This window comes from Cenococcum geophilum (assembly GCF_001692895.1).
Source record: "Cenococcum geophilum 1.58 unplaced genomic scaffold K441scaffold_32, whole genome shotgun sequence".
NCBI classification, from domain to species: domain Eukaryota; kingdom Fungi; phylum Ascomycota; class Dothideomycetes; order Gloniales; family Gloniaceae; genus Cenococcum; species Cenococcum geophilum.
Window position 1 is genome coordinate 177,745 of NW_027137590.1, and position 60,948 is coordinate 238,692.

Below are 60,948 nucleotides of genomic sequence, written 5' to 3' on the forward strand. Positions count from 1 at the left end.
ATTCCCGACACTAGCAACTCTTCTTTTTATGGTTGCTATATATATATATATAAATAGACAGTATATAACAATACTAGACAATATATAATAAAACCAGACAATATATAATAAAACCAGACGATATATAATAATACGGCAGTTAGTAGAATTTGGTAGATAACGTAAAGATGGGTAGGCCGCTAAGACGCTAGTAGTAAGCAAGCTAATGGCGATTTTCTATACCGGGTATAGAAAATCCTAATTGGTTAGCAGAAGTCCATACCACCACCTAAATTAATTAGGCGCAGCGCTCTTAGCAAGGATTTAACTAATTAGATAACTTTAACCGGCGGTTAAAGTTTTATAAGATCTTAACTTCTCTAAATTTCCCTCTTAACCTAACCTTTAACTTATATATGTAGAGTATTTATATTAACAAACGTCTCTAGTGCCTTATTTAGGTTTGCCTTCATTATTATATCTACTAGGTTATCTTAGCCATTAATCTATTAGATTTTAAAGAGTTTTTAACGCTTATAGGACTGCTAAAGTGCCATAATATCGATTATAAGACGCTTCTCCTTTATAGTACTAAGCTTAACTAAACACTTATAGAGGGAATATAAGTTGGTATATATAATTATAGAAATAGCGGGAAGTTCGAGCCGGTCTATAATTATCTTAAGGGTAGTTCTAATTATAATTGCTATATTAACTCCGCCGACTATTCTATATATCTCTAACGCTAGAACGCTTTAAGTAACATACTTACTCTTAGTTAAGCTCTAATAGATAAGGTTGCCGTAGATTATAAAATTATTCTCTCCAGTAGATTTATTTGCGATAATAATCTTATATCCTAGCTAGGAGCTAAAATCTTTATTATTTATAAACGATCCATTAACGAATATAAAGAGCTTAGCGGTAGGAAAGTTAATAGGCACGTAGAGTAGTCCCCTATTAAGATAGTTTATTTACTAAAAAAGACGCTTATTTAGGGTAAGAATATTATCCTTAATTAGTTCCTAGTGTTAAGCGGCAATAGAGAGATTAAAGGAAGCCTTAGGTTAATAGATAGAAGCCATATAAGCTCCGCGAGCGCGTTACTCCACATATCCTTACTTTAGAGAATTAACGTTAATAACGTCAATCTTCTTACCTTAACCCTTCTAGCGTAGAGCAATGGAGCCCTTATTTAGGGAGAGGATACATCTATTAAAGAGTAATAGTATTACTAAGTTAAGTCTTTCCTTTAGCTTTGCTATAAGGTTTGCCTTTACTAGCTTATCTTCTTTAAGAGCTAAGAATTAGTCGTCTCCTAAGATAATTATATCGTCCGTTTATATGCCGATAATTCTAAATAAAGTTCCCGTAGTTATAATAAGAAAGCAGGAATTAAATATAAAAGTAGTTATTAAAAGCTTCTCCTTATAGTGCTTGCTATAGGTAGCCTACCAATAAGTTCCTACCTCTGCGATTCTATATAATGGCTTAAGTATAACCATAATCATATCCTCGGGATATTAGTGGCAAATTTACTCTAGAAGGTATGCTAATATTAAGCGCTAAAGGCGCGTCTCTGATTAGGTATAGGCCTAAGTAATATCTTATAGGTAAACCGCTATCCTATTCTTTATTAAGGAGGGAGCTAGCGTAATAATAACTCGTTAACTAGCTCGTTAAATTATAGGGGATTACATAAGGATTACTTCCTTACCGTTATCGTTATAACCTTAAATAACTAGCCTTAACTTCTTAAATGGGGTATTAGTAGCTTTACCTTTAATCTTATTAACTATTCTTAACTTAAATATACGGACTCTATCGAACTTAGTAGGGTCGTATTTCTTAAATTTAAAGACTCCTTTTGCAATAAGACCGTCGATCTCTTGCTTATTAGATGCTTAAAAAGGAGCTCCTAAAGTTATAATGCGGCCTTTCTTTTAGAGCTATTTTACAAGTTTAAAGTTAGCCTTCTCTTTAGCTGTTATAAAGGCCATTAATAGTTTATCTTTATTCTTAATAGTAGTAATAAATTGCTCTTTAAAATTGATAAGATATTAGCAATTTTATAATCCCTTTAGGCGACCTCTACCGCGTTATAGTTGCGGTACGTCTACTACAATTATATTAGAATTGCCTTTACCTTCTAAAATACGTTAATTATAGTTCTCCTCTAGGGTATCCTCTAGGGTATCCTATAAAGGCTCAGAGCTATTATCCCTATAGTAGGGCTTAACAATAGTTAAGTGGAATTAAGTGGGTTTATAGAGCATCTAAAGAGTATAAGTTTAACTATTAATTGCAATAAGTTTATATGGGCCTAACTATCCTCCCTTTTTACGCCATACGCATACCTCCAATTGGAGTGGCAGATTAAGCGTAGTTAAGGTATTTAGGCTATTTCTTATTCCTAGTGCGTCGTTAACCTAGCGCGTGGCGTAAAGACGTCGTACCTCCTTTATTACCTTGCGAATAGCCTTAGCTTATTATATAATAGAGGGAGATAATAGAGAATCGTTAGTTATTTAAGGGTAGGCGCTAAAGACTAGTAACGTAGGTACGAGCCTATCTAGGCTAGTGGTATTATTAATAGCCTTAACAGCCATCTATAGGATAAGCTCTTTGCTAGCACCCTTTAGTTCTAAAGAAATAATCTTATATACGCGGCGTAATGGCGTATAATATCGTTCTACTTTTTTAATACTATTATATGCCTTAACGGGGACTTCCTTAACCTTAATTATTATTGCCTTTACCTATTATTAAAACTCTATAGATAAGAAGTTCTTTCCTATATTATAAATAATTTAATTAGGGGGTCCTAGGTAGATATTAATCCAGTATAATTAAAGAGTATCCTATGCGTTCCTAGCTAACATATCTTTTAAAAAGCGTGCAGCTTAAAAGGAGGTTAAGAAGTTAATAACTTGGAGTACTGGCTTGCCGCTAAGATATATAACATCTATAATAATGCAGAAGTTAAAGTCGTAGTTATTTTTAAGAGTAAACTTAAATCGGCTAGGGGACTTCTAGTTCATTTAGCAGTGGTGGCAGTACTTTATAAGATGTTTAATTACCTTAACCTTAACTTTATAACCTACTTACTAAAGGACCCTAAGTAATTAGTAAACAGATAGGTGGCCAAAACGATAGTGTAGTTAACGTAACTCTAACTTAGTTAGGTGGCTTTAAGTAACGCTCCTTTCTAGCTGTTAAAGGAGCAACTAAGGGTGACCCTACTTGCGTATAACGGGCACCTGATTATCTCCCTAGATAAGTATATTCTTAAGGTTATCAAGCTTAATACCTAATTTATCTATATCTTAGATGCAGAATAGGAATAGGGTATTTGCGGGGATAATATGGAAAGTAATATATCCTAACGGGGTTTAGACCTTAATTGTGCTAAGAGAGATTATAGTACCCTTACTAAAGCAAATTATATATTGGCCTGCTATTAATTAGTTAATCTAAATAAAGCTATTAAGCTACTAAAGAGCTCGAACTTAAGGCTCTCCTACTATAGATACTCCTGCGGCTCTAGTATCTAGCATAATACTATAGAAGACGTTCGCCAAGTATCTATCGTTAAAGGAGAACGCGGAACTTTCCTTTAGCTTATTAAAGATATTTAACTTTATAATAGAATAGAGCGTAGATTGGTTATTAAGGATAGCGACGGTTTATATGCCATTTACCTCACTATACTTAGTAAAGTATTAGTTAGGAGAGTAGTCCTCAATTTCTATATCTATAAGGAGCTATTCGGCCTCATTAACCTTACCCTTAAGATCTTCTTCGCCTTTATATTAAACCAGGAAGTTTTAAAAGTAGGCTATAGTAACCTCTTAGTTTCTAACGTTTTATGCGCTTTAGCGAAACCTATTATATACCTCCTTTTATCTATTAAGAGGGTGTCTAGTTAACTAGCAATTTGGCTTCTTATAAACGTAGCACTTCTTCTAATAATTGCTCCAAAGTAAACCTCCATAAGGACCTCCATAATTACCTCATAGTCGACGTTAATTATACCCTTTACTATATCCCCTACCACGTCCACTATATATTTAATCAGTCCAGTTATAATCATGTTAGTTAGCCAGGTCGATTAAGGTAGGTTAGAGTTAGGCGTTAAATTGCTATACTTCTTAAGAGCGTAGAGCGGTGCTAATAGAGGATCTTAATTAAGTATATACTCCTTCGTAAGTACTTATAGGGTTAAAGAGAGCGAGATTGCATTCTTCAATACCTTAGCATGCGCTAATAACTTAATTATATAGGCTAAGGTCCTCTTAATATAATTTAGATAAACCACGCTAAATTATCTAAAGTTAATTAAAGAGCTTTTAAAGATAATTAAGCCGAGAGACACCTGGGTTCGTAGTAATGATTCTTAGGAAGGTAGTCTCTTTCTACTCCAATATATATTGCTGCTTATTCTCTTCTATTTTAAAGTAGCATCTTATCTTATATATTATTTAGTTAAAATTATATCCTTTTCCTACCAAACGATTATAATAGAAGGTACTAGCGCGGCCCTTAAGCATAACGGAATAGGCGTTATAATATTAGTTAGGTTCTAGTCTAACCTTCTAGCAATAGTTATAGAAGATATGTAGCTTCGAATTAAGGATATTATATAGTTCCCCGCCAAACTTCTTCTCCTAGTCCGTATAGAGCTTTATAAGCTCTATAAGCATTTTTAAGGTGCCTCTAAGTGGTATTAAACTATATTAAAATTGCATTAGAGATTAAGGTAGGGATTGCTTTATAGGCTGCAGTAGAGATATAGGGCTTAGTAGAACACGGCGTAGTACCTAATCTTCCTATAGTAGAGTTTAAAGGTTATTAAATCGCGAAGTAAGGGGATCTTGCGCTTGCTCTTAAGGGGTAGTAGTTAATATTACTAGTTAAATTAGTAGATCCTAGGGAGCTGGAGATAGAGGTAGAAGCGATAGATATAGAACGTAAGAACTTATGCCTAAAGTAATGGAATTAGAGCGCGTCTCTATTGGCGTATTATTTAGATTCTATTATAAGTTAAGCTTCCTCTTAGTGCGTAGTTGGTGCTTAACCTCTTATAGAGTCCATTCGTGCTCTTTTTTTGCGTTAATGACTTACTCCTAAATATTATCTCTAATAGCACCCCTATCTATAGGGATAAATACTCTATTCTCTTGAAGGAAGTTATAGAAGTCTTATACGACGTCCTTCTTCGCGAGAGCCTATATTTCCTTTATCTATCTAATAAAGTCCTCCTTTATATAATACTATAGCTCGGTATTATTATATTTGCTATCTATATAGTATACTATACAGTATACTAAGAATCCGTTTAGGTCCTATTCCTTAGCGTTTATAGGGTTAATGTCTATATCCTATATCTCCAGGTTAATACTTTTCTCGTACTTCTTTAGGTAAGTTAACGCTATAGTAGGTATAGAATTAACGGGGTGTCGTACGTCAAAGGTAGGTAGGGTTTTTGGCTTTGTAGAATCTCGTAGGTTTGCTGTTAAAAGGTAGGTAATTAAGATATTATTAACGCATTTTAGACGTTAACTTTAGGACCATAGGTTTAGTAATACTTCTAACCTAAAGTACTTAACCAAATCTTTATATGCGTAGTTGTTTAACGCGTTTTAGACGTTAATTTTAGAACCGTAGGTTTAGTAACACTTCTAACCTAAAGTACTTAACTAAATCTTTATAAACGTGGTTATTCTATATAATAGACGCAACTTGGTATCTCCTAGTACTTAGTAACACTTCTATTACTAGTTTTTTGCAAGTCTAAGGTAGCATAGTATCGCCGGGATCCATTCCATATAAGCGCATATGGCACCCCTATATAAGACTATCTCTTCTATTCAAAAACCTAGCTGCTCTATAGTTAACTGTATATTTAACCACTAATTAGTATTGGAAACATAGGGTGACTCACTAATAACGACTACTTGAGTAGGGTTACAGTAATATTAGTTGATTTTTTTTAATAGGAATGAGGAAAGGGGTGAGGAACTTAAGGTTCCTCACTACGCTAGGGCCACGTCGACACGTGACGGCAATATGCTTTATGCGACGGCAACTTGCCTCATTCCTAACAGTTATATAATAAGCTATAGCCCTTAAAAAAGCTATAGAAGAAGTTAAGAAAATTAGAGCCGAATGTTAAGTAGTAGATACTCTTAATATGCGCAACGGCCCTAAAATAACCGCAATTTACGACCTACTACTTAACTTACTTATACTAGTATGGAGAGAAGGACCTATAGGCCAGCCTAGTTTCTAGTTAGGTCCCTATAATCTACTTAGTATTAATAATAAGACCTATACTATATAACTCCCCTATAGCCCTATTAACTTTTATAGTATAGTTATAAAACTATACTTATAAGAACCTAGAGATATAGAGGATATATAACCTAATAACAAGAATAAACTACCTTAGTTAATTGTAGAACTACCTTAGGAACCTTAACTAGTTAAGTAAAAATAAGGTAAACTATATAAGTATTCTATCGTAGTTAATACTATAAATATATCTATATATTTATAAGATAAGAATAAGACTAATAGTTAGTTTATAGCCTTATAATAGAAAGAGGTTAAAGGACTACTTAAGAAAGGAGTCTTTAAATTAGTTAATATTAAGGACGTACTTTAAGGCAATAGAGTATTTAACTCTAGATTTATTAATAAAATTAAGAATCCCGGTACTAATAAGGCCTTTAAGAAATTAAGACTAGTTATATAGGCCTATAATAACCTAGAAAAAGACCTTATACTAACCTAATTACCTACAATTTAACGAGTTAGCTAACGCCTTATTTTCTATATTACGGCTATAACCTAGACTAATAATATATACCTTTACTTACGAAACATCTTATAAGCCTATATTTAGTTAATTATAAAACTAAATTAAGACTTCTATATCTAAGTACCTCTTAAACTTAGTATAGCACTTAGAGTCTTATAAGGCACAATCCTTAAGGTTATTAAACCTTTATACGGCATCCCAAAAGCAGGCAATTATTAGTTTAAAACCTATTATAACTACTATACTAAGGAGTTAAATATAAACCAATCTACTTACGACCCCTACTTACTCCACCTTAATAATTCTACAAGCTTTAAAATAGTTGGCCTTTAGACTAATAATACCCTCTTTTTAGCTAATTCGGTTTTTACAGCTTTAAAATAAAAAAAGATTAAGAAAGTAAAGTTTCTAACTAAGGAACGTAAGTAGCTTATACTAGAGCACCCAATTAAGTTTAACAGAGGTATTATTTAATAATAGGACTATATAATTATACTTATATAAGAGCGCCAATACTAGAACCTAACCCTTATTAATATTAAGGAAGCTATTATAATAACTAGCTCTAAAGGTACTATTTATACGGTACTTACACCTAAGGACTAATACGTTGCCTAATAAGTAAGAGGAGCTTATATTGCGTTTATATGCCAGCCTAAAGCTTCTTTTAATTTATCCTACGCTGCCTAGGTAATTAACCCTAATAAGAAAAACACAAAACTACTTAATAAGAGAATTTAGTGGCAAATTAAAAACTTAATAAGAGGTTTAAGCTTTGTTAAACTTAATATAGAGACACTTTAACTACTTATATTTACCGATTCCTTATTTATAAATAATAAGGACCTCTTATTACAAATTAAATATATCCTAGTACTAGCAGACTTATTAAATAAGGCAAATATTGTCTACTAGTTCTTAGTTAAGTGTAAAAGAGTTACTAGAAGCGTACTAGCCTCCGAATTATACGCTATAGCCTATAGTTTTAATATTGGCGCTGCAATTAAGGCCACAGTTAAACTATAACTTAATATTAGCCTACCGCTTATTTTTTATACCAATTCTAAGTTAATCTATAAATGCCTTATTAAGCTAGGAACAACATAGGAGAAAAGACTTATAATTAATGTTATATGCCTACGCCAGTTATATAAAAGATATAAAATAGCTAAAGTTAAGTAAATTAACGGAGATAGCAACCCTATAGACGCTATAACTAAAAGTAAACCGTTATTAGCCCTTAAGCGACTTATTAATATAAACTAAATTAAGTTAGAGACGGTAGAATGGGTAGAACGTTCTACTAATAATAGCGTTAATTTAGAGGCATAGGGTAAGGAAGGAAGGGAGGAGAAGTGCGTATATAGATTTCTCGGACTATATAGTTATAGCCTACTAGTTCTTTATATTTTCTAAAGTACTCCTAGTATAGCTAGAAGCGTTAGACATATCGCGAGGACGGCTAATACGCTAGTGGTAAGCAAACTAATAGTGTAATGGTAGAATATAGCAGAATATAGCAGGATATAGCCAACATACTAGTAGTAAGCGAGTTAATAGCGAGGTAGTAGAATATGGCAGAATATAGCAGGACGCGCCCAATATATATGTGTGACGCGCGTCGCAAGTAGAAAAACAACAATCCACTAACAATACCGCATAGTACATATCATTGTGATATATATATTCTGCACGTTGTTAAAGTATACCAACACTAAAAATAAGCTCTAAGCCACTGATTTTATACTGGCAGAATCGAACTTAGCAAAAGATTCGGGCAGTAAAGTTACTGCTAAGTGTTACTGCCCGGATCTTGACCGAGGAAAGTGTCTTGAAAAAGAAGAAAGCGGGTCCTGGATGGAATACCGAGGCTTACCGGAGTTTATTACGGCTTTGCACAACAAAATACACCATCTCTTTGTTGTCAAGCGATGAGCCCCGTATACTCTTCAACATCCATTTTTCTCGCCATGCCTACTTAGTGATCTGATACGTTCAATGCGCTGTTGATGAAGGCGTACAAGCGAACAACCCGTAAACTTCGCCAAATAAATCCAGCAGCTTGACACTCTATTTCCATATTTTCAGATACGTCGCCCAAGAAGACTCGGACTGTTTCGTTCCTTTAGTATCCCGCATAATCACGGGTGTAGTTAGCTCGTGATAGTAATGGAGGCGGCCGAAAAGAGTGGATGGTCTAAGCTCTTTAAGCTTTCTGAAAAGCTTCGGGCTAGAGAACAAGACAACTAAATCACTGCAAGAACTGTACTATACTGAGACCAGTAAAAGCCATCCTTACTCTAATGCATGGGGAGGTCATTACACTTTAAGGGAATCTCAAATTTCACAGAAACGAGCCTCGCCTGGTCTGATATCTGAATTGGACGGCCACTACCGGAGTTTTACTGCGTCTGGATAAGGCCGCAAATTTTGTTCTTAATGGGTATAGTCCGAGAGATCTGAAGGCGTAGCTGACCGAGTACTGACTCGGAGACCCTAGCCATCTTCCGGACACTCTAAATCTTCTGCCAAGTTTCACTCTGCCAGTGCAAAATTACGTATATATGTATGTATGTATATTCTATTATGGCTATGCACTATCTAGGGTATAGGCCGTTACAGAGCGCTAACTAAATACTTCCTGCTATTAATATGCTTGCTCTAGTTTAGAAGCTAACTATAAGAACTATATATCTATTACCTAACACCATACTTAACTAAGGAAAAAATAAAGGAAAGTAATATGTTACTATTAGAAGAAAGTTAGAGTTTAGAGGTAAGCCTAAGTAAGTAGTTTTTGATGCCTTATGTCCGCAGGGCTATTCTAGCGTTATACGCTTTTTAATTGGCGACGTACTAGTAGAGGCACGTGTAGAGGAGGCTTGCGGTGTATTCGGTTAGATAGTTAGAGGGGGAATTCTTAAGAGTCTTTGCTTATTAACGTCGGCTTCTATACTCTTTGTATCTTATACGCTTAAGTATAAACATCCGGTCTTTTTTATAAATTTAATCGTAGCTTTAACTACGCTAATGTCTGGCTTTTAGCGCTTAATTGGGCCGTTAATATTCCTACCTCCTTTTTGTCTGCGTAAGTAGCCTTCTAATATATATAATAGATCCCTAAATCAATCTCCATATTACTCTCTTAGTTTAATCCTCTACTATGCCCACTTCCTATAAGAGAAGAGGAAGTGCTATATTAATTCTATAAGCCTATAGTTGTATAACGCCGTCTTTAATATATTAATTTTATAGAGATATTTTTTTAGAAATAACTTGCCGGTCCGTAGCTATATAAGGATGGCAGCTTCTAAGCTAATTAGCTGCTGGTATAATCCTACAGCCTTTTTAAGGTAGAGTGCTGCGTTAATTTTCCTTATAAACTTGCCCGTATTAGATCTTCCTAATAAAAGCAGTCCTGTTATTATCTTAGCTCTTTTTAAGGCTTGCGTTATAAGGTACTATAGGAGGCCGTCTCTCTATAGTAGCTCCTCACTCTCTAGTTTTATTGCTGTTTTAATAAGCTTATTAGCCTTCTTATTTCCTATAAACTCTAAGTAGCCTAGAATCTAGTATAGCGTAATATTATTTAGCTAAAGCTTCTTTAAAATCTTTATAACTACTTCCTAGCAGGCTTTAGCTCTCTAGCTTTATACTAATAGCAACGCTAATTATAAGTTAGAAAATATTCTTATACTAGAAGCAGGTATTAGAAAACCTACTTAGTTAACAGCTATATACGTAGGGTCCTATAGCTAGTTAGTTGCTTTACTAATTGCTAGAAGCTCTATAAGGTAAGCGTTAGCCTAATTAAAGCTCGCTACTATTTTTAAAAGCGTTACTTTAAATGGCGTAGCATATATACTAACTCCTGCCCTACTATTACGCACTAATATATTAACGTATATATTAACCTGCCCTAGCTTATAGTCTTTAATAACAGCTTAAGCATGCTCTTTATCCTTATATATTACTATATTAGGCTTAGCCACCTACGGCGGGCATATATACGGTTTAACCTTTAGCACCCTATTTACCTAGATATCCTTATTATAAGGTAAGGATATAGATAGGGAGCTTAATGATGGAACAATAGGGTATATTGTATAGACAGAGACGAATCCTTAAGGGAGAAGGAGGAGTCTAAGGTGCGAGGTAAGGGGTTTCCATAGGCACGTATAGCGTACGTGCCTTACAGGCGAGTTGCCTGCGGGTCGCCTGTACCTCATAGCTATATAACTATATACTTAGGTTTTACCTAACAATGCCCCCCCCTTTAAAAAGGGTCGTCCCTAATCCTTTATGTACTTAGGCCTTAATAAAACCCCATAAAAAACCTTAATAAGGAAAAATTGAAAAGGGAAAGAGTGTCCTAATTTTGCGCATAAAAAGATAGGTATATACTTCGCCGGTAAGTTATAGGTTATTTATATATAGCCAGGCGTATAGTGGTAAGGCAGTATGCCCGTTAAATCCACCGCTAACCCCATACTTTAGCCTTATACTATACCTACGTAGTATATAGAGATTCCGCTAAGTTCTGCCAAATTCTGCTAAATTCTACCAAATTCTAGATGCGTACTTGTATAAGCAGGTCGCTAATACCTTACGGGTAGGTTATAGGTTATTCGCATGCAGCCAGATTTATAGACGGTAAGGCTATATACCTATTAAATCCGCCACTAACCCCGCTTTAGCCTTACGCTATACCGGCGTAGCGCCGTATATACTTCGTGGGTAGGTTATAGGTTATTCGCATATAGCCAGACGTATAGTAGTAGGGTAGTATACCCATTAAATCCACCGCCGACTTTATACTTTAGCCTTGCGTTATCTATATAGCACATGCGTAGCATATACGTAGTTACGTCAGGTCGCGATGCGCCTGCGTAAGGTATACGTTTAGGGGTATACAGTATCCAAGTCTTCTGCCTATCTAACGTTAGGTTGCAATACGCCTGCGTATAATATGCGTTTAGGGGTATGCGGTATCTAAGTCTGATATATAAATCGTTGGTATAGGTTACTACTAGTAGGTCACTAGCAAGTTATAGACCTCGGTTAAAGGACCCTAGTTACGGACGGATCTGTCCTCTAAGATATAAGTTATTAGTATAGGTTGCTACTAGTAGGTTACTAGCGGGTTAAAGGACCCCGGTTAAAGGACCCCGGTTATAGGCGGTATCTATTACCAGTAGGGACTTACCCCTAAGTCAGCTAATTACGCGTAGAGCGTAAGGTGTTCCTTTTGCTCCACGGATAAAATTAACTAGTAACTTATAGGGTCGTCGGGTCGCGATACGCCTACGCAAGGTATGCGCTTAGGGGTATGCGGTATCCAAGCTTTCTTTTCTCTAACGTTGGGTCGCGATATACCTGCGCATAATATGCGTTTAGGGTATATAGTATCCGAGTCTTCTTCCTATTTAACGTTAGGTCGCAATGCGCCTATATAAGGTATATATTTAGGGTATACATTATCTAAGTCTTTATAGAGTAATGTATATATTATTTAAGTCTTTATAGAGTAATGTATACATTATCTAAGTCTTTATAGAGTAATGTATATATTATCTAAGTCTTTATAGAGTAATGTATATATTATTTAAGTCTTTATAGAGTAATGTATACATTATCTAAGTCTTTATAGAGTAATGTATATATTATTAGCATAGGTTACTACTAGTAGGTCACTAGTAGGTTATAGACCCTAGTTAAAGGACCCTGGTTACGGACGGGCCTATTACATAATATATATATATAGTCGTCGGTATAGGTTACTACTAGCAGGTCACTAGTAGGTTAAAGGACCCTAGTTAAAGGACCCTAGTTATAGACGGACCTACCACCTATTACCTAACGGCTAGGACTTATCTATAACGGCTTACCGCTAGTGTTCTTTGCGGTTACTACCTACGTTCCTCTAGTAAGTTATAGGCGTAGCGCCGGCGTCTAGGGGGTCCTTAGGGCCATCCGGCTGTTAAGTAATCTCCCTAGGAGTTTGCTTAGGAAAGCCTTGCCTTTTTTAGGTTCTATCTTCTAAACCTAACCCTACAAAGCTTACGCTACGACCACGCTTTAAGCGCGAGGATCTGCTACTAACTACGCGATTTTCCGCAAGCTTTATAGTGTTAAGTAATTACTCTATACGGCGGACTTTAGCAAAGAGGTCCTTAGTAGTTCTTACCCATGCAGTAAAGTTCTGGCGAAAGAGCTCTGCTTATAGGTAGGTTAGGAGATATAAGAACTAAAAGTCTACCTGCTAATTAGGATTAATAAAGGGAGTATATAATAAGAGGTCCTCTAAGCTACGTATATAGGCTAAAAAGGTGTTAAACTTCTAATTCTCCTTTATTACAGTCGTATAGTACGCAGTAGTATTATTAAAGCGTCTTACTGTAGGGTCCTTAATCTGGTCTTAGACCATAGTCTTAAATTTATCCCATAGTAAAGGACCTTTATCTTTGGCGCCCAGCCGGCAATATACCAGTTAAGTAATTATCTTCGCTTTTATAAGACCTTTAATGGCCTAACGTATACGTTACTTACAGTTATAGTTAGCGTTATTAACCTTAAATCGGTTCTTAACTGCGGCGATCTACCAGTTAAACTTCTGTTAAGTAGTGCCACTAATATCGGGCGGTAACTTCTTAACCAGGGCGTTAAGATTTGTTCGGCGTATACGCTCGCTACGTAACTCGTATTCTTCGCTTAAGAGACAACAATAATAGGAGGGCTTCGTTAAGTCAACGATGCTCTGTAAGTTGGCTATTTTCTTAGCTAGCTTATCTAGCTCCTTTGGGTTAGCAGTATTCGGTAGGACGCTAGTAACCTTACTAAGCTCCTATTAAGCCCAGGTATATAAGTTAAACTAGTCTCTAGCGTTCGTAGATATTTAATCATCTTAAGATTCGGAAGGTGGCCCAGATATTACTAGTATAGAGACTTCGTCTGCACTAGATCCTAAGGCGTTCTACTATTGTATCGCGGGCGTATTGCCGTTAAGTGTAGGGGTCGATCTTGTCTTCGGAGGCATCGTGGATTATAGGAAAATTAAACCGGCTATCCTCCTAAAGGGATTAGTAAGGATTCGAATATAAGATAAGGATATAGATAGGGAGCTTAATAATGGAATAATAGGGTATATTATATAGACAGAGACGAATCCTTAAGGGAGAAGGAGGAGTCTGAGGTGCGAGGTAAGGGGTTTCCATAGGCACGTGTAGCGTACGTGCCTCACAGGCGAGTCGCCTGCAGGTCGCCTGTACCTCGCAGCTATATAACTATATGCTCAGGTTTCACCTAACACTTATATATCTCTACTGTCCTCTAAAGCGGCAATTGGTGCCGTTTATAGAGCCTTTGTCTTCGAATCATCTAATAAGGGTGTAATTTGCCTAGTTTATAGATTGATACCCAGAACACAATAGCCTGGTTACGCAGCCTTTGCTTAAGAGGGAGTAAGCCAGCTTCTACCTCCGCTATTAGTAGAGTAATAGTGCGGAACCCCCTAATAATAGCTTATACCGTAATCCTCTGCGCCTACTAGAGGAGCTATATTAATTCTTATATTATAAGCGGGTACTATATTAGCGATGCGTAGTCTATTACTAGTAGGACTAAGCTCTTAGCTAGCTGCTTAACGCTCTTAGACTATAGTCCCTTTAATCTACATAACGCTAGCGCTACCTTAGTGGCCTTACCTACCTTATTTACTAGGTGTGCCTTAAACCGTAGCTCCTTATTAAGAATTACCCTAAGGATTTTAACTTCCTATATTAGGGGGATTCCTTTTCCTTTAAATTGGAGTAATATGGTAGTATCCCTACCCACTTCTTTATATTTGGTAAGGTAGATAAATAACGTTTTCTTTACTTTAAATTGAGCTTTACTAGTCCTCTCCTATTTCTTAAGCATTGGTATAATCTCGCCCTAGATAATCTGCGTGTTTTCCTCCGCTATAGGGCCTATAACCTATACTAAGTAGTTATTAACGAAGGCCATAGAGCTGCCATTTCTGGGTGCGCTTTATATAAGATCTGCGTTAAAGAATAAAAAGAGTATTAGGGCTAGTGCTAATCCCTGCGGAAGACCTGCCTATAGAAGCGCCTGTACCTCTAATATATATTTATTAACTAGGATATAGGCTTAACGGTTTGTATAGAAGTCTTATACCTATTATATAATTGTCTAAGATATTTAACACTGCCGTAGTTTCCTAATTTCCGGCTCTATAGCCACATTATTATACGCACCCTTAATATTAAATAATACTAAAGATAGTATTTTCTTTCCTCTTTATACTCTAAATACGTCCTTATAAAGATATAATAGCGTATATATTATTAACCTTTGCTTCCTAGCTCTAAAGTATATCTTAGGTAGTAGGCTATGTTCCTCTACTAGGTATACTATCCTCTCCACTACTAGTAATTTAAGTGCTTTTTTTAGCGTTAGGAGGAGGGAGATCGGCCTGTAGTTGTTTGCTACTATATAGTCCCCCCGCTTCGGCTTTTATAGCGGCACAATCTTTACTACCTTCTATTCCTATAGTACTTTCCCTATCTTAAGTAATTTGGTAAAGAGAGTAGTGATTTTACCGCTTAGTATGGGCTATAACTCTTGCTATACCCTAGCTGGTAGGCCGTCCCTTCTAGGAGCCTTATTTAGGCTAGCCCTAAACATAGCTGCTTTAACCTTATATTTGGCGATAGGCTCCTATAGTAATTAGTTATAGCTAGCTATAGCGTCCTTTTCTTATTCGCACGGCGGCGGGACTAGAAAGAATACCTAGAGTAGTTCTCTTGTAATATTATAGTTCTCTATAATAACCTCTCCCTATCCTTTAGCCTTCTTAATTAGCGGTATTCTAGCGAACGCGGATATAGCCTATAGATTAAGGTATTTTAACGCTTTTTATATATTATCACTATTATTAAGGAATTTATCCTAGTAGAGCTTCCTATATCGCCGAATAGTTCTATAAAAAAGCTTCTTTACTCTTACTACGATATTATATAGTTTAGGGTTATCCCTTCCTTATCTCCATATCGCACTATTCCTATTTCTTTAGTATATATATAACTTCCTTAGCGTTATAAGGTCTTCGTTCCACCATCTTTTTATATATAGTAATAGCTTAGCCCGCTAGCAGTATATACTTTAAGGGCTTTATTAACCTACCTATTAAGGCAGTTAACTATTTTATCTATATCTTCTATAGGGAATCCTATCTCTTTTTATTGCTCTACGTCTTCTTAAATCTTATCCTAGTTCGCATTCTTAATAAGTAGCCTCTCTTAGCTCTCCTACGTATCTATATTAACCTAAAAGCTAGTATAAATAGCTCTATAGTCTGACCCGTATTTATATTTTTAGATAGCGTACTTTACTAGTTTACTTACTAGGCCTAGGGTTGTAAGTATAAGGTTAATTATTAATATCCGCCCCGCGTTACTCTTAAATATAAGTACTCCTACTAAAAGTAGGCTCTAAAGTAACCGGTTTACTATAAAGTTAATAATTAGCGCACTTTCTTCCTGCGTTAATATAGTACTAATATAACTTCCTCCCTATAGCGGATTATGCCGATTAAAGTTACCTATAATTACCACCTTAGTATATAGGTTGCGCAATAGTTTACCCTAGATTAGACTATTAATTATCTCTAGCCTACTAGAGAGCTCCTTTAGGTTCTCTTCCTTAGTTCTTCTTAAATATTTATCTAGAATATATACCGACATAATTATAAGTCTCCTTTAGCCGACGTACGCTACTACCGCTATAATATCTGCTAAATCTACCTACAGCTATATAGCTGCTAGCTCTTTAGACGCCTAGATATATAACCTAACTAAAGAATACTACTACTGCCTGCCTATTAGGACAAACCTTATTTACTAGGGGTTTAAGCTAGCTAGCACTACTTCCCTATCTAAGAGAAAGCAGTAAGGCTCTTAGCCTAGAATAAAGTAGAAGTCCGCTAGTGCTTTATTATTATATAGCATATACTACACTTCCCTATACTTCTTTATATTCGCCTAAAGAATCTAAAGTTCTCTATTTATAACACTATTATATAAAAATCCTATCCATTTCTTTCCTATATACTAGGTATTTACGGTATAAGGCTTAGTAAGGACCCTAATAGTTTACATAGTGTAGATTAACCATCTTATACTAAAGATGGCCTTCCTACCTACACATTTTGCATATATTAGGTTATATATAGTCTCTAGCCCTATATCTAAACCTTTTATATTTATAGCATGCTATAGGGGTACGTTATTCCTTAAATAGCGATATAATAATCGCACCTCCCCTAAATAATACGTTATCTGACGTAAGCAGCTTCTCTATATCCTCTTTTATTACCACTTTAACAATTATCGACGTATGCTAGCCGTGCGGCCTTAGTTATCTAAGCTATCTTATTATATATACCTCTACCCTATTCTCTACCCCAAAGCGCTCCATAGCTAACTTATTTACTTTTCCGCTGTTAATATTTATTACTAAAGGTACTTTAACCTAGTTTGCCTTAACTATATACTACTTAGGTCCGATAAGCCTCGCCTTAGGGATATACGATTTAAGCTATTAGGCAGTTATTTACCTAAATATAGCTTTTTTATCTTTTCCTACCAAGAATCTAATAATGCTTGCGCTGTCTCTTATTTGCTATATATAGAAGTCCTTAAGTATAGCTCCCATAAGCCTATCTACATCCTTTATACCTTATATAATAGTTTGCTTTACTACTTTAGTAGTAACTACCTTCTCTATTATCTCCTTACCCGCTTAGCTAACGTCTATCACTAGCTACTAATTAGGTTCTTTAGAGTTCCTAGTATTTATCGTTTATAGCTAAGTTACCTCTACCCCTGCTATACCTCTACTAGCCGCTACTAATACCTATAATTATGTTGGAGCTAAGGGAGTATTTAGTTGCGCTTATAAGGACTAGATGGCCTTTTAGAGTTTAGCATTTTACTTTTTAAGGCTTTACTATTCCAATTTAATATCTACTAAGTCGTTTCTAATACTCTTAATAATACTATTCTAGTTTATAATAATATTGCTCTGCTATATTATAGTTTCTTTAAGGCTTTTAATAAGTTAATAAAATTCGTCACGATTAATACCTCCTCTTTTACGTTTAGGTAAGGCAAAGGCTCTTACTATAGGGAATGGGGGCAGTATATACTGTATAGCTTATAGTCCGGTTTATAGTGCGGTTATCTACTATTTAAACTATACTAATCTTTAGAATTGTGTCTTTAGCGACTACTGGGCCTCTTGCACCTTTGCGCTCGGTTTCTTTATACGTCTTAGTAGAGCTACTAGCGGTTCCAGAGGTGGTGTTGCTAATACGCGTTTAGGGGTTAAAGCAGCCATCAGGGCTCCGGGGCTTCGTTCGGTGGGCTATAGGGGCCGCCTTACAGCGGGAACTAGCTAAACAAAAGACTAGGATTCGATTAAAAGAATGTCTGAGATAAATATCCTCCTCTTTTAAAAGTTACTTGTCTAACCGTGACCAGTGCAAAATTACAAGGGGGGGTAACATAAGCGGGCCAGCTGCCCTCCCTGCTAGCGTTGGCGCGGTATTAGCCATATAAAGTATAGCTCTTGTAGTAATCTAATAATTTATAAGCAGCCGAAGAAGCTGCGAGAGCACAACCTAGAGGTAATATAAAGTAATTGAAATGCGAGATATGATATACATTTTAATGTACATCTCGATATACATCTCAATATACATCTTAAAATGCCAAATCTTATACGCCATAAACGTGGCCACCATCTACCTCTAATGCTTAGCTATCTAGTTCTTCGAAATGCAGGAACCCGGCTATCCTTGCGCGAGCGTAATATCGCATATTCTCTTAGTCGCTATGCTGGTTGGACCCATAAGAAGATCGGCAGCTCTCTTGGCGTCTCCCGCAGTGCAATCTCTGCCTCCCTCCAAAAGGATACCTGGACCCCTTAAAAGTAGAAAGGAAGAAAGCCAGATATCAATACTCCAACAAGAAAGCGCCTTATTGCGCGTGCTAAGCTTAATCGTTTCCACCAACAAAAGCTATTTAAAGAGATTGCATTCCTAGAGGGCGTCTCTGCCTGCAAGCGATCTCTATACAAAGCCTTTAAAAAAGAGGGATATTTTTGCCGTATTGCGACGGAGAAGCCCCTTATTACACCTGAACAACGAGAGGCTAGGCTAAAATAGGCCTATTCTTACCTTAAATGGACTCCTGAGATATGGGTAGCAGTAATATAGACTAATAAGGCGTCTATTCGAACCGGTGGAGGCCAGATTTTTATCACTAGATGCGCTGAGGAGAAGTATAATATTGATTGCTATGTCCCTAAATTTAGGGGCTACTTAAGCTAGATAATTTATAGTAGCATCTCCCATGGAAATAAGGGGCCTTTGGTTGTTTTTAAGAAGGACTAGTCGATTAAGCTTAGCTATAAGAAGAAGACAATAAATGGCGATGTATATCGTACGTATATATGCCCTAATATTAAGGCTTTTATATGGGAGTTATGGCAAATACTACGACACCAGCCTATTCTTGTAGAGGATAATGCCTTAATTTACTTAGCAAAAGCAACCCGCCTAGCCTGGGAGTAGAATAGCATGGTTATAATAGAATGGCCGGCAAATTCTCCAGATTTGAACCCAATTAAGAATATTTGGAGGCTATTAAAGGGGAGAATACAACGTAGATTTCCTACAATAAAAGAGGAGGTTAGGAGGTATGCAGAGGAGGAATGGGAGAAGCTCGAACCCGAAGACTTTAAGAAGTATACTGGCAATATAAGGGAGCGCTGCCTTGCTGTAATTGCTGCAGATGGGGGTCCTACAAAATACTGAATAAGCACTGTTTTTAATGTGGCAATGTGGCAATATAAGCACTAGCAGGAAGCGCTTGCAGGGAGGGCAGCTGGCCCGCTCATGTTACCCCCTTGTAGTCGCTTAGAGCTTATTCTTTAGAGTCGTAGCTTAATTTAGCACGGTCTACCCCGGGGGCACCTCTGCGCCCCTACGCCTCTACGCCTCTCCCTCCGCCTCTCCCTCCGCCTCTCCCTCCGCCTCTCCCTCCGCCTCTCCCTCCGCCTCTCCCTCCGCCTCTCCCTCCGCCTCTACGCCTCTCCCTACGCCCCCACGCCTCTCCCTACGCCTCCCTATGCCTCCGCGTCTTTACGTCTTTATGTCTGCGTCTATGTCTCCATACCTCTCTACCTAACACCCTATAAGACGTGCAAAGAAACGCACAAGGAGACGCAAGGAGACATGGGCAGAGACACGGGCAGAGGCACGAGCAGAGGCGCGAGCGGAGGCACGAGCAGAGACATGATGATGAGTAGAGCCACGAGTAGAGCCACGAGCAGAGGGACGAGCAGAGGGAGTAAAGGGGGCAGTTAAGATAGGAAAGTGGGTCGGTAGGGGTTGGGGGGGTGGGTCTAGATGAACTGTGTGCAGTTGATCTACAGGGGTAAATTAAGGCTTAGCTTTAACATTGCTTTTCTAGACGCCCCTTTCTACAGCATCTCTTCAATTCTGGTGGTTAGCGCAGCCACTTCCGCACGGCATTTTTGTAGGGGAAATTTTGATACTTTTGCTGTTTAGGGGAAAGTTGACAAAACACGCTAACCACGGGATGCGCCAGGATGCTGTACCTCTACACTCTGCTCGTGGCTCTGCTCGCGCCTCTACTCGTCGTGTCTCCACTCGTGGTTCTGCTCGTGCCTCTACTGCTCGTGCCTCTACTCGTGCCTCTACTGCCCGTGTCTTGCCCTGCCTCTCCTATATAAAAAGGGAGACGCATGGAGAGAGACGCGTAGGGGGAAACGCGTAGGGAAACGCGTAAAGCACAAGAAAGAGTAAAAATAGATAACGGGAAAGCTAAAATAGGCCCCGAGTAGTGTCTTGGCTTCTTTTACCGCCTGCCGCCGCTGATCAAAAGATTCGCACCGTAAAGCTACTGCCAAGAGTTACTGTCTGGCCATCTTCCTTGGCTGGCTAGCACATGTCGCGAGTCCTCCAACCACAATTCTCAAAAATACGAAATATTCGTGATCAACCCTAGTTCTTTAATATATATGCAATCTCCACCCCACTAGCACCATCCGTTTCTCAAAAGCGGGGCCAAATTGCTATCTCGTGAGTATACTCTTCGACACGAACACTGCGGACTCAGGGAATGGTCGTCATGCGGTGCATCCACTTGAAATGCTTCTCTCCAATCAAGCGAGTACCATTAAACCCATTTCTTTTAGAGTCTCTAACCCTATCGAGAGGTTGATGTTATCTTCGATTTGGTTAGGTAGATACCGTCTCTTGAGGCCCAAGTATTTGCAGAGATTTTTCTCTATTTTAATAGTTATGGTGTTCTGAATCTACCTCCCTTGACAATGAATTAAAAGCTTTCAATATTTACAATCTAAATCGCACATTTTGATTTGGTCAAGCAACAGCATGTTACCCCTGCTCACTGAGTATACGACGGAAGTCTGCAAGAATCCTGTCTATCAATCACCCTCTAGACGAATGGGTTTGCTCTACGGTTTGAGAGCCTTGTCCACCAGCCGCGCTCTAGGGGATTCGGGTACAACGCTAGCATTTCAGTGTGGCCCTGGAATTTCCGGCCTGAGCTGTTCACGTGGTAAGATGATCTTATTATAGGATGGGGTTGTATCCCCACTTTGGCCCCCAAAATACATATATACAAACTATCTTTCCGTCAGTCACGAATTTAAATTCATTGTTTCTTTGTATAACCTACATCACCTTACCCAGAGTTCTACTATCACCTCGAAGAGAGTCAACAAATTAGATATGGCAGGAGCCGGAAGAGACCATATTGTATCTGTTCCACCATTCTACCTCTTCATCCTAATCGCACAGATCGTTCTCGCCATCATCGTCCTTGGACTCGCAGCCTACAGCGCGACTTTCCATATCTGGTTTGGCGGAAACGGATATGCCTTCTTCTGTGTACGCATCCTCAGAAAACCCCATCCACATGTCTAACACAACACAGAGCATTGCTTCCTTCATTATTAATGGCTATTATATTGCCTCGACCCTCGCCCTCCCCGCAATCTACAACTGCTGGGTTTTCCTGATTCTCGAATGCCTTCACGTCGTCTGGTGGCTGGCCTGCTGGGCTGATCTCGCCGCCTGGGCCTCAGCCTACAGCTCCGCTTACGACATCACCACTCTCAGCCTTCCCAAGGCATGCTACTTCGACGCCGATTTTGAGATGGTCTGCGAGGATGCGAAGAAGCACAAAAACGCCATTGCTGCAGCCGCTGGTATCGGTGCTCTTTTATGGTAAGTCATACGCTTTCTTCCCTCACCGACGGTTCTCTCGGAGCAGAAACTGACCTCGCCAGGCTTCTTGCAATAGTCTCGCTAGCCATCTTTGCTATCAATGTTCATCGTCATCGTACTTCGGGCTCGCCGTACACGGTGGGTGCTGCCTTGCGCTCCACGTCGCAGAACCCGCAAAGTGATGTCGGCAAAGAGGGGGCCGGTGCCCAGCAGACACCTCAGAGTTATCCAATGAATCAGCTGTCCGAGGTTTCCCGTGATCAGGTTTAACGGAGTTCAAGAAGGTAACAGTACTATGGCGTTAGATATGGAGGTAGTGAATAACCAGAGCTTGACCGAATGATGTTTCAGCAGTTGAAATTTACTTTCTAGTTGCTTGGGACTGGGGAGTGGGTCGTTCATTCGGTGCGTTTTCTGATTGTAAACCTTCGCTAGACGATATCTATAAATGCACTTGTTTCTCTCGCATCTTGTGCTACACCATTTTGGTGTTATGGGGGATCTTGGATAGCTTCGGGATCTCGCAGAATGGTAACGGAGAAACAGTATTTGTGAGAACCCTTGGCCGAAATCAAGATGTCGGTCTCAGCTCGTGTACACTTACTGCAGCATAGCTGAACTGGTACTAGTTCAGCATAAAAATAAAACGTTCCTGATGACTTTCAATTTTTGACTGCACGCGGCTTGAGGTAATCCACGCAATCTTATTATGTGGTAGGACTCAAGAGAAAATAAGGTCCACAGTGTAGAAGATTGCTTTGGTTACAATCTATTTGTATCTCCTACTGCTACCAGATGTCATTATCATAACATACGCTAATATATCAGCTAAATAATTGCAAAACACACTTTTGTAGAATCGCAGACACTCTTTCGTTAATCGTGTAGAAAGCACAAAGAAGCATGAATTTGCCAAATCCAATCTGCGCTATCACCGCATAGGCAGAGCCGGAATACAGATGTAACCAAATTAAGAAGATGAACATCATTAGATGGTATAAGATTGTGCGAGCGCAACGCACAAGCATAAAATAAGCAGTTCAAAAACTAACAAGATCCCCAAACTCACTGACGGAAAGAGAGCGGCAAAGTTTCTGAGAGAAAGAGAAAGAACTAATTAATTCGTCTTAGCGCACAGCCATACATAGCTAGTCATCCAGGATCTCAATATACTCTGCTTTCGCCTTGCCCTTAGAATTTCCGATCACGCTGCCTCTCCACAGCTTGGGTTTGTGGTCGACGTCTTGGGCGTCATCACCGTCTAGGTCCATAACATCTGCTTTTCTTTTCGCTGATTGATCCGAAGAACCGAACAGATGGTCGGGGGTGTGCAACTGACGAGGTGAGGGAGCTGCAGTGTCGGAACTGCTCGTACTTGATGTTGGGAAATCTGGACTGTTGAGTGAAGGAAATTGAGATACAATCTGTTGTTGGCTAATCGGGTCTAAGCTGTAGGAAGTGTTTAAGAAATTGGGCCAATTTTGCGTTGGGGATGGAGTGGATGGCTGGAGGGTTGAGGTTGAGGATGCGTGGGATGGGCTGAGTGTGGAGCTGCTGTTTGAATTTGAACTGGAACCGGAACTCGAAGCGGCCGCGTTGTAAAACGCACTGCACTGCTGGGGTGAAATTGTGTCGGTTCCTGGATGCGAGGCCAGTTGCGCAACTTGCATTCCTGTTTGGTACTGCGTGGGGCCGAACTGAGCTACCCGTTGCATTTGCTGCTGTATCTGACGCATCTGCTGCATCTGCTCAGCATGGCTGAGTTGAATTACTTGTTGACGCTGCGCCTGAAGCTTTGCCTGAAGCTGTGCCTGCAGCTGATGCTGCTGTTGTATCTGTTGCTGCAGTTGCGGTGACAGTACCATACTCTGCTGTAACTGCTGCAGAATATGTTGAGGCAGAGGTGCTGAACGCTGTTGCATCATCTGCATCACTACCCCTGGGAGCCTCATCTGTTGCTGAAGCAGTTGCGTGTTGTACCCATTCATCCCCAAGCCCTCTTCCGAGCACTTGAGAATCTCTAAATAATCTGGCGACCCTGGTGCTTCTGGCGATGAGGTTCTTTCCCTTGGCGATTCGTCTTCAGCTGAGGGGTAAGAGTCGACATCCAGCATGCCGCACGTCTTCTCGTTCATCTTTCTGCGTTTGTCTTCTTCCAATCTCAGGTACTGGTCCCAGTACATGATGAGCTCGTTGCGTACCTCGCGAAAAGCTTCGACGTTCTCGTCTTCTCGCGCAACGCGTGCACGGTGGAGGAAGGCATGTTTGCCAATTCTGTTAAGACTGCCATCCATGTATTCCGCAAGCTGAGTATAAAACTTCTTAAGCTCAGTAAACATTGCGCGTATCGGAGGTTTGGGAGGGGGAGGAGTAGTTTGTGAGATGGTCTTCTCCCAAGTCTTCTTGTATTCATCAAAATCAGGATCCCCAGGCGCAAGGCGTGGAAAGTCTGTCGGAAGCATTGGGACAGAATACAGGTTATTAGGCCCACCATTTCGGATGGGAATTGAGAGCATGAACGAGCCATTTGGTGCGCCCTCGTAGACTCCACATAATTTGGGCATTAGGACTTTCCGAAGCCTCATGAATGGTTCCACGATGCATTTTGTCTTTGTGAGAACTTCCTCATCTGACCAGGTGAAACCAGTAGTTACTATACGAACGTTAAGTCTGCAAAGGTTTTGTGATTTGCTCAAGATTCCAGAAACAGCTACGCCCACATAATCGCGGATGTCATAGATTTCAACCTCTTCGTCCCAAGAGTTCTGTATAGACGTTTGCGGACGTCGTACAGGCCCCATCATAGGTACTGGCGCCATATTTTCAACGAGAATTTCAACATTATAATTTTTAACGGCTGAAAAATCGAAATGTTGAAGAAAATTTCCGGTAAGACCATCAGCACCTGGTGAAGGGCTCGCAGAAACTCCGACGTCAGTTTTTGGTTCGAGCAAGCGCCGGCCGCACATGAAAGTACCGTCTTTCCGGATATCAATAGTAAACGGAGTAACTCCATATAATAGATCCTTCGCTTCCGTGTAGAACTGGTGATTGACAAGCATCAAAGAGACGACAGACCATCGTAAATTAGGAGAGGAATGCTGATGTTGCAGCGCAGCCCTGGCTGTTGGAATTATTGGTTGGGGGGGAGGTGGAGGCATTCCATTTACGTGAGGAACAATATGATAAGTAGGCCTGGCTTGATGAACATGNGAGGTGGAAGATCCAACCGGTCCATGCGGCATAAGATATCGGAATATCTCCAGCCGTAGTTCAAGAGGAAGCTTCAAGATATAGCAAGGTGTATCAGGATGGCCCGCATGCTCCCCGCAAAGTTCAAAGTAAGGTTTGGTCCATCTAAAAAGCCGTCCGCATCGATTTCCGTGGACGCGGTCAGTGTACTGGCATCGGCCTGCAAATGATTGCTGCTCCCTGTGGGAGTAACAGGTCGGTAAATACAGAGAATTGCCATTGATTCCATTACGAGAGTTGTATGTTCCCTTCCCAATAACTTTCTCACATCGTTTACCCGTTCGCTTATTGTATCCTGAACACCTTTTCAAATACCCATCTGGATCTTGATCAACAACGGAAGGTACCGTGGTAGAGGGAGGATGAACTAGGACTACGTCGGGTTGAGCAGGAGGTGCCGATTCGCACCGAGGCTGAGGTGAGGGAGAGTCTTCAATTTTGATTAGCGGCGCGACAGCAGAGAACGGGTAATCAAAGTCTATCATCGCAGAGCTTTGCATTTTGCTATATTGTTGTGCCTGAAATAGGTTGATGAGCTATGCGCGCGGCTACGGCCAGAATGGCTGTTGGAAGCTCCAGCCTGATAATGCAACACGGCAAATGCATGCGCAATGGGACTTGACGACCAAAAAACTTGGTGAAATTAAGTAATTAGTAAGAGTTGCAAGAGGGCGCAAAGCCGCGAGCAGCAGAAAGATTGAAGGATTCGCAGAGACGAGTGTCGAGGTGGTTAGCCGACGATTGAAGTTGCAGGCAAGCCCATTCAACGACGCGGCAGCCCGCTATGAATATCAAGGGCACAGCAGCTGGAAAGGTTGAGTAGAGTACTGAGGGAGGCTTTGTGATTATATATGGATGGAGGCCGCCTGCGATTACGGCCTTCTCCCGCCTCGTGGAGATTTTTGGGGGGAAAGAGCACGTGCATACCGCTCCCCCGAATTCTCTGCGAAGTGTCTGAGAGTAACCGAGCACTAAAATATACTAAAACTTAACTTTTTTACTGCCATAGCTTATCCTTCCAACGGTACAATTCGTCCTACCGTTATCGATAAGAGCCAGCCAATAGAATCGATAGGATCAAGCTCCGTGATAGAAGGGGTCGTAGAATCTGCCGATTTCCATATAACTATACACTCAATCTTTGGAATTAAGTCGTTTAAGATGAGGAAGCCAACACTCATCCTTTCTACAGAACGGGATTTTGCAGACAAAGCAGAAATGGACCTCGGAGCTCTACGAGGCCTTTTCTAATCCTTAGTACCACGAGATTTATAAGTTATATTTGGCTGCGAGGAGGGATGAGTTCTTTTGCCTTCCGAGTCAGTGGAATTAAATATTAAGTCGATGGAATAAAGTCTATATCATTAAAAGTACGTTTGGTAGGCATGGTTAATTAATATAATTGACAGAATTTATATGGATTATTATCCCTTATAACGATGGAATTCGTCCTACGGTTATCGATAAGGGCTAACCAATAGAATCAATAGGATCAAGGCTCCGTGACCATACGCGTACGATCTAACTCTCGTAGGGCGTACTTTTGGTTCTGGGTTTTTGGGTAGGACGCTACCGTTGGAGGGGATACCTTTTTAATATCAATTACTTCCAAAATACTATAAGGTAAAGGCTCTCTAACTTCTCTATCTTTTATATTTAATTATAAAAGGAGACAAATGTTAGTATTTAAAATATTTAGTTACTACCAAAGCTATAACTATAAGCTCTTAGACAATTTAAAGGGGTAATAGGGAGCATTATGCACGTGCCCTCCCTTATTCTGATTTATCCCTTCGTCCGCTGAGACATTGCCAGCGCTAGCAAGGGTCTCGCTTGGCATAACAATTATGTCCTTTGCATACAAATTTATTAGTAATCTACATCATTTGAATGAAATCGCGTCCAGGCGTTCCCCCTAATTATGCGCTCATGCAATGGACGATACTTCCAGCCCACCTACGCAGGCCAAGAGGCAAAAAGCTCAATCCCTTGAAGATATACTCCTTAAACTTGGACCAATTACTAGCGTCTCCTACGAGCCTTTTAAATGCGAGCCTCAGCAGACAGCAAAGGCACTCTTACCTACTTCCTTTCCTCCAAAACCACACCCATTTGACTACTTTAGCTTGTTCTTTACTCGCGATCTCTTTCAAACAATTACTACAAATACCAATCGATACGCGAGTATACAAAGACTACATATAATAAAGGAAAGGGCACGAGAATGGACAGATCTGCTTGTGGAGGAGTTATACGTCTTTCTCGGCGCTATTATATATATGGGAGTTCACGAGGAGCCTCAAATTGAGATGTATTGGAATTCAGACTTTAATAAAGGTCCTTTACACTTAATTACAAGCCATATGTCGCGTTGCCGCTTTGAGCAAATTAAGCGGTATTGCCATATTTCTTGTCCTGAGAGTGATGAACGAAATGGGTATCACTTACCTTCTAATAAGGTCTGGTGGTATAAGCTTGAACCTCTTGCTTCATCTATTCAAGCTTCCTCTCAACGATATTACTCTCCTTCTTCTGAAGTGAGTATTGACGAACTTATGGTACGGTGCTTTGGTAGGTACGTACGTCTCTTTCTTCCTTCTCTACTACCCCGCTAATTATTATAGATCCTTATATACGTATAAAATGCCAAAGAAACCAATTAAACAAGGGTATAAGATCTACGGAATCGCGGACCACGGATATATATTCAATTGGATTTGGAGCTCTAGAGAGAAGGGATTACAGGATATGGTTCTTCACCCAACCCTTACGAATACAGGGTGTCTCGTACGCAACCTTGCACTTTCCCTCCCACGCCGTTACATTACAATATATATGGACAATTACTTTACGTTAATACCCCTATTTTCAGAGCTACGAGCTTGCAAATTTGGTGCAGTGGGTACTACGCGGCCACATAAGGAGTTTCCTACAGAATTAACGGAGATAAAGAACCGATTTGCTACAAAGCTTGCATGGAATACCCTTCTTGCGGCAGTAGTTCAGGATATACTTTGCTTAGCTTGGCAGGATAATAATATTGTCCTAGGTTTAAGTAATATCCATACTGTGGATAAGGCAGAAGACTTTCGAGCGAAGGAGAGAAGACGTCCTGCAAGGACGTCTACAAATGGTCGAATCGTCCGGTGTATATTTGGTGACTCACCAATAAAAGAGCTTCAGATTCCCTGCTTTATTGATGATTATAATCAAAATATGGGAGGCGTAGATCTTGCAAATCAGTTTAGGGAAGTATACGAAACTCATAAGCCTACCTTTAGGAATTGGTGGCCCTTATTTTACTGGTTAATTGATATAGCTTGTGTAAATGCTTATAGACTATATCGATTACATATAGTACAGGAGCGTCCTCTTACGCACTTGCAATTCAGAATTGAGCTTTACTGTAAGCTTCTTGGGTATTCTGAGAGGGCAAAGCTACAGAGCTTACGAGTAGGGCTAGGGGGTAAGAGGGTATTTAACCCTGATCTTCAGCATCTACACTACTGGGAAAAGCGTCCTAAAAGAGGCACTTGCGCGTGGTGTTCTTATCAATTAAAGTGCAAAAGGGTCTTAGGGAAAGGGGTAAATGGTGTACCAAAACGTTCAGTTGGAGGGTGTGTGTTTTGTAATGTGCCACTTTGTCTAGAGGGGGAGTGCTGGACGCGATTTCATTCTAATAATGTAGATTACTAATAAATTTGTATGCAAAGGACATAATTGTTATGCCAAGCGAGACCCCCTTGCTAGCGCTGGCAATGTCTCAGCGGTAGGGCTGGGGTCTCTAAAATTACATGTTGTATTGTCATAAGCTCTGCTTACTAAAATACGTGTATTAATTCAAAATTACTACCACCATATAAAATATATAGGATTTTAGATATAGACTTGGTGTTATAAACTTTTGGTAATTAATCAAATTAATACATAGGGGTCAAATATATATAATATTAATTCGCTACCTCACTGACGCGCCTATTAGCCTCTATATACTTATGCTTAATAATTAAGTTCTCCCATTTAAGACGCTCCTGCTCATCTAGCTGGTTCTAATTAAACGGTTTGTAATACTTGCCCCTATAATAATTAAACACCCGCTGGTTAATATAGACGGCCGTCTATATATCTACCTATTTAGGATCAGTAAAGGCCCTTATTTGGGAGTGTATAAGCTTCACTATACTAAATAAGCGCTTGGAGGGCACTAAATTGGCCTATATAAAATATAGACGGCGCGCTAAATTAGCTAGATTGGGTGTAGTAACTTTTATAGAGGACCAAAATAAGTTTGGCTTATTTATATACTGCTAATAGTAATTAGTAAAAGCAAATTTGTCCTCCTTATAGTAGTAGCTAAAGTACAACTACAAGGCAGCAGCCTCCTAATTGGCTAGCATATGCTTACAAATAAAATTAAGGACCTGCTTTTAATATTTAACGCTTATTTCTAAACCTGTGTGAGTAGGGTTAAGGTAGTAAGCAGCCTAATGTATAGGAACTACCTGTTTAGCTATACGCGGGTAAAATACCTGATTAGCACCTCCTTCGCCTAAGGATATGCGACGCTAGTGTTACAGAAATGCTGGTAGATAGATTACTAGCGTCTAGAGATATATCTAAGGCGTACGCGGTTTAATTCTAACATCTTCTAAGCCTTATGGAGAGGCTTAAAGAGGTATAGGAAGTGGCCGAGCTGTTAAAAAAAGGGTCCCGCGATAGCTTAACCTTAAAATACTACATTAACGTCTGTATCTTGATTAAGGCAGTACGCCTTAATAGCCTCCTAATTATCCTTTACTAATTGCGTAATAGCTAGCTAAGTACCCTAACGTATAATAACTATAGCAGAGAAGGCTTTCTTTATCTTCTGATAGCGCCGTAGTATAGAGAGCTGTTTTGGTAATATACAGAATTTTGTTAATATACTCTAGGCGTTAGCAAACACTATTTTAAACTAAGAGATCTATTTAAGTATATTCTTTATAAGTAGCTATAGGCTATAGCTATTGTAAGGAACGGTAAATACGTGCTAAAGATCCTTATCTTTATGTATAAGTTCCTATAGGGATTATATGGTTAAGCAAGTATTAGTGGTAAGGGAGTTAATACGCTTAAAGTCCGAATCTATATTATTTAGCACTAAGCTTAGGTAAGTTTTAATATACCTTATAAACCAAATAGATGCTTAATCTCCTTTCTAACCCATCTAAATATCCATTCTATATTATATTTTGCCCCTAGATCTACCATTTCTAATTTAATATAAAGTATACTGTTTGGTGTATTATAATAGAGGTTAATTACACGCTTGTGGAGTATATTATTAGACTTGTTAATAATAAAGTTAAGGTATTTTTAGGTGCTAATATACTGCTTAATATCCTCTATAGTTATAGCGTATATTTCCTTAAGTAGTATTCTAGCAAACGTTGTTCTATTAGGTATCTTAAATAAATTATTAAGACTTAATATAAAGTCCTATAAGGCTATATCTTAAAACAGCTAAAACGGGCGAGCGTTGTATATAATTATACATATAGCCTTCTTTTCTAAGAGGCGTTGGCGCGTATAGGTAGTGGAATTCGTCTTTAGCTTTTTCTAAGTAGGTTTATTAGTAGAGTTATTATAGGCCTTAGAAGCCTTTTAAGTAGCAGGAGTTACTTTACCTTTAGCCTTATAGGTGTTTAGATAACTTTGGCAGCGTATAAGGTGGTTAAATTAGTGGGAGGTATTCTTTATAGCTTTGTTACCGTAGTATAAGCAGCGCATATAATTATACTAGTAGAAAAGTTAGCTTTAGGCCTATAGGGGCTATAAGGAACTTACCGATCAATTAGGACGTATAAAAGACTTAAACGCTAGTAATACTTCGTTATTTAAAAGCCTTATTGCGGATTAATATAGTAGTAGAGGTGGTAGTTAATAATTTAATAATGCGCGTTAAGCGCGTTAAGCGCGTTTAATATTGTAGAAGGTCCATGCAGTTACGTGTTTTAGCGTATTTTATATTACACTGGGCGTATATCGTGAACTGCTACTAGCCCCTGAAAAATACCTAATGTCACAGTATTAAGCAAAAATACGCTCAATACGCCAAGCTTACCGTCACCTTCTAAAGATACACTGTAATTCTTACCCCTACTCAGCGGACGAAGGGATAAGATAACGAGGCAGCTGACTGCCCCGCGATTTATCTGTGGAATTGCTCCATTACTGGACTTACCTAATGTGGTTAACGGGGTTTTGACCGCTCCCCTAGTTTTGACCGAAAGGAACATTAAAACTTTACCTACATTACATCTATCACGCCTAGGTAAGCCTTAGCACGACAACATATGTGTTATTTTAAGTTTGGCAGAACAACAAAACTTTACTAGTAGGCGGTACGCTAGCGCGGTTAAAACTAAGGGAGCGGTCAAAACCCCGTTAACTACGTTACGGTATTTCCTTCCATTGAAAATACTTTTGTAGTCACTACAATGGCAGCCAGTCTATCAGAGCACTGGAAACATGCTAGTTCTTAAATTGTGGACCGATAGATTTGAAATGAGATGAGTAGCCTCTGAGAGCTCGTGTCTTCACAGCTTTATCAGCACCATTACGTGATATATAGCCTTTCCATTTGTGGAGCCAAAAAGTACGGCACTACGCGTAGATCGTGGACTTTGCTCGTTAACTCAACTCGTATACCCGAACAAAACCACACATTCACATGGCTTAGCTGTAACTGAGAGACATATGATGCGGTAGGAGCATCATCAGCGAAGCAAAATTTACTTGGTCTCTCTCCGAGCAAAAACCAACTCGAATTTCCATTAAAATATGTACTTCTATGTGCTATACTACATACTTGTTTGCCAAGGAATGGTTCGCTTTCAACACGAAACCTTCAACCTTGGCTCATTCCCTGCATCAACGTCAAGTACACGAGGAAGAAACCCATCGCTCACAGTGTGTTCTATTTTATTCCTCTAATACTCCACTATCGACATTCGCTCTTCGCGGCTTGTGGATGCTGACTTTCCCATTGCATTAAATATCGAGTCTCCCTCACTCCGCTTGTCTTCTTTCATAGACATCTCCCGCCAGCTACTACTTTGGATTTAAGCTACCGGCAATAAGGCTATCATTCATTAAGCTGTTCATATTTGAGACTGCTAGGGACGTATTGTTTGAACAGGCTGCCATTGACCCAGCCTATGGCAAGTATGGCACCTATTCAGTTTAACTTATGTCAGGGCACTGAGCAGGCTGATGGAATGATACATATGATACTCTATGAGGAAGCTCAGGGGCTCGAAGGCCCCGAGAAGATATCTACACGATGGCCCGCGCGCTGTCACGTGACACGTCGCTGAGCTCAAAGAGACTGCCCAAGTACCCCCCCCTACCAACAACTTATTTTCATCCAACTTCTCATGTTCATTCGTGTCCATATTTACGTGGCTTAGAAAATGAAGGTCTTTAGTGTTGTAATTATAAGCCACTATTGAGCTATTTCTATCATTGCCCTCTGCAACATGAAAAAATAATTAAATAGCTATCGGGTGATAGGATCACTGATGAGTTCTCCACCCGGAACGCTTTACTTAACGAGGCAGGCGCTACGGTCTCTTTTATTTACAAGGAAAATTCCTTTTTAGAATTCTTCCCCTCACGCCCTATTTCACTCATCGTCTCTCTGCATGGAAGATCATGGGCTAAGCCGGCGGAGATGAAATCTCCGCAGGCCAAGATATCGCCAAGGCTTGGCAGGCTGGAACAGCCACCCTCTTAGGCGAATAGGGTCGCGCAGCTCCTCCACGCCTTGCCCTGCCATCAAGCAGCTCAAGCATTCAGCCAGTGGCCTCATGGTAGGATGGCATCGTTCCGCTCGGTCAGAAGCCTTGGCAGAAGCCTTACAGAACTGTTCCACGCCGACAACCGAGCTACAGGGCCGGTTTGTTTCCTGGTTGCTGGTCGTGCTTCTCGAAAGAGCAACTCATTGCATTAGTGGGTCGATTTGAGTAGTGTAAGAGCTTGGCAGAACTGCTATGGGTTATTAACGGCATTAGACAGCTCTATTCCAGGAAATGGAGACGTCAAGGTCTAGATGGTCCTGCAGGTCCCGCAGCTAGGGTACCTGGGGGTTTATAAGAGACTATGCATGCCACATTTTGTGAGCTCCAACCTGGTTCACAGCTTCTCCTCTAAGACCCCATGGTGAAGATTAACCAGTCAATGGCTTCTACAGTGTTTGCCGCTCTTCTGCTTGCTGGTGCTTGCTCTGCGCAAACATTTCAGCGCCTGGGAACGTGCCCCACACTTGGTATTGTCCTAATTCCCGACTTTGAAGCTTCGAGTGTGCTGATAGAGCCCAGGTTGCATCTTCCCTCCGGACCAGTATGTGAGGAAACTACCAACGTAATAACCCCTGCTAAGATATCCTAGAGCGGACTTCTTAGCCGGACAGTATTTCGACATTCGCCTCGAAGTCCACGCGCCAATAAATGGCTCTGAGGCCAATGGAAAGCTGCCGGATCCTAACTTTACCTTTACCATTGCAAAGGATAATAGAACTGCTGTAAATGCAACTGAATTCTTTAAGACCTCCGAACCGAAACTGGAGCATTGGAACTTCACCTGGTATGAAGGTATGTAATCAATCGGGATCAAGAATCTTAATCCTCTTCGTTACATACGAGAGAACCTTTTTGACCCTTGTTAGATCTCTTCGCCAAGGACGCTGGAAAACCTTCTGTGGTCAATGTGACTTCTAAAGCCTATCGAAGGGTAGCTTTGTACGAACCCGGGGGTAATTTAGGATAATTTTATCTCAATCAACGCGAGGCTAAGCTTTCCTGCAGAGTACACCGCGACCTTGACCTACAACAACGGCACCAAGACCAATGCTAGCTGGCTTGTACGAGACCTCTCCCAAGTACGGAAGACAAAAAATATTATTCTTTTCATAGGTGATGGAATGACAACGAATATGATCACAGTCAGTCTTGCACCGCAGCCCAATCCTAGAAAAGCTGCTAAAACTCTCGCAGGCTGCCCGTCTCATTGCTCACAAAACTGTAAATGGTCGTTATCAGACGAAGATGGTCAGTTCTCAATCTTCCAGTTTCTCAAAGCTTGTGTATCCTTCAAGAATACCGGAATCATACCTAAAGCATTCATTCGCATAAGCAAGACTAATTATGATGAACAGATGATGGACCAATTCCCTGTCCTCGGCCACCAAATGACGCACTCCATCGACTCTTTCATCACTGATTCCGCAAACTCCGCCACTGCCCTCTACACCGGCCACAAATCTACAGTTAATGCACTCAGTGTCTACGCTGACTCTAGCAAATCCCCCTTTGATGACCCCAAAGTTGAGACAATTGCTGAATTGTTCTGGCGTATTACTGGCGGTCACGTAGGGATAGTCTCTACCGCTTTTATCGCCGATGCAACCCCTGCTGCACTGACAGCTCATACCCGCGATCGTAGCCAGTATGGTGCCGTCGTAGACTCTTTCCTGAACGGTATCACCAACTACACTTGGACGAACTGGACTGGGCCTGATGTGCTCTTTGGCGGTGGTGCGGAGCAATTTTATAGCCCGAAACTTGGCGGCAAAACATACTTGGATAAAGATTACTATACTGAATTCGCCAACAAAGGATATCAAATACTCTGGAATAACACTGCTCTTTCCAAAGCCAAGAACGACACCAAGGCCCTTGGAATTTTTACGGTATCGAATATGGCTAAGTGGCTCGATAGAAATGTACTTCTTCCTCGCACTTCGCTCACTCTACTCTACCAGAAAATATTTGCTAATTGCATGTATCATAGGTATATACAGCAAACTTGAACCAATCTCTTTCTCCCTCTGGCGATAAGAAGCCCGCCCTCGACCAACCTGGTCTGAAGGAAATGACTCTCAAAGCCATCGACATCCTATCGGCCCGTTCCGGCAACAAGGGGTTTTTCATCATGTCTGAAGCCGCCTCAATTGACAAGATGATGCACGTCCTCGACTATGATCGCGCTCTTGGTGAACTGCTAGAGCTTGACGATACCATCAAAGCCACCATAGCACATCTAAAGTCGCTTGGTAAACTCAAGGAGACATTAATCCTTGTTACTGCAGACCACGGCCACGGCTTTGATGTCATGGGCTCTGTCGACACAAAATATCTAAACGCGCAGTCTACGGATAGGAAGAAGCGCTCCGCTATCGGCACCTACCAGAACTCTGGCCTCAGCCAATACGCAATGGCTGGCAACTTGACTTACTCTGAAGGCATACATTTCCCCGCAAACTGGGATCCTCGCTACACTCTCTTCTCTGGCCTCGGCGCTGATCCCGACCGTCGCGAGAACTACCAGGTCCACAAAGACGGGCCGAGAGTCCCTGCCGTTAACATCACTGAGGCCGCCGACTACTACGTCAACCCGAAGGATGCAAAGACGGGTTTTGTGGTCAATGGCACGCTCCCCGTTAGCGATGACCAGGGTGTACATAGTTTGACTGATGTGCCGGTTTTTGCTATGGGTCCTTGCCAGGAACTGTTCGGCGGTGTTTATAATAGTATTGATGTCTTCTTCGGTATGGCGGAGTGCTTTGGCCTCGGCCGGAGCCACGCTTAGATTATGTATTATGGTGATAAGAGTCGGAACGGCTTATGCTGATCAAATGTAGGTGGACGAAGTAATGTAGATTTTCTGATGACACAAAACACCGTCATTCAAGGATTGGCGTGAAATAACGGACGCCCAACAACTGTGATTTTTAAGTGCCTACGTTGTAAGAATCTGCAGTGCTTTTATCAATATTTTTCAACAACACCATAATAACACGTTATTGAATTAAATATAAATTAAAAAGCGTTTAAATATCTATATTATTATTCAATAATATGTTATTATGGTGTTGTTGAAAAATACTGAATCCTTATCGATAAGTATTGAATATTGATAAAAGCACTGCAAACAGGCGCATTTCTACAACAGGTACACATACGGATACACAACGAATTTGTGACAGGAATATGAAGCTACCAGTAGCTAATTCCACCACACTATCCCACCTTTCTCAGCTATTATGTGGTTTCTACGGGTTCTCTTGAGATACTCCACCTTCCGCAAACTTTCCTCCTGGCTGTTTGTAGTGCCTCCGGCGACGGAAGATATCGAGTCCTAAGATTTTCAACGGCTGTACCCAGAAAGATGTCTTTCGCGGTGGAGGTAGTTTAATTGAGCGAGAACCCCGAGATTCGAATACTTTGACCACTCGACCCAATGCTATGATACCCGCAAGAACAACGTATTCTATAACAACAACTGTAGCCCATATGGGAGTCAAAAATAGGCGTAAAAAGTTGAAGCCAACCATGAGCGAAGCTAAAATGAATGTAGAAATTAATCGCAAGCCAAAGATCAAAGTTCCGCATGAGCTGCCATGCTGTCGGACTTCCTCTTCCCACGATTGACGTTTTGGTTTCTTCTTAACTTGCTTTTCTTTTCTTTCTTGAAGCTTCTTGCGTCGCTCAGCTTCTCTATACACCCGATATCGCCTCCTCTGTGTAGAGTCTTTCAGTTCATGCTCCTCTTCCAGCTGTTGGCGCAGCTCTGTAAATCGATTATTACCAAAGACGCCATAGACATCCAGGGCAGCCGTGATCTCGTGAACTGGCACGCGAACGAAGATCCAATATAGCAGGAACCCGAGGTATACCCAACCATGAGTTTGCTTTGGCTCCTTCCAGAATGAAGCCTCGGCGGCGGCCTTGCGGTCCTCTGACAAATCCCTGGCGAGATTATTCAAGTATCTCCTGCGCTCTTGGGCCATGCGGCCAAGCAGCCATGCAGTAATTGCCTCGCTGGTACTCTGCCAAAATGTCAAGATAGTTTTGAGATTGAAGGTTATGAAGGCAGTAGCCACAGCAATAGAGGGTAGGGTGATTGCAAATTTGCGGACGGTTTCGGACCCGCTGCCAGTGAATTGCATACCGAATATACTCTTTTAAACTAGTTAGTTATCTGTAGAATGGCTTCTTATCAAAGTATAGTACCGTAGCAAAGGATAGAGGAAGGAAAAGCAATGAAATATATGTGAGAAGCCTGATGTTGTCATTTTGTCGTACTGAGGTATGACTGTCGAATAATGTGGCTGTTGAAACAAACTGTACAAGTAAGTATATTTAGACTAACAAAAGCCATGAACGACACTTACTCCATCACGAAGGTCCATCACTTCTTTGGTGCGCTTCTTTATATGCTCTAGCTTCGTACGGAGTTGGTCGACACCTTGTTCAAGCTCTTCGAGCACGTCTTGTTGGGTAATCTGATTGAAAATTTTTGGCACGGACTCCTTCTTGAACTCTTCCCAAGTGAGGATGGTTTGGTGGAGGGTTTGCTTTTTTTTATATTTACTTTCAGTCTATACTGACGACTAACAAGTGGCTAAGAGTTATACCTCGAATAAACTGTATGCTTGCAATTGCCAAAAATAGGCATGGGCAAACGATGATATCGGATTTCCTAACCATAATTCTTTAGCCTAGATGCACTTGAAGGAAATCAGCATAGAATATACCTGCAAGATAGCCCTCCTTGTTATCCATGAACATTGCTTTAGCCTTACGCATTTGTTATAAGCATGGCTCTGCAATATATGATTTAAGATCGTCAACGTACTGGGGATAAAAACTCTGACTCCAGCGCATCTATAGCTTGCTGCCACCGCCAGGATACATGAGGTAATGCCGCCAATAACCAAGAAAGGAGCATGTTAGCTGCTGGCTGATTTGGGTTTAAGGGCCGAAAGGTTAGAGATTCCTTGAAGCCCTTTCGGCCGGGGATCTGAAAATACGATTCTGCTAACTGCACGCAGGTAACCACATCATTCAAATGTCCAATAAGGAGAAATGATAGGCTTTCTTCATTGATATATCTCCTCCCACTAGGGCTGTCAACGCCAAATGTTGAGGAATTTCGGCAACCTCGTGGGTCTGACATGCGCGGAACTGAATCATTGTATTTAAGAGTAACGTGATAAAAAGCGAAGTGATACTCAAAGGTATAAGAGCACCATGTCTACATAAGGTTAGTGATTATTTTAAAGTTTGTGGCATGAGAAATCCTACAGTATCTACTGGGGGAAGTAGCAACCTATGAAAGGCAACTTTCCCCATATTAATGAACTCGAGATAACGATCAATAAAACTCACGAAGTACCCTCGATCATACCTAAACCATGTCAATTGACCAGAAGATTTATGCTTTCAATATCACGTACTTCGACAGTGAGCAAAGGATACAAAATATTATAAGGGGTGAAATATCCATAATCTGGAAAACACGGGTAGAGTATGATAACTCTACACGAGCGCCCGACTTTCTGAGACGAGAATGCTCTATCGGACGGTCCTTTATCAGTCGCCATAGACCCTCGGGACCTTCCGCTGTTTCTAGGTATTTGGCCTTGTAGTTTAATGTGTAGATGTCGTCAAAGTCAAACACCGTTACTACTGAGCTACATCTAGAGGAGTTTATGCCGTCCCTAAGGAATTCAGTAAACTTTGGATAAGCGAGGGTATAGCCCGTCCGATGCCACTCCCTCTTATTCGTCCACGCAGCGCTCAAAGAAGGGGGACGTTGCCATGAATAGAAGTATGTGATGAATTCTGTCGAGTCCTGGGCCTTTCGGCTAAGTATTGAGTTCCAGATTGCTGCGTATGGCAATCCTGATTTACTTATTTTCCTTTCCTCTTCAGCCTTACGGCTGGCAACTCCTTCAAGCAGATTGTAGATGGCGTCATTGCGAGATTGAAACTCGTCAAACTTCGTTGAGATGTTTTCTAAAATTAATTTTATGGCTTCCAGTTGATCGTTCGAAGACTCCATGGCCCAATTTCGAGATGAGTGAGGTCGGGAGTTACCTCAGCAAGCTCAGATTATCTGACAAATTAGACCCGGTGGGGCACTACGCGCACGTGCGGGCAAGGTGGCTCGTCAATCTCTAGCGTCAATATTTGGCTAAAGGTCCCTAATCCTTATGACGAAAATGGGACTATCAAAAGTCATTGGAGTGCCATCACAAAACCCTGAAGCATGAAGAATATAGAACATGACGAAAAGTGGTATCATCACGAGAGCCGGCAAGACCGCTGGCAAAAATGGCTAAAAGAAGGGACCTTTCGCAATCTTTGCAATGAAGGAAATCGTCAACCAAGTTTGATTTGTCAGGGTTGTGGGGTTGACTGTAGAGGACTACGGGAATAGCTACACGCTGGGTGCCTCTCCAGCTAAGAGTCAGAAGTCAGCTCGCAGGGTATACTGCTTTGACATAGCGAGTTTAATTACGCCATTTAATGCTCTATCAGTACTTTGGTTATTTTTACGCATCTTTGGTTATAATCTATTTCGGTTGTTGCCTTGATTATCCTCGGTCCCCAATGGTATCCCAATCGCTTCTAGTAACGTGTCAAGCTTCTTAGGTTCTACACGAAGCACATCCCATTCCTCCTGATACTTTACCATAAGAGTACCGGCAAGCATAGTGCCGTTCAATGCCACAAAACCAATGTCAGAACCATCATCTCTTTGCAAAATATTGCCCTCTCGTCGGCGAGGACATATTGCCATAGCGGATGTGGTCATAGCAAGATTGTAACTGATAGGGAGAGAGCCATCCTCTGTTGAGTGGAGCTCGAAATCTGTAGGATGACTTCGGGCATGCTCATTTACAGAGGTAGTCGCAGCTTTGTAGAGGTCTTGGTAGGTTCTAAGAAGCTGTGATCCACTGGGGTCTAAAGGTAAAGGTGATGCAAAATGGGTGAATGGAAGCTTTGGGTTTTGTTTCAGGTCGGAGATACCTATTATATCATGTCAGAGAGTATATTTGGGGTATACTATAGTATGGTACCTTTCGTAATGGACTGCGGGGTTACCAGTAGTTGATCCATCAGTAAGCCCCATCCGCTAGTTTCCTCTCCATTCATCATACGCTCAACTGGTAGAAATTGAAGATGCCGGTGCGGCTGACTCGCCCCACTATGATCCCCGGAATTAAAGAATGCAAAGAGCCTCTTGCTTCTTTCGTGCGCATGCCCATTCTCCCATGCCTTAAGGCACGCGTATGTCACTTCGAGGTCATCCTGCTCGAGCTGGTCCGTCTGCGGCTTATTTGTCTTTGTAGCGAGTATGAAGTGCTCTAAAACGATTGGAAATTTATTTAGGACAAGGAGATGGGTTGGGTTCGTTGTCGGCACATCTGCTATCAAGAGATCTGCTGGAGGATTGTCAAAGGGATCCGGCTTCTTCATCTGCGGGTTTTCATTCTTTTGGGCTGTCGGTTTCTTCGCTAATGACGGGCAGTATCGAAGTTGAAACTAAGAATCTTGTTACATTGAGAGCTAGGTAGATGGGCCAGAAAGTATGTACGTGCTCACCGGAAGACCAGCGGTAGTGCGTATGACTGTGAGCTCGGTAGGCGAGAAGATGAGGCTCTTCGCTGCTTGCGCAGCTTTGAATTTGGACTCCACGAGGGAAGGGAAGGATTCAGAGAGCCCGAGTAACATAATGCTCTATGAGATGCTGCACAAAAGCTTGGCGGTTAGGGCTCTTGAGGTACGCACGGTAGTCATCGTAATCATAGGGTGTAATTTTCAAAAATACCGGTAAAATTCTCTCCAACTTCAACCTCGACCAACAGCTACCTCATTGCAATTATCCCTCTAACCCGCTATCAACATACAAAAATGCGTTAAATAGAGCCTGTACCCAGTCGAAATAATATCTGAAGACGCTATTTACGCACGGGATACAGCGTACAAATAACAACCGCTCCGAGAAATCAGATCCACCCTGTGAGAGTGGACAGCGTATAGCAGACCACAGAATTGAGAAGGCCAGCAATAAAACCAATAAAGTCGTATACATAGGAAGCGCATCATAGCCACCATACCTTACCGGATTACCTAGTAACGATTGCATATCACGCGCCGTTTCGTCAGGCCGTGTCATGAATCTCATTCCATTTCTTTTTACAAGTTGCATTCCCAAACTGATATGATCCACCTTTGGCTGCAATGTATTCCGAGATACTTTTCCATGATACCTTGGAGATCTTGGCGCTCCGGTCCATTCCGCGACATGCTTTGGTGCTTTCCAATTCTCTAAGATCTATCTTAACCGCCTCTTTAAGAAGTCGGATCTGAAAGGCATCTCGTTAGTCACAGAAGTTTAACAATTTTATGCCACTGCTTACGTCTCTTTCCGTCCACACGGGTTTGCGCACTCGATCCTTTCTCGCTTTTGTCAAGGCCCTAAAGCGTCCTCTGAGCGTTGACTCCGCAGCTTGAAGCCCCCCTTTTTGCCTGATTTCCTTGTATGACATTCCGGCGCGTCTCGATGTTACTAAGAAGCAGTCTTCTGTCTTTCGGCGTGGAGTGATATAACGAATAGTATTAAGACCTCCAATGCCCCTATTGTTTGAGCGTGCTCCGGGCCTTTGAGCCGTGTCCTCTTTGGTTCTTTCTGCAGATTTTCTATCCTCATCTTGCGGGGTTAACCGTTGGACAGCTCTGTTCCGCGAATGGATAACTTGTGGCAGATCTTTGATTCGGCAGTATTCCTGCTGTGGCTCTAACGAAGGTCTATGCTGGGTCGACAATGTTTGAAAAGATTTTCGCACTGCCACCGAGATTCTGAGGCCGGCTTTGGGGTCTTTATATCTATCTCCAATTGCACAGTCGCTGTCCACCTCGCTTCCTCCGATGACAATATCTGGCAAGTCAGCTCGGTCAGGCAATTCCTCGACTATCTGCAAAGGCCCTTTCCTATTCATCTGGGGAAATCCCCTGCCATCGGTAAGCTGGACATTCGTGGCCAGTCGAGGATCAAGAAAACTCATCCGCATATCCACGAATTCATGTTCTTGGCACGCATCGCGACTTATGCTTCGAGGCGAGTTCATCTTGGTGTACGAACTCATATCGCCATTGAGATATTTTCCAGCGCGGGATGGCTGATCAAAGCTCGCCAGAGAACTCGGGGATTGCCCACAATCAGACTGATCCCTGAACGAGCTCATGGAAGACCACCCTTCGTCCCGTAGAAACCAAGGGCTTTTATCGAAGAGAATCGACTTCGGGAATCCGGGATTTGTCACTGAAAGATCATAAGCGGCATAATGATCTTGATATGCCATGAGATGCAAATCTCCTCCGTTGGAATTGGTGCTATTCCGGAGATTCATCCCCGGGGTAGTATCATCAAAGGAATCCTCATACTTCATTGGAAAGCCTATGGCCTGGCCTTCCATATCCAGCATCACAGAGCTCGGGGCTCCCGTAAAGTCCATATAATAGTTGTCGTATCGCCATGGCTCATCTAAGGTCGGGATAAACGGCTTTTCACCAAACTCAATTGATCTCGTAACCGCATCTAGCCCTCGGTTGGGATTGAGCGAGTGAGGCACTGGTGGAAAGAAGAAGTCTGCGTTCTCAGTTTCATCAAGCCTCCCATTCTAACGTTCATCAGTATTTTCACAATTCTATTCGTCGAGAATTCTTTTGGTATACTTACAGAAGGTCTATCAAGCTGCATGATGGATGAGACAGCCTCTGCATGAGATTGCATGATATCAAATTGAGCAGTATACCGTAGATTCCTGATCCCGCAAGACACAATAACACTGCAGGGCTGGCTGAGGTTATGAAAGGAATCCGAACTGTGTAATATCACCATCATTAACCACTACAAAGCCATGGATTCCTACAGTATCAGAGTTCTGCTGATTCAAAGGATTTCAAGCTTTCATTGGCGGAGTCAACCTAGTTGACCGCTTGTTGCTAGAATATTCATCCGAAAGAGGCGTTAAAATTATTAGTCGTGAATGGCCTAGGAAACTTGCAGTGTATTAACGATTTCGTGATTACTCGTCGCTGTTATTCGCTGAGGGTAGACCGCTTCAAGGCATTAACCCGTCAAAATCTCGTCGGGTTTAAACGTATCTTTTCGCCCTTATACCGATGACGCCGTCTTCCGAGTGGAAAATGCAGAGGCAGCGTCAATATTTTACCACAAAATATTTCTACGCTTCCTGGACAAAGTGCAACTGGCAAAGGTCAACTCAAAAGTATCCAACATGCATCATGTTATCAACATTTCAGCGTTGAAAGATAACCGAACTAGATTCTTACAGCTCTTGCCACGCAACGAAAGATAAAACCGCCACACCGCGACTGACTTTGATAGTGCTCAGAAAGCTAAAAGGAAATTTGATCAGGAGTGGAATGGTCTCAACATAGTTCATAAGACTATAATCTGAAGATTGACAATTCAGGAGATGCGTGCGACTCGCTGATGGAATCTCGGCGAGAAAGTATATCGAATTAGGCAAACTTGTTCACAATGGTTCCTCCAGTGACCTGCTGGCTCAGCATGAAGCCTCATATTTATTGAGCCGATGGAATTCTGCAACGAAGTACACTCGTGCGGATCAGTACAATGGTGCGTTTGAATTCATGTGGGCCAACATACTCCCCACGACGGGAAGATTCTACCAGGCTCTCTTTCCAGGGGCTCGAATATTAGCTATCGTCGAGTACGGGAACGGCTCGGAAACATAAGGTCTCTAGGTAGGTAGTGCGATAGGTGGGATTCCACTCCAAGATCTTTCTGAACCTTATCGCTAGTAGCCTGCTATATCAAGTGCCATCCATCTTATTGAAGCTTGATGCATCATTCTCAAGCTCAGCAAGACTCATCCAGCTTTCCATTAGTTTCGTTAGTACTTACAGTGTCCACAGATGCAAACATTATTTGAGTAAGTGACAGATCAAAGCTCGGGAATCTCTGGTTTAGTCGCAGCTACTCTCGGGAGCGTACCAAAGGTCGCCGTTCTAGCTGCTGACACGCATGAGTGAGCTGGCTTCGTCTGCGCTAAATCCTGCTTGTGGAAGGCGGCTACGGTTGCTTGCATATGGGTTAAACACTTGCTCCGCGTTAAATCACGGTGCACACGTCGACTCCCGGTCAGTACAGCCGGTGTCTGTCTGGTACCAGTTAGCATATTCCTGGTAGATCTTCTCATCTTCAAAGAACGAAAACATTCATGGTTTTAAAACAGTCAAAGATGTCCTGTAGTAATATAGGAGTGGATATTCTATGACACAGTGTCCTCATGCGCTGGTCCGCTGGTCGGGTCTGCCTCACGTTTCTACTCACATACGGTGGATTTAAGCATCACGTAGCGTGCTTTGCTGGCGTTTTGGGAGAGCCCAGACGTCCCCCAGTACCCCCCGGTTTCTCGAATTGCTACCTGTATATATGTTAATGTTACCACGGTTAAAGAAAATTGCAAGGAACTAATAACTCCTCATTCAAAACCCCACGACTTAAACTATTAGATTCCCGCAAGCCGGGCCAGGGTAATAATCCAATTAGACCCTAGATTCTGCCCTCATGAGATGCGCAAGCTCAACCCTTCCGTTGAATATCGAGCTTCACGGTGCAGACTCCCGAGGTCGCCTGCTGACGGTAGCTTACAGTATCAATGGAGCCGATGTTGAGAGTTTTGGCTTATGCACCACCCTTCGGGACCGCGCAGGCGAACAAGGGACAGGATTACTGCCGTTCTTTAGAGGTCTATGTTCTGATGCGTTGGATTTTCGCGGAACTAACGAACCTGCAGCTGTCAAGCGAGCGCGTGTGCGGGCTGTTGTTCCGGCCGTAGGGAATCGTTTGCCTGTCAATTGTGTCACATAATGTTAACCGCGAAGAGCATCATAAGGCATTTCATAGCATCAACTAGTGGCAAAGACCTAGAGCAGTTTCAAGGCCTGCCGTCCGCGCTGTGTTTGAGATTTCCATAAATGAAGCGGAATCCTCGAGCTCCCGCTGCTTGATCAGAATAGGCCATCACCATCCTTGTCTCACTCTACAGTGGCATTGAGCTGATACGAATACAAACACAAGAACCCTGAGATGTCCGGATAACCTCGGCTGAGCTCATACAGTCAATACGCGCTCGCATGCACCTTACACGCGCTTGATCTGCAGTGCTTGCGACTTACCAGCCTTCAGATCCTTTCAACAGACTCTCTAGATCTTCGAATTATATTGGAGTGCTAGATCCGACCACGGAAGCCCCAGAAACTCCCACATGAAATGGAATCTGTGCACCAAGTCAGACTATGCATTCCACCCTAGCTCGACTTTCAATCAATTGAAGCAGAAGTAAGAAGAATTAAATAACCTCACCGATCACTTCCGAAAAAGGGCTCCTCCTCTCCCTTCTCATTCCGCACCCAAAACCAGGGACATCCAAAGGCACCCCTATCAAGCGCTTCTTGCGTGTTATCCAGTAGTTTCTGCTTGTACTCCTGCGAGTTCGCGCCTGTGATAATCTCTTTCACTTGTTCAGGAGAGAAATGCCGCTCAAGGGCTTGGGAGAGTAGGTCAGGCTTGCTGAGGTCCAGCTGCTGCTCCCACATTGCGATCCAAAGTTCGGTGAAGGCAGATTCATATTTCGGTTGAGGAAAGTGACGCTTGACGTACACCATGCTGCGTTGAGGCTAAGGGGTAAGAGTGAGTAATTGGATGATCTGCAGGAAGAGAGATGAGCAAAGTAAGTTGCCTAGTCAACCCACCAATAGGGAAAGGATTGGGAAGAACGAGGGAGTTTTGATGTCTGGAACGCCAAAGTATTTCCTTGCACGGGCATTATCATAGATGCCGTATTTGCCTTTGGCAGGTAGAGTCCAAGGAGGTTTATTTCCTAACAGTGTGTTAGTTGATAAGAGAAGATGTGGAGGGTAGTGAATACTACCGCTACCAACATTGATGCCGCCAAGGAAGACTGGGATGAATCTGGGATGACCGTTAGTCTACGTTTTGTACCATCGAAATAGTTCTCCTGACGGTCCCTAAGAAAAACCTGGTATTTTGAAATGAAATGCAAGTATTTTTTTTTGGCAAGGAAGAATGGCGCGAGGAGGCGGGGAAGTCATGATGTTACTGGCTAGGCCGCGAAATGATGAGTGCCTTACTCAATGTCTACACTATGAGACCTTAAAGCTGCTCTATTTTTAAGCAGGTAAAGCAGTGCAAAATACGAGTACGGGGAAACTATCATCCATCAGTCAGACCAATTGCACTGTACGTGTCATAGGTAACCCGTACCACAGTCAAGATAGCAGTCAATCTTCCCGCCCATTTTCGGAATGACAAACGCGTCAAGAGATAATGGCGTGCTAGAGAAACGGTATTACAAAACTAAAGCTCTGCTGGCCCATTATCTAAACGTCAACTTCTCCTGTGGAGACCTCATAAGCTGATGGTCTTAGCGTTGATCATTGCCGAGGTTCGAGGGATCAGTTTCATCTATCAGTAATCACTTCTTTATCGTCCACCCAACAGCTATGCAACAACCCTCCTGAGATTCGAAAGACCGAGGCTTAGGTCTGAGCTTCTCTCCTGGCTTCTTCATTGCTACTGTAGATCTTAGAGGGTGTTGTGAGAGCTCTTATGAGCACACGACACCCGATTAACCAACCAGTCTATCAGCTTCGTATTAACTTCTTCGGACTACTCTGCTCCCCTTAAGCTATATCCATAGTTTCCTCCCGGCATTATGGTTATTGGCAAGCAGGTAGTGCTCATTGTTGGCGCCTCAAGAGGTATAGGACGCCAAGTCGCCATTGATCTAGCAAAGAACGGATATGCAAGTAAGAGCATCTTTCACCCGTCATTCCATTAAGTTTGATCAATTAACTCTAACCCGCCATCTGCTTTAGTCGTTGTTGCTGCGAAGAGCACTTCCGATGCCTCTAAAGCGAATCCGTTCCCGCCTGATCCTAACTCCCCGCAATCAACAATAAGCACTGTAGAGCGCGAAATCCGCGAAGCTGGAGGCGAGGCAACCGCCGTCGCGGTTGACACACGCGATTTTGCCAGTGTAGAAATAATGGTGACTAGGACAGTTGAGCTTTACGGTCGTCTTGATGTACTTATTTACAATTCCGGCGCGATATGGTGGGCAAGTGTCGAGAACACGCCCATGAAGCGGTTCCAATTGATGCAGCGCGTGAACCCAGAGGGATTATATGGTACCATTCAAGCCGCCCTTCCACATTTCAAAAAGAACGGTTGGAAAGGCAGAATCATCGTTGTTAGCCCACCGATCTATTCACGGTTCTTTCGCGGCAAGACAGCATATGCAATGGGCAAGGTTGGCATGAGCGTGCTTACCAAAGGGCTGGCGATGGACTTCGAGAGGAATGGCAAAAACGACATGGCGATCACGAGCATATGGCCTGCTACGGCCATTCAGTCCGCTGCGACTGACAACACGGACCGGGGTTCCGTTAAGGATCTCAGGAAACCAGCACGTCGACCATAAACCCGCCCAGGGAGTTTGAAGAGCTAACTTGAACAGACGATCTACTCCGATGCTATATTGGCCATGCTACGAGCACCCCCATCAGACGTTAATGGCTGCCTCGAACTTGATGAAGACTTCCTTCGCAAGACTGGGGTCACCGACTTCTCTAAATATAACATCGTGCCTGGGGCCCAGCCACGGAGAATCATGCCCGCAGAATTTCCTAATCTCGCTGTTCGAGAGCAAGATGACGAGGGTAAGCGCATGGATAGTACGAAATTGAGGACATCAAGAATGTAGACACGCTCCTTGTTGGAAGGATCGGAAGCTTCAAAAATCTATAAATCAGTGTCGCCATGGCAACTTTATACTTCGTTTCCGAGGCAATTTAAACAAGTCGTAAAAGCAATTCGGATTGCGGAATCTGACTGTCGTTGCGATTTCTAGCGTTAAAAGCAAAACTGCCTCCAGCAGATCCTAAGCATGCGAGGACGATGCCTATCAGGATCAGCTATGCAAATATAAGATCCCATTATCTTAAATTAAGTAGAGATTCAGAACTAATCAATAAGGACAGACCCTCGCAAAAGCAAGAGAAATCTATGATTCTACAATCGCGCTCAATTGATCCTTTTTCTGCACCCAATTGCACGGCATCTGTTCGCACCAATGACTATCCAGTACCGTAATCTTGAACACGGCTTGTTCGATAACTACATTCCTGCTGCACTTCGTCTTCAAATGAGAATGTTCACTCACCCCACCGAGACTCCATTCCAGCCAAGACCTACACGACCATAACAAACACGAATCTTCCGACACGTTAAATGTACACACGGGAACTAAGAAGCCAACTCCGTCTCTTGGGGCTAGGATGTACACTCTATCTCTCCTTAACGTTTGAATGTGTCGCAGTCTGACTTTCGTTCTCACAACGTTCATTAATCACTTTTAGATTCCAGCTTTTTCTGCCTCCTTGTAAAACTTATCTAATAGCTTTCGCACCGTCTTTGTGTCCACGCGATCACTTTACTGGGCGAAACCCGGAATCGGAAGGATGGTGAAAAGCAATTGGAATTCAAGAAATATGCTCTCTAACCTTATATTTATTGTCTTTCTTTCCACATCGTCCGCTTCCGCCTCGCCGGCAAGCTTCACTACCTGGACGGCGCCTGCGCCGACTTCTTTTACGTCATGTCCTTATAACAACAACGCTATTTACGCAGAACCGACAGATGGACAACACTATCTAGTGCAATGTGGAGTTGATCGTGGTGGAGGCGACTACAACACATCGACTACTCCACAGTCGTTGACCGACTGTATTAATCTATGTGATCAGAATCCTGTATGCGTTAGTGCGGCTTGGGTTCATGGAGGAACATGCTATCTAAAGGACACTCACCAAACACCCAGCACTAATGGCAATGTGGATTCGGCTGACTGCATTGACTGCCCACCACCTTCGCCTACTTCAAAGACCTCAGCAACTGCGACACCTACAAGTATCCAATGTCCGGCGCAGAATCAGACCTTTTACACGAACCCTGATAATGGCGGCATTTACAGAATCGATTGCGGAATAGATCGAAGTGGTGGAGCGATATCCAACCCTTATACAAATGACCTTAACATGTGTATTCAAACATGCTCCAACACGACGGGCTGTTTACAGGTGGTCTGGGTTCTAGGTTCCCCTCAGGGGCCGTGCTACATGAAGAATTCAGTTGGAACCAGTATAGTCTACAACAACAATCGTTACGGCGCAGTCAAGATATTTTCTGGCTGGCATACCACTTCTTCAAGCAGCTCATCCAGTGTTCTCTCCAGTAGTTCAACAGGCGTCAGCACATCAACTACTCTGATGCCAACAAGTACTAGTTCAACCTCGGCCTCGACTCCAACATCATCTTTCATCAATTGACCGGCTTCTAATGGCACCATATATGCCTATATGGGCGTACAATGCCTCATCACGTGTTATATCGACCGCTTTGGCAATAATGAGCCTGGTGCGCCGTTCTACAATGCTTCAATGGAATAGTGCATTGCCGAATGTGCTCAATTCCCTAACTGCATAGACGCTTCATGGATTCCCGGTCCGCGATTCGACCCTAGTCAACCGTCGGGCCAAGGACCATGTTTCCCAAAATATGCTGCTGGTAGTCCTGTCGTAAATCCAACTGTGTGGGATGCTTCGGCCCTCATATCTAGGACTTCGTCATCCCCGTCAGCCACGAGCAACTCTTCATTACCTAGCTCACCTATCATCACATTGAGTTCGTCAATTTCAATATCGTTTAGCTCTCTAGTACCAAGCACCAGCTCGTCAAGTTCTTATTCATCGGCAGGCAGTTCTTCTTGGTCTAGTTCTTCGTTTGTTACGACAAGCTCGTCTACTTCATCTGTTTCGTTTTCGCCTAATTCTTCAATTACGTCCTCATCCAGTTCATCGGCCGCTCCTACGAGCTCGCCCATCGTATCTGCTTCATCATCCCCTAGTAGTTTTGTGCGGACTGGCTCAGGCAGCAGTTCATCCACTTCGAGTTTCACTTCCTCTTCTGCCAGCCCATCATCGTGCTGCGGACTGGTTCCCGGATTGACATACAATTCTGGCTCTAACACTCACCAGATTCAGTGCGGCTCATACTCGGGTGACTTTTTGTATTCATATCTTGCTCCCAGTTTCGCATTATGCAGTTCTGCCTGCTCACCATATGCCAACTGCTACGAAGCAGTTTTTATCCCCGGTATTCCCCCCGGCACCTGCAATTTCTACGCCTACGACCTAGCTGCCAGTACTATTAATAACCCTAGCGCTTGTGTGGGCATTCTTGCACCGACTACAACTACATCTTTAACGTCAATCTCAACTACAAGTAGCCTCCCATCGTCTTCCACAAGTGGCTCATTGCCGTCGCCTACCAGCACTTCCTCGTCTACCTCAAGCAGCCTCTCAGCCTCATCAAGCCTATCTTCTGCATCTTCGAGCAACCTTTTGTCATCCTCGAACAGCCTCTCATTATCCCCAAGCATTTCACCATCTTCATCTACCAGCAGCCTCTCGTCACCGTCTGTAACTAGGTCATCAGCCCTTTCATCTGCTGGGCCGGAAATATCTACTCTTTCATCAAGCACAAGCACTACTTCGAGCCCAAGTGTCACGCTCTGCCCGTACCTAAATGAGACAATATACCGCCCATCTGGAGGTGGCAGATGCCTGATTGAGTGTGGTATTGATCACGCCAGCGGTAATATAAATGTCAATGGCTCTTTCAGGACACCGGACCTTAATGGCTGCATTGCTGGCTGTCAACGGCAGCCAGGCTGTATTGATGTTTCGTTCTCCACTGGGCCAAAAGTATGTTACATGAAGTATGCCATCAGTGCTATCTCTTTCAATTCTGAATCAGTCAATGGAGCTATTTGCAATTTCACTATCACAACGACAAGCTCCATGTCATCTACTATGACTTCGTCCATGTCAACCTCAAGTTCTTCAAGCAGCATGTCTTCGAGCTCATCAATTCCATCCTCTGCCACTCCGTTGACTACATTTTCTTCTATATCGAGTCCGTCACCCCGTGATGTGCTGTGGCCTTGTCAATGGCACAATTTCCACGGCCTATCCACTGCCTTCCTTCATAGTCGATTGTGGAACCGACCATGCAGGTGGTGATTTACAAGGCTATACCAATCTGACGTTCACCCAATGTGTAAATACTTGTTCAACCAATCCTGCCCGTATCGATCTAACCTTCGCCACTTCTGCAGGCTGCTATCTCAAGCATGCTATTGGCCCTGTCAGTTATCATACGAATTTCTGCGGGATGATCAAGATTATCCCTTGACACGGCAATTTGCGTCCAACGAGAATGTGGCCCGTGCTCGGATATTTAAAGCCTTCGATTCTAAAGTATATTGATATATAAGCTTAATCTTTGGAGCTGATTCGCTTAATATAAGGTAGCTAATACTCGTTCTTATTGCAGAACGGTATTTTAAATTCTACGCAGATGTACACGTAGTTTCAAAAACAGTGTTCGCGCACAGACCACCTCCCGTTGGACGCTGCGATAAGCTCGAGTTCCTCCAGACCTTTAATGCCAACCTCGGCAACGACAATGATATCCTCGGGTTACTCTGGCAGCACTATGACAACTACCAACATGTTAAACCCTTCGACAGCTGTTTCTTCTAGCAGCATATCAACATCCATGCCTACAACGTCAAGCACGTCAAGCAGCATACCGATTATGCCATCATCAACATTTAGTGGAGGTATGTCCAGTTCCTCATCATTCCCAAATCCAAGCTCGAGTTCAGCATCAAGCAGCATGTCAAATACTGTTTCGACATCTTCAAGTTCATCCTCCACTTCTTTAAGTTCACCCTCCACTGCTACATTCATAGCGACCATAACTTCATCTCAATCACCATCATACTCTTCAAGCAGTCTCGGCACCACAGCCGTGAGCTCTAGCTCGACAGCGACAACATCTTCCCCTAGTAGTACTACACAATTGAGTTCTGAAAGTGACATTATATCAGGTTCAAGCAGACCTCCACCAACCATGACCAACAGCCCTACTATGTATATCTTGACCGTCTATGTGACATATACAACTATGTACCCGGCTACCTACACACCACCACCAGCCACCACCACTGTAACTACAGTCCAAATCATAAGTGGATCAATCATCACTCAAACGCTAGTTTCAACTGCGCCTGGCGGAACGATCGCTCAAACGTATGTCGCTACTGTAATATTGACCTTGGTTACATATAGCGCTTGGCCACCGCCACTCTCAAGTTAGAACCCTCCTCTTCCACCTCCACCCTCAAGTTGAGGTCCCCCACCTCCTCAATCTAACTGGCCACCGCCCCCTCCGCCTCCACCTCCCTCCCCTCGAGCGAGCCTCTACTCCCACCACCGCCCCCCACCCCTCCTCCTCCTCACCCATCAACCCAAACGGATCCTGCGGCCCGCCTTTCAGTTATACCCGTAGCGGATCCTGGTACGGCGAATGCTGCAGCAACCTCGGCACATGGTACGCCTTCTCTTCCCCCCTATTCCCCTCCACCCAACTCGCACATGCAGACAAACATGCAGCTAAGCACCCCAGCTAATGAGTACGTTATATAGTGGTAACGGCCCTGTCTCCTGCGGCCACGGCTGCAACCCAAATTACGGCACCTGCAACCGTGTCGGTTCGATGTCTAGTTTCACAGCCACGTCAGTCCCACGATACCGCAGTCAGTCTGCTCCAAGCCGCAACGGACGGTGACGGTCATGGCGTGGCTAGAGGGTCATGGACAGGGACCGTGGAAGGAGTAGAACAAAGAAGAGCCATCTCCTCTGCTAGTAAACAACTAGGGACATGGGATTGAATTTGAAGTTCATTAGTTTGAAGTAAGCGTGATGAATGTTTATTATTATGACCGTGATTTATAGCATTTTATGACTGGGTTATGCGTAAGAGCAGGAATCTAATAGGAAATCGTTGTGTCCCATTTGCTATGCTGTCATGACTGTACTAGAAATCACAGAGCTATCGGTGTTTCTACCTGGTTCCCCAATTTCAGGAGCTTACCTGATAATAAGGAAGCAGGTTACCCTCCGCGCCTTCTTTGTCTCTACTAAAGCCCAAGCTTCTAATTCTACTATTCCTCATGGATTTTCTTCCTAACCTTCTCCGGGTTGAAAATCCGAGTGTTTTTTTTATTGTGCACTTCCATTTGTTACTTTTCAACATCCTTGGCATTAAGCTGCGCTCACAACGACTTCTAATTGGCGAGATTCTGCGTTTGATCTGAGGGGGCCTTCGGAGCCCTGTCTGGAGTATATTACGCAAATAATCAGCACAATTTCGTCTCCTTAGGGCAGTTGATAGCTGAGCAGGAAACTGCAGGGGTATATCCTAGTTCTCTTTCTCGTTACTAGAAATCTTATCTATCTTCTAAGCTCTTTCCTCTGTGTTATTGTGCTAGATGATGGACCAACTACTCCGTCCGTCATTGCCGTCATTAACTCTATTTGCCTAAAAACGTCTAGGGATCTCGGCTCATTCTGCTCTAGATATCCACACGCTGGAGCCATTATCACTACTTTATGCTCGGAGTACATCTTAATCAGTGTTATACTACAAAAGTCTGGATTACAGTTTAATTAATTGCCCTGGGTGCGATGACGATCTCTAATATTAGAAACTCAGGCTATTACATATTAGCTTAGTCTTATCAAACCCGCGGGGTTTAAAGGGCACAGCATCTACAGGCAGTCAACTTCCTTTAAGGGAGGTGATTAAAGTGAATTGAGCTCATTTTTAAAACTGAGAACTACATAAAGAAATGTGAGGGCGCATTAAAGTACCACGATTTCAACTACACCCTGAGAGTCTATGATGTCCAAGTCTTTCACTAGTAGCCTTAGGGCGTCTAATCCTATATTGCATCGGGAAGGATAAGAGTACACTACTTGCAGTTTCGGGCAAGGATGTGCAGGCATAGAGTAGCCAGCCCTTTAAACACTCACATTTCCTAGAACAGCAAAGCCAAGGCACAAGTGTCTTGGCCCACCTCAGCAGGTCGAAAGCCTTCGCGAAGGCTAGCAGAGCACTCGACTAGCCATTCTCAAATACCCATCAGCTAGCAAGCCATAACTGCCATTGAACCCAATCATTCATCACCATTAATAACCCGCAACGCCTCGATACTAATCCAGTCCTCCCAGATGCCCAAACAGGCAACCCCTCAACCCCTCCACCCCTCCACACCAGCGCACCACACCCGCCCATTCGCCCTGGCCCTCCTGCCAGAGCGCGCTGACTACATTGCCGCATTGTCGATGCCCCTCTTATTAATCAGCGGTGCCCCATGTAGCGGCCTTAGTAACCCTGTGTCATCTACGAGGGCGGCGAATCAGCGGGCGGCGATTCCCAACCCGCCAAGCGAGCACCGCCCCACACTCTTGCTCGTGCGCAGGGGAAATTTGGAATCATATTTGGAATCATATGTGGAATCATGGAACTAAGGTGGGAGTATATGAGCTAGGGAAGCGCCGTGGAGGGGTCGCGGTGGACTATTAAGAGCATAATCTCCCGGCGAGAGAGGATTGCAATTGCAGCTGCTAATTACCGCACGGTTTTTCGACTGTTCGAACTGCATCCATTACATTCTGCTCATTGTTTGATTGTTTACCGCGTGAATTGAGAGAAAGAGAAGGAGACAGACAGACAGACAGACAGACAGACAGACAGACCTCCACGATAATGCCTCTCTCAGCAGACGAGCAGGTCGTGCAGACGAGCAAAGACGTCGTCGCCACACTCCAAGCCATCGCAGGCCCGCATCCTGGATTACGCCCAGGTACCACCTCCAGCCCTTCCTCCCCTCCCAGCAGCTGGTATCAGCTCCACTAACGCAACTCTCCAGTCCACGCCCGCGGCGTCCTCCTCAGCGGTACCTTCACGCCCACGCCCACGGCCGCCTCTCTCAGCAGCGCTCAACACCTCAACAGCCCCTCGACCCCGATCACGGTGCGCTTCTCCAGCTCGACCGGCATCCCAGACATCCCGGACACGGACCCGCAAGCCAACCCGCGCGGCATCGCGATCCGCTTCAACCTCAGCGGACGCAAGCACACGGACGTGATCGCGCACTCGACGCCCTTCTTCCCGACGCGCACGGGGGAGGAGTTCCTGGCGTTCCTGCGCGCGGCCGGCGCGTCGCAGGGCGCGACCGAGCACCCGACGCCCGTCGAGCAGTTCCTGGGGCAGCACCCGGAGACGGTGGCGTTCCTGAGCGCGCCGAAGCCGTCGCCCGCCAGCTTCGCGCGCGAGAAGTACTGGGGCGTCACGGCGCTCAAGTTCGTCAAGGAGGGGGCGGCCGAGACGTATTTCCGCTACCAGGTCGAGCCGGTGGCCGGCGTCGAGGCGCTGGATGAGGCGGCGCTGAAGGAGAAGTCGGCTGATTACCTCTATGCGGAGCTGTCGAAGCGCGTGGAGGCCGGGCCGGTGGAGTTTAAGCTGATGGCGCAGCTGGCGGAGGAAGGGGATGTTGTTGATAATGCTACGGTGCATTGGCCGGAGAGCAGGAAGGTTGTGGAGCTGGGAACGGTTAAGGTGGAGGCCTTGGTCGATGAGGCCGAGCAGGCGCCCGAGCAGAAGAAGATTATCTTTGATCCCATTCCGAGAGTTGAGGGCATTGAGCCCAGTGCGGATCCGCTGCTGGATGTGAGAGCGTCGGTGTATTTGGTTAGTGGGAGGGAGAGGAGAGCGGCGTGAGGCTGATATGCTTGATGTGAGTGGACCTATTTAGTATGTGAGAGAATGGAACAATATTTCGAGATAACTGAGGCTGCTGAGAAGCTCATTGTTTGCTGCGGAAGTGACCTTGCTGTTGATGAACATTTTACCAGTTTTCAAGGTATTTAGGAAGACTGTGTTCATTCTCTAGCCCGTTCCTACGACGGCTAAATGGTGTGATAGTCTGCCTTAGGGGAGTGCGGCCAAGTGCTAATGGAAGTAACGTAAAGGAAGCGCGAGGCCTGTGTTGATACCTCTGGACTAGGGCACTCAAGTCCTTCAGTTGCGGGCAGTCGACGATACCCGATTTCGAGCGCAGTGTCTGTCAGCAATTTCTGTACCTGGTCAGAAAAGGCAAGCACTTTGTAATACTCTCATCCATTTGCCGCAGTCTGTCATAATTATAGTATCTAGGCGTTCTTACATTATCGACTTGAATGTCTGCCAGACTGCTTCAGTACTTATGGTAGCGATCATGGGATGACTTCTAGAGCTTTGATTTCAAAAAAGCTAAACCTGAGCCCGCTGCTGCCATTGCACAACCACCAACCTGTGCCACTCCATTGACGGCAGCCAAACCGGCACCGCCTGCTCCAGCGCTTTGAAGTGTAGCGAAAACGCTTCCAGCAGCGACGTTCCCTATGCTACCCTGGGCGCCGGCAGCAATTGTACCTTTGCATAATTAAGATGAGGTGCGGTATTTAAGAGACAAGAACTTACCTGCTCCGACACCAGAGCTGCTGAATCCAGTAGCTAGGAGAACTGGCGCGGAAACAACAGTAGGCGCCACGAGGACGATCAAGCCCGCAGTCCCAATACAAGCGCCAACAGCAACACCGGGGTTCTTTCCGGCAAAGCTAACGGCCTATGATCTGGTGTTAGTAGTTGTCGTCTCTAGATAGCCAGAGTATGATGAAACGTACCGCATTAGCCGCCTTTGGCACTTGTTCCACTGTAAACGTCTTTGCTTGGGCACCGGCAACAATAGCACGCTCCGGAACATATTCGCGGGCTGCGGATAAGCCTCCAAGAACTGTTCGCCAGGCAGCTTTTGTAGAATGACTCATCTTTAGATTTTCGCAAAGAGGTTGCTACGAGAAGAGGATATGCAGGTAAATGCTCGCTCAAGAGTTGCGATAAGGACTGTGTGCTGAGAGTATGTAGAATCCAATGTCGCCTGAAAGTTATCTCGGGTGCCTCAGCCGCTTCGCGAGGAATTTGTGGCGGTTGCATAACTCAGCACCCTGCAACCCTCCCAATTCCTCTGCGAAGCGTCTGAGAGCTTATGGGCGCGTGTTTGGTGCAACTCGTATGCCATCTCCAACGCGTGTCAAATTAAAATAGCTATACCAGGGCCAATTCAGCAGCTATTGCTACAGTTCGCGATGCATTTACATTACAACCTCTCCTACTAATATATTATAATTAATTAAACTAGCTAACTAACGTATTAGGGGGCAAAGTATAGCCTTAAAGTTTAAAGACGCGTTTTTAAACCTGTATTTACCTAACCAGCTATATTGGAACCTTAATCGCATTTTACCACCATCCCTTCGTGCGGCAGAAGTCATTTTTCGTATTGGGCGTTTTTGGCGCTTTTGCTCGGGTTAGCATGCTGCAGGCACCCTAGCTAGCGCGATTTAACTAGCAAGCCCCACCAAACACGTCGATATTGCGATGCCGACAAAATGCTGCAGAAGGCCACCACTAAAAACACCAATACATATATTTTTTTAAGGAAGTTAAGCAAAAAGTCGTGATATATAACGTTATGTCTATAGGTTTCTACCCTCCCTCCATTAACCAGCCGCTAATTATATAGGAAAACCCTCCATTAAAGTCCACCAAATTATTACCACCTATACGCTTTATACACGTTCTTAACATTAATAAGGATAAGCCGGTAAAGAACCAGCTCAAGGTTATAAGGGAGGACGTGCAGTATATATTAAATAAGATATATTAAGTACTACAGGTTATTAAACGGTTTAGTTAGCGGTTATTTAGCATAAAGGATCAATTAAAGGCGGTAGAGAAGGACTTAAAGGAGGCTAAGCAGGACGCTGCACTAAAGGCTCAATTAGCTTTAGAGTCTTAATATTAGGGGCGTAAGGAAGTAAAGGGCTTAAAATAGTCACCTAGTTATTGCCTACTAAGTAGAAGTTATTAAAGCACCAAAGGCATAGAGGAAGCCTATAAACCTCACACTTATATACTATTCGCCTTATCTTTATTATAAGCTTCTTTACCTCCTTCTATCTACACATCTAGCACCTTAGTAGGCCCTTATAACCTTACTTCTTTATAAATCTTTTAATAGAACAGTAAGTCCGCGTCTTACACCGTCAAATTATAGGTAGTAGTGTTTTAGCAGTAACGTAGGTAGTTTTTCAATTTATTCTAATATTTCTATAGCCAGGCCCAATACCAGGTTAATATTGCCCGTATTTTAGTAAGCCCTAACAAAAAAGACGCTTAGTATCTTGCTCATTTAGGCCCATCTACCAACTACCCATAATAATAAGATTCCATACCAATCGTATACGGAAACGGCGGTGGTTTTAAAGGAAGGGCCTACTTAACATTCGGAAGATCTTCTTACTAATAATATAGGCGTTAATTATAGCTATATTAAGCGCCTAGAAAAATAAGGGCAGCTAAGTACATATAGTAGTAATCTAGGTGGTATAGTAGCTTCAAAGCTAATTATAAATATTAACGCCGCCTATCTAGTTATTATAGTCAATAGAGACCCTAGGAAGCGTCAACTTCTTAACTAAATTATTACCCCAAACGTTAGCTACCAGCTTCTTAAGGAAGGAATTAGTAGATTCTTTGATTAACGTCTGATACGGATCCTATCTAGGCCCACGCAGACTACTCCGTACACAAGGGGAAAGTAATATTGACAGGAAAAACCCCTTGCTATTGGGGGGAGGAAAAACCCTATGAGCCACCTCAGTAGGATGAAAAACCCCGAATTGCCATGCCTGCACGAGCAGCGGCCCTGCGGGCCTACAGCTTGTCCTCCTCCTTGGATGTTTCGAACTCCTTGGGAACCACTGCTTCCTTCTCTGGCTTATCNAAAGCTAGGGTTCACTACGTCCTAGCTAGGCCTTGCCGATCGATTGCTGTGTGCTTGTAGTTGTGCCCCATATCTTNACCACCCCTGTATGCTGTCTCTTGTTGACCATTGCCATATACGCCATGCCTCCCCCCCCCCTAAGGCCTATCGAAGGCGTAAGGGGGATTCATCCGATCTACTATCCTAAAACTGAAAGATAAAAGCGGGATGTGTGTGTGTGTGTATCTGGGTATCTTTTGTGCCTAGGCCCCAGTCACTAGGCCCTCTCTAAGGGCACCACTCCGTCGAGAGGAGACAAGGAAAACCGTACGGGGTTTATCCAGCTGCCGCTTTCAGTAGTATTATAGCAGTACGGCGAGTGACCCGCATGCTCCGCGGGGGATCGCCCTGGGGTTGGGAGGGGCCGTATATTTGCTCGTTCGTTCGTTCGTTCGCGTTTGCTTGTTCGTCGATGTGAGGTCGTCGATGCTTTCCACTGGGGGACGGGGGGTGATATCGAATACTGTGCATCCATGTTGGATCGTACAGGTGCCCTGGATAGGAGAATGTAGTAGTCGTCGTACTGTAGAGAGCCAACAGTAGTGGTTTTCAAGATTCTCACCATCTGAAAATTTTCACCACCGCCCTCAACGCCTACAACCACCACAGGTCCTGTCCGCACGCTGTGCGACGTCTCTGCGTTGGCTCTGGATCTGAACTTCGAAGACCAGGTTCGTAGCCGTCACCACGTACAGGTGCAGAGTCCGATTTCGACGGCCAAGGAAGGAATTATATACCTATAGTTAACGCCAATTAACCTTATTAACGTCTTTATTACTATATAAGTAAGCTATCATTAAAAACCGTACTAAATTCTTATCCTACTATACAATTAAAAGCACTTAATTAATTACGCCGACGACTGTTCCCATAATAAAATTAAACAGTAACCTCTCCTTTATTTTATTAACCCTTTTATACACCTCTAGATAGCCCTTTAAGTTTAATTAAGCCATCCCAGCTACAGCAATTCCAAGTTATTAAAGCACCTAGAGTAACAGAATATTTATAAAGTAGTTATCTAAAAATAGGCAAAATTAATGAGCCTAAAGAGGAAGCTATTAGGTAAGGTAAAGGACGCACTCAAAGGTATTTAAGAGAACGATATCTTAATAATCTATTTAAGAAGGAAGCCTAAAAAAGCAGCCAGGTAAGGTAAACATAAAGCTATAATAATATCCATATTAACAAAGGCTCATTATCTTAAAGCCCTCAGGTATTAGCTTACTAGGCAATTTAATTATAGCTATAGATCGTCTAGTAAACCTTACTATTATCTCATTAAAGCTAACCATAGATCTAGGTATAATGTACTTTCTAAACGCCTCGCCCAAAGAAGTTATTAACGGCTTAATTTTCTCAAAGACCTAACGTTTAACGCCCTCTAGTAAAGGTAGTAAGACATAGAAGAAGCGCTTAAGTTACTCCCATCTTTTTTAACCCATAAATAAGCTAATTAAGTATTTAGAATATTTAGGATCTATAGCCCAAAGGTCTCGCACCTAAGTGCCTTTAAAGACGCCTATATAGATAATAAGCCCTACCTAAATCATTAATTCGCCAGCAAAGGTCTCCTTCCACATCCGTAATTATTTACCCGTATACTATCCTAATTAGTAATATCCGCCAGCATTTTAAGACGCTGCATATAGGTTTATATTAACAGCGAGCCTCTCAAATATACTAATACTAAAGAATAGTAGAAATACTCAAATCGGCAGGTCCTATCTAGATCTACATCCACCAGAC

The 60,948-nt window shown here is 42.8% G+C and overlaps 16 protein-coding genes across 16 annotated transcripts; 8 read left to right on the forward strand and 8 right to left on the reverse strand.

The window, feature by feature from the left end:
* Positions 1–19,442: 19,442 nt before the first annotated feature.
* On the forward strand, positions 19,443–19,679 carry K441DRAFT_570608 (uncharacterized protein; the record flags this gene model as incomplete). Its single annotated transcript, XM_067643930.1, has 1 exon — positions 19,443–19,679. The coding sequence occupies one exon, from the start codon at positions 19,443–19,445 to the stop codon at positions 19,677–19,679; it is 237 nt and encodes a 78-aa protein (XP_067501844.1).
* Positions 19,680–21,644: 1,965 nt separating this feature from the next.
* K441DRAFT_697791 (uncharacterized protein) lies at positions 21,645–22,608 on the forward strand (the record flags this gene model as incomplete). Its single annotated transcript, XM_067653009.1, has 3 exons — positions 21,645–21,803; positions 21,850–22,142; positions 22,205–22,608. 3 exons carry the CDS (start codon positions 21,645–21,647, stop codon positions 22,410–22,412), a joined length of 660 nt encoding a protein of 219 aa, XP_067501845.1. The 3' UTR covers positions 22,413–22,608.
* Positions 22,609–22,927: 319 nt separating this feature from the next.
* On the reverse strand, positions 22,928–26,294 carry K441DRAFT_697792 (uncharacterized protein). Its single transcript, XM_067653010.1, has one exon. The coding sequence runs from the start codon at positions 25,892–25,894 to the stop codon at positions 23,291–23,293; it is 2,604 nt and encodes an 867-aa protein (XP_067501846.1). The 5' UTR covers positions 25,895–26,294; the 3' UTR covers positions 22,928–23,290.
* A 7,278-nt stretch (positions 26,295–33,572) lies between these two features.
* Positions 33,573–36,198, forward strand: K441DRAFT_662951 (putative extracellular phytase). The gene is made up of 8 exons (XM_067649120.1): positions 33,573–33,702; positions 33,755–33,776; positions 33,825–34,027; positions 34,102–34,188; positions 34,241–34,377; positions 34,430–34,483; positions 34,591–35,157; positions 35,226–36,198. Exons 1-8 carry the CDS (start codon positions 33,615–33,617, stop codon positions 36,021–36,023), a joined length of 1,956 nt encoding a protein of 651 aa, XP_067501847.1. The 5' UTR covers positions 33,573–33,614; the 3' UTR covers positions 36,024–36,198.
* Positions 36,199–36,486: 288 nt separating this feature from the next.
* Positions 36,487–39,285, reverse strand: K441DRAFT_614565 (uncharacterized protein; the record flags this gene model as incomplete). Its single annotated transcript, XM_067645688.1, has 8 exons — positions 38,674–39,285; positions 38,522–38,624; positions 38,073–38,471; positions 37,972–38,014; positions 37,852–37,916; positions 37,609–37,791; positions 37,448–37,558; positions 36,487–37,395 (listed from the first exon to the last, which is right to left on the reverse strand). The coding sequence occupies exons 1-8, from the start codon at positions 39,279–39,281 to the stop codon at positions 36,487–36,489; spliced, it is 2,421 nt and encodes an 806-aa protein (XP_067501848.1). The 5' UTR covers positions 39,282–39,285.
* Positions 39,286–39,624: 339 nt separating this feature from the next.
* K441DRAFT_614566 (Ap4A phosphorylase-like protein II) lies at positions 39,625–40,977 on the reverse strand. The gene is made up of 3 exons (XM_067645689.1): positions 40,829–40,977; positions 40,303–40,768; positions 39,625–40,252 (listed from the first exon to the last, which is right to left on the reverse strand). Exons 1-3 carry the CDS (start codon positions 40,955–40,957, stop codon positions 39,789–39,791), a joined length of 1,059 nt encoding a protein of 352 aa, XP_067501849.1. The 5' UTR covers positions 40,958–40,977; the 3' UTR covers positions 39,625–39,788.
* A 411-nt stretch (positions 40,978–41,388) lies between these two features.
* On the reverse strand, positions 41,389–41,595 carry K441DRAFT_570754 (uncharacterized protein; the record flags this gene model as incomplete). The annotated part of the gene is made up of 1 exon (XM_067643941.1): positions 41,389–41,595. A coding segment is annotated over one exon (207 nt), but the record flags the coding sequence as incomplete, so codon positions are not given.
* A 19-nt stretch (positions 41,596–41,614) lies between these two features.
* K441DRAFT_614568 (uncharacterized protein) lies at positions 41,615–42,086 on the reverse strand (the record flags this gene model as incomplete). The annotated part of the gene is made up of 1 exon (XM_067645690.1): positions 41,615–42,086. A coding segment is annotated over exon 1 (159 nt), but the record flags the coding sequence as incomplete, so codon positions are not given.
* A 2,983-nt stretch (positions 42,087–45,069) lies between these two features.
* Positions 45,070–46,697, reverse strand: K441DRAFT_614569 (thioredoxin-like protein). Its single transcript, XM_067645691.1, has 7 exons — positions 46,566–46,697; positions 46,433–46,511; positions 46,213–46,253; positions 46,034–46,161; positions 45,645–45,958; positions 45,458–45,558; positions 45,070–45,386 (listed from the first exon to the last, which is right to left on the reverse strand). Exons 1-6 carry the CDS (start codon positions 46,597–46,599, stop codon positions 45,486–45,488), a joined length of 669 nt encoding a protein of 222 aa, XP_067501852.1. The 5' UTR covers positions 46,600–46,697; the 3' UTR covers positions 45,070–45,386; positions 45,458–45,485.
* Positions 46,698–46,714: 17 nt separating this feature from the next.
* Positions 46,715–48,365, forward strand: K441DRAFT_662955 (putative Hydroxysteroid dehydrogenase-like protein 2). The gene is made up of 4 exons (XM_067649121.1): positions 46,715–47,110; positions 47,180–47,769; positions 47,821–48,287; positions 48,344–48,365. Exons 1-3 carry the CDS (start codon positions 47,017–47,019, stop codon positions 48,064–48,066), a joined length of 930 nt encoding a protein of 309 aa, XP_067501853.1. The 5' UTR covers positions 46,715–47,016; the 3' UTR covers positions 48,067–48,287; positions 48,344–48,365.
* A 488-nt stretch (positions 48,366–48,853) lies between these two features.
* Positions 48,854–49,690, forward strand: K441DRAFT_570620 (uncharacterized protein; the record flags this gene model as incomplete). Its single annotated transcript, XM_067643933.1, has 1 exon — positions 48,854–49,690. The coding sequence occupies one exon, from the start codon at positions 48,854–48,856 to the stop codon at positions 49,688–49,690; it is 837 nt and encodes a 278-aa protein (XP_067501854.1).
* A 413-nt stretch (positions 49,691–50,103) lies between these two features.
* Positions 50,104–51,343, reverse strand: K441DRAFT_697797 (uncharacterized protein; the record flags this gene model as incomplete). Its single annotated transcript, XM_067653011.1, has 4 exons — positions 51,137–51,343; positions 50,552–50,944; positions 50,417–50,490; positions 50,104–50,384 (listed from the first exon to the last, which is right to left on the reverse strand). The coding sequence occupies exons 1-4, from the start codon at positions 51,274–51,276 to the stop codon at positions 50,104–50,106; spliced, it is 888 nt and encodes a 295-aa protein (XP_067501855.1). The 5' UTR covers positions 51,277–51,343.
* Positions 51,344–51,888: 545 nt separating this feature from the next.
* On the forward strand, positions 51,889–52,546 carry K441DRAFT_662958 (uncharacterized protein). The gene is made up of 2 exons (XM_067649122.1): positions 51,889–52,045; positions 52,314–52,546. Exons 1-2 carry the CDS (start codon positions 51,921–51,923, stop codon positions 52,342–52,344), a joined length of 156 nt encoding a protein of 51 aa, XP_067501856.1. The 5' UTR covers positions 51,889–51,920; the 3' UTR covers positions 52,345–52,546.
* A 1,941-nt stretch (positions 52,547–54,487) lies between these two features.
* Positions 54,488–55,137, forward strand: K441DRAFT_662960 (uncharacterized protein). The gene has a single exon (XM_067649123.1). The coding sequence runs from the start codon at positions 54,503–54,505 to the stop codon at positions 54,800–54,802; it is 300 nt and encodes a 99-aa protein (XP_067501857.1). The 5' UTR covers positions 54,488–54,502; the 3' UTR covers positions 54,803–55,137.
* On the forward strand, positions 55,011–56,079 carry K441DRAFT_662961 (heme-dependent catalase). Its single transcript, XM_067649124.1, has 2 exons — positions 55,011–55,137; positions 55,204–56,079. The coding sequence occupies exons 1-2, from the start codon at positions 55,041–55,043 to the stop codon at positions 56,052–56,054; spliced, it is 948 nt and encodes a 315-aa protein (XP_067501858.1). The 5' UTR covers positions 55,011–55,040; the 3' UTR covers positions 56,055–56,079.
* A 483-nt stretch (positions 56,080–56,562) lies between these two features.
* On the reverse strand, positions 56,563–57,078 carry K441DRAFT_678911 (uncharacterized protein; the record flags this gene model as incomplete). The annotated part of the gene is made up of 3 exons (XM_067651203.1): positions 56,563–56,747; positions 56,796–56,932; positions 56,999–57,078. 3 exons carry the CDS (start codon positions 57,076–57,078, stop codon positions 56,563–56,565), a joined length of 402 nt encoding a protein of 133 aa, XP_067501859.1.
* Between the last annotated feature and the right edge of the window lie 3,870 nt (positions 57,079–60,948).

What these genes read in the sequence shown, in the direction of transcription:
- K441DRAFT_662951 (XM_067649120.1), top strand. Translation starts at nt 33,615, where the DNA reads ATGGCTTCTACAGTGTTTGCCGCTCTTCTGCTTGCTGGTGCTTGCTCT. An exon ending in TGCATCTTCCCTCCGGACCA is followed by an intron (nt 33,777 to 33,824) that starts GTATGTGAGGAA and finishes AAGATATCCTAG; the next exon opens with AGCGGACTTCTTAGCCGGAC. An exon ending in TGACAACGAATATGATCACA is followed by an intron (nt 34,378 to 34,429) that starts GTCAGTCTTGCA and finishes AAACTCTCGCAG; the next exon opens with GCTGCCCGTCTCATTGCTCA.
- K441DRAFT_614566 (XM_067645689.1), bottom strand. Translation starts at nt 40,957, where the DNA reads ATGTTACTCGGGCTCTCTGAATCCTTCCCTTCCCTCGTGGAGTCCAAA. An exon ending in GCACTACCGCTGGTCTTCCG is followed by an intron (nt 40,769 to 40,828) that starts GTGAGCACGTAC and finishes CAAGATTCTTAG; the next exon opens with TTTCAACTTCGATACTGCCC. An exon ending in CCCGCAGTCCATTACGAAAG is followed by an intron (nt 40,253 to 40,302) that starts GTACCATACTAT and finishes ATGATATAATAG; the next exon opens with GTATCTCCGACCTGAAACAA.
- K441DRAFT_614569 (XM_067645691.1), bottom strand. Translation starts at nt 46,599, where the DNA reads ATGGGCGGGAAGATTGACTGCTATCTTGACTGTG. An exon ending in TCCCAATCCTTTCCCTATTG is followed by an intron (nt 45,959 to 46,033) that starts GTGGGTTGACTA and finishes CTTACCCCTTAG; the next exon opens with CCTCAACGCAGCATGGTGTA. An exon ending in CCCTTTTTCGGAAGTGATCG is followed by an intron (nt 45,559 to 45,644) that starts GTGAGGTTATTT and finishes CTTGGTGCACAG; the next exon opens with ATTCCATTTCATGTGGGAGT.
- K441DRAFT_662955 (XM_067649121.1), top strand. Translation starts at nt 47,017, where the DNA reads ATGGTTATTGGCAAGCAGGTAGTGCTCATTGTTGGCGCCTCAAGAGGT. An exon ending in AGCAAAGAACGGATATGCAA is followed by an intron (nt 47,111 to 47,179) that starts GTAAGAGCATCT and finishes CATCTGCTTTAG; the next exon opens with TCGTTGTTGCTGCGAAGAGC. An exon ending in TTAAGGATCTCAGGAAACCA is followed by an intron (nt 47,770 to 47,820) that starts GCACGTCGACCA and finishes TAACTTGAACAG; the next exon opens with ACGATCTACTCCGATGCTAT.
- K441DRAFT_662958 (XM_067649122.1), top strand. Translation starts at nt 51,921, where the DNA reads ATGACAACTACCAACATGTTAAACCCTTCGACAGCTGTTTCTTCTAGC. An exon ending in CCATCATCAACATTTAGTGG is followed by an intron (nt 52,046 to 52,313) that starts AGGTATGTCCAG and finishes AGTGACATTATA; the next exon opens with TCAGGTTCAAGCAGACCTCC.
- K441DRAFT_662960 (XM_067649123.1), top strand. Translation starts at nt 54,503, where the DNA reads ATGCCCAAACAGGCAACCCCTCAACCCCTCCACCCCTCCACACCAGCG.
- K441DRAFT_662961 (XM_067649124.1), top strand. Translation starts at nt 55,041, where the DNA reads ATGCCTCTCTCAGCAGACGAGCAGGTCGTGCAGACGAGCAAAGACGTC. An exon ending in GCATCCTGGATTACGCCCAG is followed by an intron (nt 55,138 to 55,203) that starts GTACCACCTCCA and finishes GCAACTCTCCAG; the next exon opens with TCCACGCCCGCGGCGTCCTC.